The sequence below is a fragment of the Aristolochia californica genome, unplaced genomic scaffold (genome assembly GCF_029961685.1).
Source record: "Aristolochia californica isolate CCGP_79_NKW_82.1479 unplaced genomic scaffold, dmAriCali1.0.hap1 SCAF_6, whole genome shotgun sequence".
NCBI lineage: Eukaryota > Viridiplantae > Streptophyta > Magnoliopsida > Piperales > Aristolochiaceae > Aristolochia > Aristolochia californica.
Genome location: NW_027182257.1, coordinates 5,784,098 through 5,856,186, shown reverse-complemented (window position 1 = coordinate 5,856,186; position 72,089 = coordinate 5,784,098). Strand labels below are relative to the sequence as shown.

The 72,089-nt window shown below is 37.7% G+C and overlaps 2 protein-coding genes and 2 pseudogenes across 3 annotated transcripts; 1 reads left to right on the top strand and 3 right to left on the bottom strand.

Annotated features, from left to right (window-relative positions):
* Positions 1-26,672: 26,672 nt before the first annotated feature.
* Positions 26,673-28,052, bottom strand: LOC137935211 (uncharacterized; annotated as a pseudogene).
* A 41-nt stretch (positions 28,053-28,093) lies between these two features.
* Positions 28,094-29,012, bottom strand: LOC137935210 (uncharacterized; annotated as a pseudogene).
* A 15,791-nt stretch (positions 29,013-44,803) lies between these two features.
* On the top strand, positions 44,804-58,507 carry LOC137934653 (uncharacterized). 2 transcript variants are annotated; one of them, XM_068779104.1, is made up of 6 exons: positions 44,804-44,990; positions 45,488-45,565; positions 45,669-45,744; positions 57,459-57,532; positions 57,668-57,738; positions 58,178-58,507. In XM_068779104.1, the coding sequence occupies exons 1-6, from the start codon at positions 44,964-44,966 to the stop codon at positions 58,218-58,220; spliced, it is 369 nt and encodes a 122-aa protein (XP_068635205.1). In that variant the 5' UTR covers positions 44,804-44,963; the 3' UTR covers positions 58,221-58,507. The 2 variants fall into 2 exon arrangements, with proteins under 2 accessions (XP_068635205.1, XP_068635206.1); XM_068779105.1 differs by lacking the exons at positions 57,668-57,738; positions 58,178-58,507 and adding an exon at positions 57,785-58,012.
* A 1,801-nt stretch (positions 58,508-60,308) lies between these two features.
* LOC137934652 (putative gamma-glutamylcyclotransferase At3g02910) lies at positions 60,309-61,125 on the bottom strand. The gene has a single exon (XM_068779103.1). It carries the CDS (start codon positions 61,069-61,071, stop codon positions 60,553-60,555), a length of 519 nt encoding a protein of 172 aa, XP_068635204.1. The 5' UTR covers positions 61,072-61,125; the 3' UTR covers positions 60,309-60,552.
* Positions 61,126-72,089: the final 10,964 nt, after the last annotated feature.

Genomic DNA, 72,089 nt, shown 5'->3' with positions numbered 1-72,089 from the left:
TTATTTATAGTGTTACAATGTCCTTAGGGCTACAACTCAATAGATTAAATGACATAATCAGACAACGTATTTACATCTTTATGCCATCCTTATGGAACTTATCATAAATTACCACTTTGACACTCCTTTGACGTGTGGGCTTCTAGCCTTGAGCTTGTATGTTTGAGCCCATCTTCCAACATACCCAATAAATAGGCCTCAGGTGGAGGAGTGTTTGTGGTGTCTTGCATATAAGTAGTCATAGTCAGTGGTGCACCTAGAACAATTAGAATTTTTCTACCTTGTTCTTGAATCAGAGGCAATCCCTTATACTGAAAATAACTCTACAAAGTTAGTGAGAACCGGGTCGTATTCTATGGGGAAGAGTGTTCTGTGATATGATTATTAAATTGAACTTCAAGTTATAGAAAGATTGCATGAATGACCAATTCACTTCCAACTTCCTCAACTGTTAATTCGATACCTCTAGGTGACAAATTTTCAATTCGCCATTTAATAATGGTATCATTCTTTTCAAATTAAAAAAAATGAAGTGGTGCCCCTAGAACAATCAGAATTTTTTTTCTTGAATTAGGGGTAATCCCTTAGACTCCGAAAATAACTCTACAAAGTCAGTGAGAACCGAGTCATGTTTTGTGGGGAAGAGTGTTCCATGATATCATTCTGAAATTGAACTTCTAGTTATAGATAGATTGCATGAATGCCCAATTCACTTCCAATTGCCTCAACTGTTAATTCGATACCTCTAGGAGACAAATTTTCAATTCGCCATTTAATACTGTGTTAGGTTCTTCCCTTGCCATGGATCGAGTCACCCTTCTTTCCTCTCTTCCCTCCATGGTTGATCTTGACGTTGGAAGAGAAACCTTGTTTCTTGAACGAGTAATGGTGGAACTCAATTTAGAATGAAGGAGCTTTGGAGGAAGCTCAACCTTGGACCTCAAAGGGAGAATCCGACCTTGACCTCTGAGGGAGAATCAGACCTGTAAAATATAATTTTCTCAATACTTGCCTCTCTTTTCCTTCACGTCCCCCTAAATAGGGTTGAGGACGAAAATACAAAGATGACCCATTAGGTCAAGTGGTTCATGTCACATTACACTGAACCAACCCAAATTAAACCAAACCAAATAAAGTAAACCAAACTGAATTGAAATTACATGAAAAGTAAATTGACATAATTTAATTCCTATGCCTATGGATAACTCGTGATGCTATGGAGTCCATAACATCACCCCCCCCCCCTTGGAGAAAGAGCTTGTCCTCAAGCTCAAAGTATGGGTAGAGGGTGCAAAACGCCGCTAATGGCTCCCATGTCGTGTCACTGGGGTCAGCATCAGCCCATTGCACTAAGATCTCCCAATCACCGTGAATACGACGAGTTTGTAATACCTGTGCCAGGGTAGAAAGTACACGTCCCTCATGGAGTGGTGGCAGCGGGGTGTGCAGCATGGGCGAATCACCGTGGAAGGCCTTTAATTGTGAGACGTGAAAGACGTTGTGAATTTTGGCCTCTGGCGGAAGCTGCAATCTGTAGGCCATTGTCCCAATGCGGTCCATCACCTGAAAGGGACCATAATATTTTGGAGAGAGCTTGTGACGTTTGGAGGCTGTCAATGACAACTGCCTGTAGTGTTGGAGACGCAACTAAACATAATCTCTAGGAGAAAAGAAAACTTCCCGGTGCTTCTTGTCATAATATTGTTTCATAGAATTTTGTGCCTTCTGTAGATGAGTGCGCACCTCTGTGATGAATGTGTCTCTTTCAGCCAATGCTTGGTCGAAAGTTGCGACTTTAGAGGCCCCTGGTTCATAGGCTAAAAGACGGGGAGGTTCTCTACCATATACCACCTTGAATGGGGTTGTGCCGAGAGCACTGTGGTAGGAGGTGTTGTAACAGAACTCAGCCTAGGCGAGCCACTTAACCCACCTCTTAGGTGAGTGCCCCACGAAACAGCGGAGATACATTTCAATGGTTTTGTTGACGACCTCTGTCTGACCATCAATTTGTGGATGGTAGGCTGAAGAAAAGGCTAACGTTGTGCCTTGTAACTTGAAGAGTTCTTTCCAGAAGGTACTTGTAAAGATTGCATCCCTATCACTGGTAATTGAATTAGGCATCCCATGTAATCGTACAATGTTATCCATAAAAATTTGAGCTACCTGCGTTGCAGTGTAAGGATGTGCCAGAGGAATGAAATGCCCATATTTAGAGAAACGATCCACCACTACCAGGATAACAAATTTACCTGACGAAGAGGGAAGTCCATCTATGAAGTCCATAGAAAGATCAGACCAGACCTGTGATGGGAGCTGAAGTGGTTGGAGCAACCCCACTGGACTTAATGTTTCAGCTTTATTCCGTTGACAAGTCTGACAAGCCGCCACATAATCAGCTATATTGAACTTCATGCCCCTTCAATAAAATTCCCTACTAATTCAAAAATATGTTTTCTGTCGGCCCTCATGTGTACTGTCATGGAAGGAGGCCAAAATGCTGTTAATCAGAGGGGATGTGTGGTGTAGAAAAATTCTGTTTTTGTAGAGGACGAGATTGCCTGAACCGTCCAATGTGGTGCCGCTGTGCCTTGCTGGATATCCTTGCATAACGAGATAATATCTGGGTACTGTTGTGCCTCTTCCTGTATAGAATCCAACAAGAGAGCTCTGGGCTGACTGATGGCGTTTAATTGCGGCTCTGGAACATCCTGGCGAGATAAGGCATCAACCCCTACATTCAAACTCCCCGGTTTATACTCGACAGAAAACTCAAACCCCATAAGCTTACTTAACCAATGCTGTTGTGGTGTAGTGAGACGCTGCTCAAGAAGATACTTGAAGCTGCAATGATCAGTGCGAATCAAAAAACAACGTCCCCAAAGATAAGGGCGCCAATGCTGTATAGCTTTCACCAATCCAATTAATTCCCTCTCATAAGCTACCAACTTGTGGTGGTGTTGGCCCAGTTGACGGCTAAAATAAGCAATCGGGTGGCCCTGTTGGTGCAACACTGCGCCAATACCGCCCCCTGAAGCATCACATTCCACTACAAAGGACTCCTCAAAGTCGGGGAGCTGCAAAACTGGGGCTGATGATAAGGCGTCTTTCAATTGCTAAAAGGAATGAGCTGCTGTCTCTGACCAGGTAAAAGCATTTTTCTTGAGGAGATTGTTGAGCGGAGCTACAAGCTGGCCATAGCTACGAATAAATTTTCTATAATATCCAGCTAGGCCCAAAAATCCTCTTAAGGCTGTAATAGATGTAGGAATAGGCCAATCTGTGACCGCGTGTATCTTGCTCTGGTCTACCTTCACCCCTGATGCTGAAATAACGTGACCCAAATATGCCACTTCTGATGTGCCCATAGAATATTTTGACTGATTTAAAACCAAATGATGTGAACGTATAAGAGAAAATACCTAGTGAAGGTGCTGAAGATGTTCTTCCCAGCTGTTGCTATAGACCAAAATATCGTCGAAAAAGACCAATACATATTTTCGCAAGAGAGGGGAAAATACCTCATTCATGAGGGCCTGGAAGGTGGAAGGTGCATTTGATAGACCAAATGGCATTACGAGGAATTCAAAATGGCCGTGATGCGTGCGGAACGCTATTTTCTCCACATCTGATGGATGAACTCGGATTTGATGATAGCCAGATTTCAAATCGAGTTTAGTAAATATAGTAGCTCCATGTAGCTCATCTAACAGTTCGTCCACCACTGGAATAGGAAATTTATCTTTAATTGTATGGGCATTGAGTTGTCGGTAATCCACACAGAACCTCCATGACTTATCATGCTTGCGGACTAGTAATACCGGTGAAGAAAAAGGAGACCTGCTGGGCTGAATAATACCCTATGCTAACATCTGCTGGCACTGCCTTTCAATCTCATCCTTCTGTAAGTGAGGGTAACAATACGAAAGTACCACTACTGGCTCGGTCCCCGATTTCAAACAGATACGGTGATCACAGTGCCTAAGTGGCGGTAAGGCAGTAGGGTCTTGAAAGATATCCTCAAATTCTGTAAGTAAGTGAGATAACTGGCATGTATTTGTGGACTGCACCTGGGCAACCTATAGTGCGCAGGTGAGTGGTGCTTGTGTGCCATGCAATATAATTTGATGTTGGTCCTCTATAAAAGACATGGTCAGTGCTTGGAAATCCCATAGTATTGGTCCCAACAATTGTAGCCATTTAATTCCTAGCACCAAATCGAATCCTGATAGTGGAATCACCAGAAAATCTGCAACAAATTTATATCCCTCAATATCAAAGTGTGTGGCTAGTGATATGCCTACACTAGTAATTTTAGCCCCATTGGCTACTGATACAGAAAGACCATTCTGTTGCTGTACTACTAACCCAAGTTGTTCTGCCGCCTGCTGACTGATAAAATTATGTATACTACCCGAGTCAACTAAAGCCAGTAACTGTAAATGATGTAATTGGGCTTTAACCTGCATTGTGCTTGCACTGCGTAGACCAGTCATAGCATGAAGGGAAATCTCTGGTTCTTCTTGGTCAATTTCCACAATTTCTTTCTCTTGTGGTATTTCGTCTCCATCCTCCCACAGACATATACTGAATAATCGTTTGCAGTGGTGACCAAAAACATACTGTTCATCTCAGTTAAAATAGAGGCCCTTGGCCTTTCTCTGCTCCATTTCCTGTCTAGTAATTTTTTTGAAGTAAGGAGCAGGTGGAGCTGAATTAGAGATGTCTGGGAGTGGGGCTGCACTGTCTCTAAATCTTGGAGGTCCATAGGAATGGTTTGGCGCAGAGGCATTGTGCCTTCCTGGCCAAGCTGGTTTTCTGACTAGTGACTCCTTTAGAACACGCTGCTTGTGCTCAATTGCTCTGGCTAAATTCATAACGTGGTCTAAATCTGTAGGAGCATGTAATTCAACTTCTAAACGCAGAGCTTCAGTCAAACCAGCAGTAAAAATATGAACATACTATGTGTGGCTAACAAACTGGTTTGCTCGGCCTAACCTTTCCTGGAAGGTCTTTTGGTACACATCTAGTGTTCTAGTTTGTTTGTAATTGATTAATTCGCCCAATGGATTGCTACTAGCAGGAGGACCAAATCTCATCATGCAAGACTGTCTAAAAGTTGCCCAATCCTGAAGCACTTGGTCATTTCGGAATTGGTGGTACCATAGAAGCGCTTCATCGAGCATGTGGTAGGCGGCCAAATACACTTTCTCATCCGCAGGTGTTTTTTGATGGTAAAAGAACTGATCACACTTGGCTAACCAAATCAAAGGGTCCTTAGACCCATCATACGTAGGAAAGTTAAGTTTTAAATACCTGGACACAATGTTTGGTCCTTGAACGGCAGGCCCCAGATGGGAATGGTGTTGACGCATTGGTGGTTGTGGGGGAGGTGGTGGGTGGAATGGATGGTGTTCGGCCGGTGGAGAGTAGGCAGTTGGAGGTTGGGCTCATGTATCATGGTCCTCTTGTCGCCGGAGGAGAGCTTGGATGGCAGCATCCATTGATTTTATTGCCTCACGCAAATCAGAGGTTGTTTGACGCACCTCTTCCAGGGCATGAGCCTGGTTATCTGTCCTATGCCTATTATCTTCCACTAACTGTCTCAAATCGTCAGGGGAAGAGGAATCCCCAAGGGTGGATCTGTCTGATACCAAGATGTTAGGTTCTTCCCTTGCCATGGATCGAGTCACCCTTCTTTCCTCTCTTCCCTCCATGGTTGATCTTGACGTTGGAAGAGAAACCTTGTTTCTTGAACGAGTAATGGTGGAACTCAATTTAGAATGAAGGAGCTTTGGAGGAAGCTCAACCTTGGACCTCAAAGGGAGAATCCGACCTTGACCTCTGAGGGAGAATCAGACCTGTAAAATATAATTTTCTCAATACTTGCCTCTCTTTTCCTTCACGTCCCCCTAAATAGGGTTGAGGACGAAAATACAAAGATGACCCATTAGGTCAAGTGGTTCACGCCACATTACATTGAACCAACCCAAATTAAACCAAACCGAATTGAAATTACATGAAAATTAAATTGACATAATTTAATTCCTATGCCTATGGATAACTCGTGATGCTATGGAGTCCATAACATACTGGTATCATTCTTTTCAAATTAAAAAAAAATTGAAGTGGTGCCCCTTGAACAATCAGAATTTTTTACCTTGTTCTTGAATCAGGGGCAATCCCTTAGACTCCAAAAATAACTCTACAAAATGAGTGAGAACCGAGTCATGTTATGTGGGGAAGAATCTTCCATGATATCATTCTAAAATTGAACTTCTAGTTATAGATAGATTGCATGAATGACCAATTCACTTCCAATTACCTCAATTGTTAATTTGATACCTCTAGGTGACAAATTTTCAATTTGCCATTTAATAATGGTATCATTCTTTTCAAATTAAGTGGTACCCCTGGAAAATCAGAATTTTTTACCTTGTTCTTGAATTAGGGGCAATCCCTTAGACTCCAAAAATCACTCTACAAAGTGAGTGAGAACCGAGTCATGTTCTGTGGGCAAGACTGTTGATGTAAAATTTAGTTACATCGGCTTTAATACCTCGCAAGCGTACGAATCGTTCATGTAATTTAGCGGGAAGCGAGGGTCATATCCACAGGGAGGACTGAATTTTGTGTATTCTTCAGTCAACTAGCCTAACCAAATATGATGAATTAATATTAACTAAACACTAATTATATCCTAAATTATCAAGCAATCATCTGGTTAACTACTTGCACAACAGGAAACGTCAACTTTGGATTTTACGGTGATTTGTGCCTCTCTCGAGCGCCACGTAACCACGGATCCAATTTCTCAATCCTTACGTCTAGACCCTCTCGGGCGCATAGAGTGAAAGATAGAAATCGGATTAAAATACCAAAATCCAACCTCAATTATAATCCTACCCTAATTAGCTAATTTAATCAAATATCCAGAAAACAAATCTTAAATAAACATTAATTATCAAATCAGATTCAATTAACATTCAAAACCTAAGTTCAAACCATATAAAAAATTAAATTCAATAATGACGAATTACTCCCTTCTTCTTCCTCTCGCTCGGCAGCAACTCGTTCTCACGGGTGCTGCAATTTCCCGAAATCAATGGCTTCAGGTTGGCAAGAGTGGGTGGCCGGAGGTAGAGACGACGCCGGCGACAAAGGTTGGAAGTCGATGGATGGAGGGAACGTCCGGCGAAGAACGAAACAGAGCTGACGTTCTCTAACCGGCTCTCTTGAGTCTCGGTTGGAGTCGGAATAGCTCTGGGACTGGTCGAAAATATGTAACCGACGCCGGAGGATAGTCGGAAAGCGGAAGTGGCACCGGAGAAGCCCTCTCGGATCTCTTCTCGGCCTGGCGAGCGACGACTGTCAAACTCACCTCGACGGAGACTCTCTCGAGCTCTCCTTGGGTTTGTTCTTGGTTGCTGGACGGCAGTGGACGGCGGTAGACGACGGTGGCGCAGCGAAAGGCAGTGGCCCGGCGAACGACGGTGGGGAACTCCTCTCGGGTCCTCCCCTGTTTTCGGTCCAAGCTCCTCTATTTTGGTCTCCGTTTTTCTTTTCTTTTCACGCTCCTCTCCCCCTCGACGCTCCCCTTTGCTTTAAATATGATTTTTCTTATTTTAAAACGATTTGCCCTAGAAATTACCTCCATTTCACTAAGGGCATTTTGGTAAATATCTTCTTCTCCACCCAAATTCTCCTAAAATTCCATAATTGAATCTATAAAACGCATTTCAGGAAGAAATAAAACTAAAACATAATGAAATATAATTCAGGAGAGAGAAATATGCAATATCGATAGTGATTAATGCCAAATTCAATAAATGCTCATTTCATTTGAAAACTGATAAATAACCACCTATAACACAATTATAAAGGTTATTCTATTATAATTAACCTAGTTCTCATGTCAGAATATGACATCTATCAACTGTTCCATGATATCATTCAGAAATTGAACTTCTAGTTATAGATAGATTGCACGAATGACCAATTCACTTCCAATTACCTCAAATGTTAATTCGATACTTCTAGGTGACAAATTTCAATTCGCCATTTAATAATGGTATCATTCTTTTCAAATTAAGAAAAAAAGAATTAGTAAAGTTCCATTGGGTTGTACCCAAAGTTTGCATTCATTGTAGGTCAAGGAGTGCATCAATTCTTTGAATCCCTTATAACTTTCTTGCATATTAAGAAATAATATAAAAACCGACCACTGACCACAATGACTCCAAACATAGAGACCTTGATTTTCTCTAGATTCAATCTCTTAGGCACTTTGCCATAAATGAAGTTATATGTACTTCTATTGTTAAGTAAAACAGTACTATCACTCTATTTAAATTTACCTTTTAACTTCGTTATCTTTGTGCAATGGGGCATAGATAGAGCTAAAATGTCAGTCTCAACTTCCAACACTTATACATAATCCTAAATTTCCACATCATCCTCCACTTCCTAAATTAGATGTATCGGTTATTTCTTACACCTTTGACTAGGATGGAACTTTTCATCATAACTGTTGATTTTCAGGATTCCATAGGTTACAATCTTTGGTAAAATAGAGAAGGAAGATTAAGAAGAAGAAGAGAGAAGATGCCCAAGAGATGAAGGGAGCAAGGAGAGCACGTTGAGGAGAATTAGGGTTGTGGACTTATGTCCTAACCCTCCCTCCCCCTTAAGCTTTATATATAGATGCCAAACATACAAAATTACAACTGTACCCTTCACCAGAGAAGAGTGAATAAGTGCAAAGATCAAAAGATAATTACATCAATGACACCCAAGCTTTCCTATATCTACTAACAGCCCCCACTCCCCTCCCTTCAAGTTGGTGGGGAGATGACATCATATATCCTCAACTTGACGCATGCAGTGGAAAGAACCTTGGAGTTAACTAACTTTGTGAATATATCAATGTTGAAGATCAAATATGGAAGAATCTTACATGACTTTCACAATAAGAAGTCTTACAGTGCCAAAATTATTATGGAAGGAGGTCTCACAGAAGAGTCTTAGTTTAAAGTGTTTTAGTTATGTTAGTCTTCTATTTATGTTGAGTTATTTAATTATGTTAGGACTTACCTTTAAGTGTTAGAGTTTGTGTTAAGTTGTAGAGCCTAATTAATGCCCTACGCTAAGTTGGTCGCGGATCGACCTGCGTGGTCAAGTCGCTGTGGGGTTTGGTGCCCCGCCCCCGCCCTGTCCATGATATATTAAATGTCATTTCATTAAGGGTAATTTGTAAATTTTACTATTGTATCGCTGTTGCATTAGTTTTCTCTTTATAATAGACAGGCGCCACTATTAGGGTTTTAATCATCTTAATTTGAGGAGCATCTCGAGTTGCAGCCCGAGAGGTTAGAAAGAAACACTTGTAAGTGTGCGCTTTCTCTTGTAAAGTATTTCATCTTCATAGTGGGTTATGTTGGAAGATGGGCTCAAGCCCACACGACCAAGGAACGGCCACATATCCAAGTGTATTGGAAGGTGGGCTCAAGCATAAGACCAAGGAAGGCCCACACATCCAAGTGTGTTAGGAGATGAGCTCAAGGCCCATATATTATGGAGAAGGCCCACATGCCCATACAAAGATGGCAAGATGGTAAATAAAGAGTCATCTCATAGAGATGGTATTGATGTAGTTAAGTTAAAGTTCCTGGGTTATAATTGTAATACTATAGTTTGATTAATCTATAAATTGAAAGGGTTAGGAAATCAAGTCCATAACCTCTTCTTCCTTTGGTTTTCTCCCAATGGGTGTCTTTCTCTTTTTCTCCATTAGCTAAATCCATGGAGTCCTAAAAATCAACATAGTATCAAAGCATTGTTGTTCTTCGCTGACGGAAGTTTATCATCAATCCAAAAGTTTCCTTCATTGTTATTCCGTTGCCTGCTTCTCCGGGGTATTACGGGTGATAATCCGGCAAACTAGAAGTTATTCTGAAGATTTTGTCATCACTTCGTCTCTACTGCAAAACCGAGATACAAATTCGACCATTACATTTTTTGGAAAATCTCGTAGTTGTCTCACCTTCTGATAGTATCTCTATTGTCTTTGGTAATCAAAGAAAGGCTCGAAAGACAGCTAGCAAGTTTTGGTTTCCCATCTGAAGCATGAAACCAATTCAGAATACCATTTATGCTACTTCATTAATAGAGGAGTTTTTGAAATATGAAACAGAACCAGAATGTAATCTTTTCTACCCAGATTGACAGCAAGGTGTCAATATTCCGGTTGAGTTTCCATGCTTGGGAAACATTTCGGACAGTTTCCTTTGCTGATTTTTCATTGTTTCTTCTTCGAGATATTATTGCTCTTAATCTATGACAACAGATTTTTTTGGGAAGTTATTGATCAAAGATAATCTTGAACTGCTGATTTCTCGACTGCATCGCAGTCCCACTCTATTCGAAAGCACGTTGTTGTTTCTGGAGTTTCAAAAATCACCAGCGTCGCATGGAAGAAGTACTAGTCTTCTGGCATCTTCTCGAAACTACTGCTGGTTTGCTAATCTTCCAAAATTATTCGTTGGCGAATCTATCAGAATAAAATGAGGAGTTTTCAAAAATATTACATCTTTGGACACAAATAAATGTTGAAGAGTGGGACTATAAAAAAACATAACCCTTTTGTGTGTGAGAGTATCCCAAGAAGATACATTTGATAAATTTAGGATCAAGTTTTTTGTGTCTAGGAAATGAATTATGAACAAAACATTGACATCCGAAGACTTTCAAAGGTAGTGAAAATGGATCATCATTTGGTAATAATCTAGAGTAAGGAGATTTATTACCAAGAACGGAAGATGGTAGACAATTTATAGGAAAGCAAGCTATAAGGACTACATGAGGCCAATAAAAGTGTGGAAATTTCATGGCATATAATAAACCTCGAGCTACCTCAAGATAATGACAATTTTTCCGTTCGGCTACACCATTTTTTTGAGAAGTTTAGACGCCTGATGTTTGATGGATAATGCCATTTTCTTGACAAAAAGAGTCAAGGTCTTTGGAAACATATTCTTTGGCATTATCAAACCAGAGAGTTTTTATTTTCTGACCAAATTGTGTGAGTACCATAGCATGAAATGGTTTAAAAATAAATGGTATCTCAAAACGCTCCTTAAATAAAAACAACCAAGTTGTGCGAGTGAAATCATCAATAAATGTAATAAAATATTTTGCTTGAGAAATGTTGGAGACACTCAAGGGCCCCAAACATTAGTTTGAATTAAAGAAAATGGAGTAACACTTTTGACTTCTGGACGAGGAGAGTATGTACTCCTTTGATGTTTACTCAATTGACAAACCTTACAATGAAATTCTGACCTTACTTTAAGAGAATGAAACATATAATGAAGAGATTGTGCAGATGGATGTCCCAACCGATTGTGCCATAACCGTGTCTCATTTTCAGTAGTGGAAACCATATTTATTTTTGGCATGTCCAAGTATTAAAGGTCCCCTTGTTCATGGCATCCACCTATCACCTGTTTCGTTATAAGATCCTGAAACACAAATGAAGTAGGTGAGAAGGTAATAGAGCAATTAAAATATTTTTTCAGCTGACTAATAGATAATAGATTCAAAGGGAAAGTAGGAACGAAAAGAATATCAGTGAGGAGAAGTGATGGTGTGACAGAAGTGAAACCTTTCCCTTGGACTTTGGTTTGAGAACTGTCAGCTATGGTAACAAACTTGTGTGAAAGACTCGGAGATAGAGAATGTAATAAAATTTTGTTACCTATAAGATGCTCGGAGGCACCTGAGTCAATATCCAAGATGAAGATGAGGCAGATAGTATACCTGAAATGGTAGTAGCAGCAGTAGTTGCGGAGGAACTGGGAGAAGAACCCATCATTGTCTTCATTTTATAAAATAGCTCATACTCTTTATTAGTAAAAAAATTTTGTGCTGCTGATTTTGTGGGCTGTTCTTTTTTTGTATCACTTACAAATGCTTGATTAGCCCTTGTCAACTCTAATTGTCCATTGGCTTTATACCTTATCCCTTTATAATGGTCATATTGTCCACAGTAACTGCATGCCTTGGAATCCTTTTAATAGCATTGATCTATAGTGTAGCCAATTGTTTTTACAATGAGTACACTCCTTCCCATCTGCTCTGCCAGTACCAGTCCTTCCACCTCTTCCTCTGCCTCCTCTATAACCTCTACCTCAGCCTCAGCCGTAGTTAGATGATGATCCTCTATGATTGGAATACATATCAGATGATACTTCAGTAGTGGAGGAAGATGTATCTAGAATACAAAGTAGTGTTGCACATACATCATCAAACTTGGGGACATAAGAAGCACTTAGTAGTTGACTCTTGGCAATCTCAAGATGGGGTTTAACATTTGCAAGGAAAATAGCAGTAATTAAGGCTTCCTTCTGCTTGTCTTGGATAGAAATATATGTGGTTGAAGGCTGACCTAACTTCCACTCTTGAAGAAAGCCTCTAAAGCGGGCCAAGTACTTATGGATATTTTCTCCTTGTTTAGTATTCAACATTCTTTGGAGAATGTCATATGGTCTATGTATCTAGGCAAGAGTATAGTTTAGCACATGTCTCCCAAATTTGTTTAGCAGTGTCAAGATGAATGAAATTATTGGTGACATGTTATTCGATACTATTGATTATCCAACTAATCACCAAAGTATCATTTTTTAACCATTTTTTATAAAAAAATATCATATTCATCAATAGGTGGTCCATGGGTGGTGAGGTGACCAAGTAGGTCTTTTTTTATAAGGAACCTCCGAACCAATGTGGACCAACTCATAAAATTTGATACCCCATATAAAGGTATGGTGGTAATTCTTAGTATATCACTTTTGATACTCATATTCTATTCAGCCATGATAGGCCTTTCTTCAAAAAATTCTAATAATAACACCAAGTAGTATTCTTCAAACAACTCGATGTATGGGGAATTTTAACATTGATGCTAAATTATCATTCTGATTTTATTTTTTTCTCTAAGACCACTCATAAGAAACTCAATAACAATCTTCTATATCAGGGGACTCTCGTTCCCACGAAAAAAAAATTCCAACAATCTGATCATGGACTGGTCTCGGTTAACAGAATTTCCAAACCAACAAAACTATTTTGAGAGGTTCTTCTAGATAGAGAGGCATACATATCCATACTATAATAAGATGAAAGCATTCACATGCTCATCTTTAAATCATCTTCTAAATTCGGAAACCAGTAACATGAAGAAAAAAAAATTTAGCACATATCTCATTGCTTGTGATCTTCATCACAAAAGAGTCTTCTTTGAGTGGAGTTGATCATGACTTCTTCAGAGCATTCCTTTGATGAGAGATCCTAAATTTGATGCTCTGATACCATGTTGAATTTAGGATCCCTTTTCCATAATTTTGAGCAAGAGAAAAAAGAAAGAAAAAGAAGAAAAGGGAAGAAAAGCTCTCGGACAGAGAGAAGAAAAAAGAAAAGAGAAAAGAGAGGTGGCGCCAAGCAAAGAGAGAGAGAGAGAGAGATTAACTCAATAAGGAGATGTGTAACTTTATTAATTCTGAATTACTACACCTCTATTGATTGTAGAGGAAGAGATAGATTCCTTATACAATTAGCTTTTCAATCTCCTAATTACATTCCAACTCTAACTCTCTAAGATAAAGTCTATTCAAAACAATCTACTAGAAAACTAATATGAGTTGAACTAGAACTCTTTCTTCCATCACGTGAATATAAGGGAGCCAACTCGTGGCCTTATCCTTGTGGGTCCCTCATGATCTTCCAGCTTATCTTGATAAGGTTACCAGCTTGTGAGATATTTGTGAGTCCCACTTGATCTTCAAGTCTTTTAACTTAATTCAGCTTGTGCTTCTTAACTCCTTAACTCTTGCTAGCTTGGGTGAGGACTCTTCTTGGTGTCCCACATCCTCATGGTGGGTCCTACCAGCTCGAGCACCATGGTGGGTCCCACATTGTAACAAAGACCGAAACAACCTCATAGGATTTCAAACAAAAGTAGTGATAATAATAACTAAAAAGGATAACGCATATTGCTCAAAGGATGACGATAAAAACCTACTTAAGGGTACTCATAAAAAAAGTTTCAATGGACTTAAAACACCCATATGTATATAAAAACGAGAAACCAATTGAAGCAATGCACAAGAGGTTGGCCCAAAGGGGTATGCGAGAGTAAAAAAGGGATGGTAGGAAAAACGTAACTGATAAAAAATGTATATAGGGAATGTAATGAAGAAAAAATAAACACCTCGATAATAAAAAGGAGACTATACTGATAGAAAAACAACTTAACAATTTGACCAAGTATAACATCAAGATAATTTCATGAGGGTGAGCACAAATTTTCAGAGTTGACGCTGAAGAAGATATACAACTAAATAAAAAAAACATAAAATTTAAAAACAACATTGACTATAGAAACTTCGATAATTGCATAACTTAAATTACAAGTTTTAGTTTCCAAATTGATCAGTCCATATGAGGAAAGTTTCTAATCAAATACTCAATGAATTCCTATTTGGAATATTTTCTAGATCCTGCATAATCAAACATAAACTTTCTAATGATAGATTTCTTGAATTAGCAGCAGTTTCCTAAATTAGACTTTTGAAAGATAAAATATTTCTAGGATCAAAGAGGCTTCATAAAGGAAGATTGGAAAATTTTGCCTAAAAAGGTCAAATTTTAGAAGAAAAAGAAACTCAATTCAGGTCAATGCTAGGAGAGATAATAAGAGAGAAAATAGGAAAAAAAAGAGAGATTTTTGGCATAACTAACTTTAGGTACCTCTATATCAATATCTCCATAAATATAGTTCAAAATCACAAACTATTTCTTGATCAAGAAACTACACTCTAGATCTTGCGATTGACAATGTGAGATATCCTCAATTCCTTATTTTACTCTCAGAGAATTTTATAGAGGCTCATGCTGCTCTGAGTCGAACTACAAGGGCAAACTTGACATCAAACCCGAGTCCAGTTAAGATGGATCAGACTGGTGCTGCTCCTATATATGGGCCACCTCCTACTTCAATATATTCAATGAATGAACCTTGCACTACTCAAGGACACTAGTGGCAGCCGTTTTTGCTACTATAGAATAGAGAGGAGTCTTCCCCCAATGTTGTCGTCCACTGAATTTGCCATACCATGATAACTCCGGTCTTGTTCCTTTTTGGAATTTGAAGATCAATCACTAATCATTTGCTGGCTTCAGCTTGTTATTTCTATTGCTGCCTATCTTAGCCAGTTGTATTAAGTTGAATTCCGATGAATCCTCCAATAGTTGCTAGCTTGCCGATTGCTCTCACCTTGACCGTCAATCATGGTATGATTTACAACAAAAGTTCATTGCTCTCAATATGATTGAATAGTATTATGAGTTATTATTATTTCCAAAATAGGTCAGGATCAGAGCTGGTCTGTGATCTCTACCTTGAATAACTGCTCCGTTGTTGTTTCTGGAGACTCGATGATCATTGGCTCATCTCTTGCCGATTGATCCGCTCTCATCCAGCCCATTACATTCTGACAGTAGTCTCATTGATTGATTATCTCCTCTAGTAACTTTATTCATTGACAAAAAATTTCTTTCAAAAACTCATTCCAGATTGTCTTGCCACTAGTGATAGCCAAATTTGTTGATGAAAGCTGTTTTTTTAAGAAACTCCTCTGGCTCATCTTCATCTACAACTTTGTTTATGTTTTTGGAGGATGAAGACGACAGCCATTGATCCCGCTAAGTTACCTACTATTGATTAATTTCTCTTCGCTTCCTCCACAAATTTTGAATTTAGGCCCTTCCCCCACCGAGTTATCTGCTATTATTGGTTGTCCAAATATTCTTGGTTCATCGTTGTTCTTCGCCGGCCTTCTCTTCTATTTTTAGATTATTTTTTAGAGCTATTGCAGGGGACGACGACTCTAGACTCCCATTACGCTTTCGATGAGGAGGAGAAAAAAGAAGTTGTTGGGAGAGAAGCTCAAGCCCACACGACCAAGGAAGGCCCACATATCTAAGATTATTATAAGATGGGCCACATGACCAAGGAAGGCCCACAAGATGGGCTCAAGCTCATAAGTACGACCCACAATGATTACCATGAGCTGACATCCTTATCACATCTGTTGGAAGATCAACAAGGACTCACAAAAGTATATTATTTTATGGTCACATCAAAGAAGAGTTTTAGTTTGAGTTATATTTGTCTTTTATCCATATTGAGTTATTTAATTATGCTAGGACTTATCTTTTAGTGTTAGAATTTGGGTATAATTGGGACAATGGTAGTTTTATTGTAATTGGACTCTACTACCTTCCTCTATTATAAATAGAGGTTTATGTACTCTGATTACAACAAGTTACTGATATCAATGAAATATTTCACTTTTTTATAAATTCAACATGGTATCAGAGCAGGTTCTGTGAGTTGACTTGGTCAACTCATGGAGGTAATGTGATCCTTTTCTCTAAACCCTAAACCCTAAGTCTAGGTTCGTAGTTATTTTTTTCAGTCCCTATATTCATAGTTCTCTTTGAATTTTTTACCTTTATAAGGAGTTTTTCAAATTTCAAATTATATATTGAAGGAAATATATTTGAGTCTACTTTCCAAATAAAAGAGATTTTTTCCAATCGGAGTTCTCTATAGAGATATGTCGATATTTGAATGAGCTAAGGTCAGATTACAAAACGGTTCGAGCAACAGCAGCAATCTTCAAATTCCGAGGTATTTTGTGCTAACAAGAACTAGAATTTATATGGATAAATATATATATCAAAAGAAATATCTGTTAGTCTATTCTTTTACCTATTCAACCAAATTTTTATCTAAGTTATCTACAAAGAGAAATTGATATTTGAAGCAACAAAGGTTAGATTGAAAAAGAGGTTGAGCAGCAGCAGAAAGCGTCAAATTCTGAGGTATTTTATGCTATCAAGAAAGAGACTTTATATGGAGAATTATATATCAAAAGAAAGATACATAAGTCTATTTTCTTACCTATTCAACCAATTCTCAGTATGATTTTTTTTATAACGAGATATTGTTCTTGGAAGAGTCGATGGTCATTCTAGAAAAAAAAGGAGAAACAGTACTTAGTTCAGCCAGATGACAGAGACCAAAATCTATTAGATTATTTATCTTCTGATATTTATATTTTATGAAGATAAGTTATACTTGGATGAAAGGTATTTAAGTCTACTTTCATAATGATAAAATTTCATGTTAATCCGATCTATATTTAAAGAAATATTTGCATTGGAAGAATCAAAGTCATGATGGTATTCTGTTATATTAAAAATCCGAATTTAAGCCGATTGTTTTGTGTCACTTTTTGAGTTGATATATCAGGAAAATATCTCACTTCTCCCTGGTTTGAGGGATTATTTATACATCTCTATTATTTGGGCCTATTGCTACATCTATGATATTTGGTTCAAGCTAGGATCATTGCCATTACCTCCCAACTTGAGGGGGAGAAGTAGAAGAAGTACAAGAAAGTGGTATTTTATTTCATATGTTGTGAATAAGTTTATGTGACCAAAATATTCAAGAAAGGGGGAGAACAAAAGATGAAGCTTGTGCATCTAAGAAGAAATTTTTATATCGGATTATTTCATGGGTTCTTTTACAAAGTTTATTATTTTGTTTGTGTTATATGTGTTGGAAGATGGTCGTGTTATATACAACTGTTGCTATTATGTCTCTTTGGGGACAGTATTATTGAAGAAGAGGTGGCCTCATATCATCAATTATTTTACCCCGTCAAAAAATATTATGGTTGGGAAACCATGACAGAGGATACCCTACCAAAAAATATCACGGTTGGGAAACCATGATGGGCCATGTCAATATATATATATATATATATATATATATATATATATATATATATATATCACGGTTTGGAAACCATGACAGATGAACTTATTATTACATCTATGTTATCCCCCCTGTAATGGCTTTTATGACTCCTACCACTTGAGAATCGTTGTGTTGTAGAGGGACACGGTGGTGGACACTTCAGAGCAATGCCGATAGACACACTACCAATAGAAGACGGATGGTACCCTACATCCAGCATTAGGACTGGAGTATGAAGCAATGGCTTAGCTGCTAGGAGTGATTTTTACTCTCACTTATATTATGCCAGCAGGGCCTCATGAAAGGATGCAACAGCGTGAGGGGGAATGTTGGAAGATGTGCCATTTTATACAAAAATATTCTATATATTATTTGCAGCAAGCTGGGAGTTCATGTGTTTCTCTCACCCCCAGCTAGAGGGGGACAATTGGAAGAGAAGTTCAAGCCACACGACCAAGGAAGACCCACATATCTAAGATTATTATAAGATAGGCCACACGACTAAGGAAGGCCCACAAGATGGGCCCAAGCCCATAAGTAGGACCCACAATGATTACCATGAGCTGGCATCCTTATCACATCAGTTGGAAGATCAAGAAGGACTCACAAAAGTATCTTATCTTATGGTCACGTCAAAGAAGAGTTTTAGTTTGAGTTATGTTTGTCTTTTATCTATATTGAGTTATTTAATTATGCTAGGACTTATCTTTAAGTGTTAGAGTTTGGGTATAATTGGGACAAGGGTAGTTTTATTGTAATTGGACTATACTATCTTCCTCTATTATAAATAGAGGTTCATGTACTCTGATTACAACAAGTTATTGATGTTAATGAAGTATTTCACTTTTCCATAAATTCAACAGAAGCTAATCTGCCTAGCAACTTGGGGTGCCATTGAATCGAGCTGGTTTATGAGTGGCTAGAGTTCAGCTCGATTCCAACTCGATTTGATTTGATTTATCTGGATCTCGAACCTAGTTTGAGATCCAGATATGGTTCATTTGAGTTAATGAGCCGAGCTCGACCGAACCATGGTTCAGTCCAAAAGCTCGCGAGCGGGCTCGTTAACTTAACGAGGGTTAGGGAGTCGGGATAGGGAGTTGGATCGGGAGTCAGGACTGGGAGCTTGACCGATAGCGAGAGCAGGAGATGAGGGGCGGGGGGGGGGGGGGGGGGGATTCTTCCTCCCCTCATCACCGCCGAGCCCCTCCCATCAGCTTCTGTGGCTGCCTCCATCACCGTCGACAACTACTCACCGGCCGCCTTTGCCGCTACTCAGTTCGATTTCTTTCTCTCCTCATCTACCTTCGCCGCTGCTTCCATTTCTGCCACCTCCATCACAGTTGTCAACCCCGACGATAGCTCCTCGCCAGCACTGCTATACCCCCTACCCCTCGAGTCATCTCGGCGGAAAACCGAATAGCAAAGGTAGGGGAGAAATAAATTTTCCCCCCTACACGCGAAGACATCGTGTAATTTTGCACGTGCGACCTTCACTCGTGCAATTCAAAACGTGCGTAATCATACGCATGTGAAAAAAAATCTTTCTTGAACTCAAGTTGTCTCTTCCTCATGGCTCTTGAAGAGACTCTAATTGTTTGAGGTAATCTCTTAATGCTAACTCCACTCAAGTTTTTCAGAAGAACAGATCGGTAGTATTTCAAAACTATTGCTGTATGAATTATGCTCGGAAGACAAAACGAAAAATGGGCATACGATTAACTCTTCCAAAACCATTTTTCTTAAACTTTTTCTCTATCTCCATGATCTGTTTTTCTAGTACTTGAATCAGAATGATCTAATTGAGTACAAATGGACAAAACTAGACATGCCTTTCAAAAGAATATTTTTGTGTTTGATTATTGAATAAAGTTTATGCATAGTTATGCAGTTTTTATGAATAATTTTATGCACAGTGTATAGAGAATTTTATGCATGGTTAATATATAGAGGTTATGTTCAATTTTAAATAGAGATTATGCCCAATTTTATGTAAAATGTATGCATAATTTTATATACAATTTATTTGACTTGTATTTTATGCAAAGTTTTAAATGTAGGTTAGAGCTCAAACTCGGGTCTAGCTCGAGCTCGAGCTCAAACTTGGTTAAAATTATTGGTCTTGAGCTCGATTACAATTTTAGCCTCGAAGCTAGGCTCGGCTTGAGTTCGAGTTCAAAATATTTAAATCAAGCTCAACTTGAACATAGGCAGGTCCAGGCTCAGCTCAGCTCGATGCCACCCCTACTAGCTAGCATATGGTGAAAATCTATTTAATTTGCCGAATCAACCCAAGGAACCAGGTTGATCCCTCTTGAGCTACACCAGACTTTGTCGAGTCAACTTGGTCCGGGTCAACTGACTTGGCCCACTTGCTCTTTGACTCTATATAGGGGTACAAGTCTTGAATTCTCTATTGATTGCTCCACCGACTTGGTTCGACTCGGTCCCTTGTCTCCGACTGGATTTTTATCTTGAATTAATTGACAGATTATTACTCCGTTAGTGTATTTTTTGGTGCACAACTTTCGGATGGATTCACAGTGAATTATTTTATGTGTTATTTTTAAGGATTTTCATTATTTTGGTACGTGTTATTTGGGTCCAGGCCCATTTCAGTTGCTGCTATTGTGTTTCTCTGATTGAGACATTATTATTGAAGAAATACTTCTTAGTTGTTGATTATTGTCAGCATTGGTTATTCTGATAAAGAAGAAAGCATATGGTGGCCCCAAAATATTATCTTCCTATGATTACCCTTTTCTCACTTATTTGGCAGTTTTACTCCTACCATTTGAGAGTTGGTGCCCTGTGTTGGGACACCGTGATGAAGGAGTTTATTACTACACTTCTGAGCAAAGCATATAGACCCATTACCAACAAAGGATAGGAGTGAGCCCAACATCCAATGTGAGTCAAGTCTTTATTCACCTAAAATATATTTTTTTAAGTTACCCTGAGAAAGTGGGTAAACTCTATGCCCCAAAGTAAAACTAATTTTTCGCCTATGAAATTGAGCGGAAAGTATTTTTTACTATAACTATTTGCTTGGAGTATAGAGCGATATCTTACAGCTATGAGTGATTTTACTCTCTCTTATATTATGCCAATTGGGTTTCTTGGTAAAGAACGAAGAGACCACCTGCTTGAGGGGGTGTTGGAAGATATGATGGACTGCCATTTTATATGGGAAGATCCTATACATCATTTGTAGTAAGTTAGGCGTTCATGATGTTCTCTTGCCCCCACCTTAAGAGGGAGTGTTGGAAGGTGGGCCCAAGCCCACACATCCAAGTGTGTTGGGCTCAAACCCATAAAACCAAGGAAGACTCACACATCCAAGAGAGGTGAAAGATGGGCTCAAGCCCACAAACCAAGGAGAAGACCCACACATGGTGGCATGATGGTACATAAAAAGTCATCTCATAAAAATGGCATTGATATAGTTAGTTTAAGTTCTAGGAGCATATTTATATTATTAATTTTATTAATCTATAGATAGAGCTTCAATGGGAGGGTTAAGACACAAGTCTTGATGAGGACATTGAGGCTGCACGGAATACTCACAAACCAATTCAAGTTCCAATTGGTTTAGTGACGAGGGCGCAAGCTAAAAGATTCAAGGAAATGCTGAATAATTTAGTCCAGAGAGTTCTACAACAAGAAGAGAGTGTGGTCACTATGGAGGGTGAACAAAGGCTGGTTTTACTCATCAAAGTTGATCCGAAAGAGAGCCCAACAGCCATACACGTGCATTGAGTAATTGCATGGGCAACGTGCACGTGGTTAGAAGATCTCATGGGACCCACAAAGATAGCCACGAGTTGGTTATAAGATCTCGTGGAACCCACAAGGATAGCCACAAACTGGCATCTTATCCTAAAGGTCATGTCATCATAAGAAGAGTTAGAGTTTGAATTATATTAGACTTCTAGTTTACGTGAGTTATTTTATCATGATACGCTTATCTTTAAGAGTTAGAGGTTGTATGTAATTAGGAGAAGGAAGTTAATTGTACATGGACTCTACCATGTCCTCTACTATAAATAGAGGACATGGTACATGAATTAGAGAGTTTTTGAGATTTATTCATATTGTGAGGTATTCTTCTTGAGTCCTTGAAGAAACTTTTTGAACTTATTAAGGTTTCCTTGTGGGTTTCAAATGACTTATCAAACGCATTTTCCATCCCCGTTTGTGGCGTCTTCACCATACCAAAGTTCTTGCTTTGCTAAGCAACGGGGAGAGTATTGGGGTCGATTTCCAAATTTGGTATTGAGTTTCATCACGTGTTGACATGGTTCGTATCATTTGGCATCAAAGCTTTGGTTCATCAGGTTTGCCTATCCTTTTGTTGTTTATTTTTCTTCCTTGTCAAAGTCGTGCATGTTAGGTTTAGGTTTTCAATTCGGCCAACAAAAAAAAAATGGCCAGATTTTTGCTTTTTGTCGTTCTTGGTTGAATCATGATTTTGATTCTTCTTTCTTGATTGAGTTGATTTTTATCCTTTTCTCGATATTCATGTTTGAGTCCACTATGTTTACGAAGCCTAGAAACATGAATCTAGGGTTCTAGTGTTTCCAAAAAAAAATTGAATTCTCTTGTTTCTTGTTCCTTGATATTTGTTACTGTGACATCAACAAAAAGAAAAGAAAAGTAGCCAAAAGAAAAAAGAAGAGGATCTGAAAAAAAAAGTACAAAAACCACTCTTAATTTTTTTTTCTAATCTTGTTTCTCATGTTCTAGACCTCCTTTTGCCAAAACCCCACACTTCAATGACAAAAATCATCACAATTCATGGACAAAATTTAATTCTTTTGGTTTTCTCTTGTCTTGATTTGATGCTGGAATCCTTCTTATTATTGTTTGAGTAGTTTTGAAAGAACTACAAGAAGAATATGAATGGAAAACGGTAGAGTGTGTGAGCATATTAGAGGGTAAAAGCCAAATTGAGTGAAAAACGAGTGGATTTAAATGAATTATTTTTTGAGTGAAACACATGAGGAGTGTGGTGAGGTTCCTTTTGCATATTGTTCTAACCTTTTTTACAGTTTCAAATCATGTCATATATTCAAGATAAAAAAAAAATGAAGAGAGCCCATCACCTGTTGTTCCTAATCTACAAATGCAAGCATTAATGGGAGAGAAGAGACGGATGATGAGGGCAGAGTTAGAAGAGGGAACACAACGGGGGCAGCCATCATTTGTTCCTAACATCCCAAGGAGGAACAGGTTGCATCGAAGGGAGGTTGAGGATATGGGTGAATTTGAAGGTGATGATTTAGAGAATTATGATAGGATGTAAGTGGGCAGCCATAGGGGATATGGCTAGGATAGAGAAGCTAGGAATCAGGTAGATAATAACTTGGGAAGTATCAAGCTGAAAAATTCCAGTGTTTCAAGGAAAAAGTGATCTTGAAGCATACCTCGAGTGGGAAAAGAAGATGGAGTTGGTTTTCGATTGTCACAACTACTCCAAATTAAAGAAGGTAAAACTTGTTGCAATTGAATTTATTGGAAGATGGACTCCAACCCACACGACCAAGGAGACTCGCATATCTAAGAATATTTCCTGGTGTGCTGTCGCAAGCAACCAAAAATAAAACCTATACTCCTAAAAATATATGTAGTAGTGCGAGTAAGGATCGATCCCACGAAGAGTGATTAGTCTACTTTAAAGCTCCGTGAATAAGGATGAGACGGGGAGAGGGGGGAGGGGGGGGGGGGGGGGGGGGGGGGGGGTGTTGAGTATGACGAAAGCACTTTTAAAAAAAAACTTAGAAACAATTTAAATTAAAAGAATCGAAATCAATCAAAAGAACAAACCTTGGTCTAAGTCAACATCCACCATCGAAATTTCACAACTGATCATCGATGCAAGCATATATCAATTTGCACTTGAATATTGACCATGGGAACTATCTTCCTATCTCTCCTTTTGTAGTTAATTAGAAAAAAAGTGATCCAATTAACCCTAACTACTAAACAACCCAAGACAAGTGTTAAAGGTTTAATCTAGCAGTAGCCTTAAGAATTAGGGAGATCGATGAAGCTAAACAACACAAGCACAAGCGGCTGGATTTAATTTAGTCCATCGTTCTTCTCAAGATCTAATAATTCCTGACAGAGCAAATCATCAAATCTCGATTGGTTCACAAGTTAGAGAGATCAAACAATTACGGATTTGACATCTAACCTAGCAGTAGATTGCAAGTAATAAACTAGTAGGCATCCTAGGGATTAAATGAGACAATCATGAAAGAAAATTTCAGAAGAACATCGGATACTCAAAACATAAATTGAAAAATGAAAATAAATTAGATCTCACAGTTGTATTGATACCGAGGCTTTAGTTTCCTTTGACTAAGTCTGAAAGTTTAGCCACACAGTGCCATGAAGAAATCTGAAGAAAAAACAAGAGAAAAGAGAGAGGAAAAGTTGGAGAAGAGAAAATGAAGTCTGGGGCGCTGAACTCCTTTTCTCCTTTTATTCCCCTTCTTTTGCCCAGTTTAAGGTTTTTCTTTTCATGCATCTGGTATGGGTCACAGTGCACGTGCCGCCACTTCAAGCCCAGTTTCGACTTGGATGAAGTCAGTATTACTCAAAATTCAAAACATTAAAGTTATAGAAAGTTTTCTTGGAATTCCATAACATCTTTAGTCATCTCCATCAGAGGTTGGATGAGAGAGTTATTCCTAGATTATGATGCAATGTTGAAACTGTGCAAAATTTCTCAATTAACTTCGTTTTGCACTTAACGCTTCCATTTGCATCCTAAATCAAAATATAAGAATAATGAATATATTTAGGCACCAAATAATTATAAAAGTTTAAGCATTAAGGGATAAAAATATGATATTTTTCATTCTCATCAAATTTGCCCACACTTAGCTTTTGCTCGTCCTCGGGCAAAACTCAAATTCACTTTCTCAAAAATACCAAGGTTGTAATGCCATCAAGAAAAAATAACCAAGCTCTTCAAAAATCATAACATATCATGAAAAAATATTCTTAAACAACTTACAATTACTTAGTAAGTATTTTCATTCAAAGATGGAGTAAGCTAAATAAGTAGACCCTCACAGAAATAAACGCTCGACTCTCATGTTTTTGAATGGTATGTGTTTCTCTCAAATTCATTCCAATGAAAATGATCTACCAAAGGCTTGCATATCTTCTCATTCTCCACCACTCATATCACATGCATAACACAAATCATAAGGACTTTTCAAGGGTTGTAACAGGGTTTAGGTTCTTGGTGGTAAATATTTGGGAATGTAGCTCAAAAGCCATAGAAACTAGTGGAGCAAAAATGAATCAACTCAAGCTCGAATATATTAGACATGTAAAACCAATCACTCCACTCAACATCTTCTTCAATTTGTATCTATCTCATATAAATAGATCCCTTTCTTGTAATTTTAGGAAGAATTATGAACACACACAGTTTGTAACTTTAAAAGCCATTCCTTCCATCACATCCTTTCTTCTTTTCTTTTTCTCTTCACTTTTTTTTTTAAATAACAATGGAACTCATGAATTTAGGATGAAAATATGTTCCATTTCACCAGTCATAGCCATACCACAAATCCAGACACTCCTACACTCACACCCATACGAACGATTATGATGAACAATGCTCCACTAGCTCTACGGCTTGGGTAAATGTTATTTTTTTCTTTTTTTTTCAGGTTTAAAGCTTGTAACGTGGGTTCACACACACAAAAAAAACCAATAAATCTCAAAGGGGTCCAACAAAAGGAGAAAAAATTTAATTACAAGGTAGGCTATTTAGTTTATAACAAAGAGGGCCTTAATCAAGTTCATGCATGCATGTGTCAATGTGACTTCAAAGAGAATCAAGGCAAGTTCTAGAGAAACAAATCCATGGAAGATTATCTCTCATGAAAGAAAATAGTGAGACTGATATGGATGTGTCAATCTAAAGGCTCAAAATCTCACCGGCTTTTGTCTACTAAATTTAGCCACTACCATCCTCAAAGAAAATAACTAGACTAATTCATTCTCGATTGGAAGATTACTTATTCAATCATGTTATGAATCTTTCAAGAGCCTAATTTAATCTTGCTCATGATATACACAACCAAAAATCATTAAAAACCACAAAAAACAAAGAATGTTTTCTTAAAACAGAATTGAAGCACAACCTAAATCCCCTCCCCCACACTTAGAACTTGCATTGTCCCCAGTGTAAGGTGAAATATAAAGTCAAGGAACAAATAACCAAAATATAAATGTGAAAAATAAAGAGAAAAGGGAATGAACTCCCCTTGGGTTGCCTCACAAGCAGCGCCTTTGTTTATTGTCATTGGCTCGACTCAATGCTTCCATAATTATGGGTCATCCTACACATAGTATTTGGCATCACTCTTAACCTTATCTCTTTGAGACCTAGACAAACCAGGAGGTAACATATTAATAACCAAATAATTTACAAAATTTGCATACCAAGTAATGTCACACTCGCGGCATGCAATTGCTCATAAGGGGACGTTTCTTGCAAATGAAGTTCATCCTGCACGCTTTTCTTCTTGCAGTGCACTAAGTTTACTGAAGATGATCACTGGTAAAGTTCCTCCATCTCCAAGGAACACATACTTGAGGTGACTATGGAGAGGCTTCAAATCTGGAGTGGGAGCCTGCAAAACATAGGTTAGAGGTCTCTCATTAGAAACAAGTAACACGATATAAAGAACGTTACCTGACTGTTCTAACTAAGGAATATCATTCAACACTGCAATAGTATCCTGCAAATCAGAACTCAAGGCTATCTCCTCATTTTCTTTCTCAAGATACTTATTAATGGCAACTTCCAATTCTTTCCATCAAGTTCAAAAAATTCCTGTGTTAAACAATCAATCACATCAATAAAATAAACAAGATTATCATCACCAGGATATTTCATGGCATCATAAATGTTAAACTTAACAATTTCACCATCAAATTCCATGGTAAGTGTGCCACTATGAACATCTATCTTAGTCTTGGATGTCTTTAAGAATGGTCTTCCTAACAAAAATAGGAGCAATTTGGTCACCATTTTCCATATCAAGCACATAGAAATCAGTAGGGAAAATCAAATTATTAACTTGCACAAGAACATCCTCAAGTACACCCTTAGGATAGGCATTAGATCTATCAGGCAATTGAATCACAATACCAGTTTTATTCAAAGGTCCAAGTTTCAAAGAAGCATATATAGAATATGGCATGACATTAATCGAAGCTCCTAAATCTATCATGGCCTTCTCAAATCTGATGTTACCTAACATACAAGGGATAGTAAACATACCTAGATCTTTGCACTTAGTAGGGAGTTTTCTTTGCATAATTGCATAAACATTCTCCCCTATTCTCACCTTCTCACATCCTTTAAGTTTATATTTCCTTTTAATTGTGCATAGTTCTTTGAGGAATTTAGCATAACGAGGCATTTGTTTAATAGCATATAAAAATGGAATATTTACCTCACATTTACGAAAAGTCTCATATAAATCTTTATTTTGCTCATATTTTCTAGAATCTGCCAAAGCCGCAGGAAAAGGAGGAACTGGTTTATAATTAGAAAGAGGTGGAAACTTATGCTTAGGTACGTCATCATCATCGGGAACATTCCTGTCTGCAACGACGTTTTTCTCCTTTTCTTGCTCTGACGATGCAGGGGTTGCCTTTACCGGAATCTCAACCTCTTTACCACTTCTCAAAAAGATTGCACTTACATTTTCTCTTGGATTTACTATCGTTTGAGAGGGTAATTTCCCTGAACTTTGTGCCTCTAGCCGACTAATTTAGGTTGCCATTTGACCCATCTGATTATCCAAACTTTGAATATTGGCCCTTGTCTCCTGTTGAAATTGCAAATTATTAGTGGCAAGAGATTAACAATATCTTCTAATGACATACCAGAATTGGAAGTTTGGCCCGGTTGTTTTCTAGGGGGATATGGCTGCCTATATTACCGGTAACTTGGGTGATTTTGAGTCACGGGCTGATTAACTTGTGGATTCCCATAGCTAATGTTGGGATGATCCCTCCATCCCATGTTATACGTGTTCGAATAAGGATCATACTTCATTTGCGGTTGTCCAAGAAAACCACCTACCGCATTCACTTGCTTAGTGGACTCCTCTTGAAGAGTTGAGCACATATCGGTTGGATGCCCTACTACTGAACAAATCCCACAAGCCTTCACTGTTTGTGTATTACCTACAGCCATTTGACAAACAAGAGAAGTTAGACTCACAATTTGTTGTTCAAGGGAGGAAATATTTACCTTATTAACATTCTTAGATGGAAGGTCAAGCCTAGTGCCAAATGGTTGAGAATTGGCCGCCATATTTGCAATTAAGTTTCTCGCGGCCTCGGGAGTTTTATCCACCAAAGATCCTCCACTAGCAGCATTAATCATGCTCCTATCAGTGGGTAGAAGGCCCTCATAGAAATACTGGATAAGAAATTGCTCGCTATTCTGATGATGAGGACAACTTGCACATAATTTCTTGAAACATTCCCAATATTCGTGTAAGGACTCTCCGTTATGCTACCTTACACCACAAATTTCTTTCCGAATGTTGGCTGCCCTTGAAGCTAGGAAATATTTCTCCATAAACAATCTCTTCATCTCATCCCATGTGGTAATACTCTCGGAGGGTAAATAGTAGAGCCAATCCTTAGCTGAATCCTTCAAAGAAAACTGACAGGCTCATAATTTAATTTGCTCTTCAGTCACCCCCGTGGGTTTCATACTCGTGCATATCACATGAAACTCCTTTAGATGCTTGTGAGGATCTTCACCTGCAAGACCATGAAATGTGGGCAAGAGATGTATTAGTCTAGATTTTAATTCAAATGTAGTAGCATCTAAAGTGGGGAGCATTATGCATAAGGATTGTTGATTCAAATCAGGGGCTGCAAGCTCTTTCAAAGTTCGATTTCCAGCCATGACTTCCTCCTCCTCTAAATCAGGTTCGCTATCAAATGGGGAATCAAGAGCTAGATCGCTCTCTTCAGAATTCCTCTGAGTTTCTTTCCTTAACCTACACAAATTTCTCTCTATTTCTGGATCGCACTGCAAATCACCTTGATTAGAAGATCGAGTTAAAGTCATAAAAAATCAAGGGAACTCTATTAAAACATGAAAAATAAGTCAGGAAAAATCTAGAATAATGAAAACAAATAAAAATTCTAAAAATCCAAGAAAATAGTGGAATTTGGCTTAAGAGTCAGAATTCTGCCAAAATCGTAACACGGAAAAACTAATAACTTTGTTTTCAAAAATTTGAAGAATGAAACAATGATCACAATACGCACAAAAATCAACTAGAATCATTCCCCGGCAACGACGCCAAAATTTGGTGTGCTGTCGCAGGCAACCCAAAAAAAAAAACTATACTCCTAAAAATATATGTAGTAGTGCAAGTAAAGATCGATCCCACGAAGAGTGATTAGTCTACTTTTATGCTCCGTGAACAAGGATAGGATAGGGGGGGGAGCGGTTGTGTGTAACGAAAACACTTTTAAAAAAAACAACTTAGAAACAATTCAAATTAAAAGAATCGAAATCAATCAAAAGAACAAACCTTGGTCTAAGTCAACATCCACCATCGAAATTTCACAATTGATCATCGATGCAAGCATATATCAATTTGCACTTGAATATTCACCGTTGGAACTATCTTCCTATCTCTTCTTTCGTAGTTAATTAACCCTAACTACTAAACAGCCCAAGACAAGCGCTAAAGGTTTAATCTAGCAACAACCTTAAGAATTAGACAGATCGATGAAGCTAAACAACACAAGCACAAGCGGCTGTATTTAATTTAGTCCAGAATTCTTCTCACGATCTAATAATTCCTGATACAGCAAATCATCAAATCTCGATTGCTTCACAAGTTAGAGAGATCAATCAATTAAGGATTTGACATCTAACCTAATAGTAGATTGTAATGAGTAATAAACTAGTAGGCCTCCTAGGGATTAAATGAGACAATCATGAAAGAAAACTTCAGAAGAACATCGGATACTCAGAACATAAATTGAACAATGAAAATAAATCAGATCTCACAGTTGTATTGATATCGAGGCTTCAGTTTCCTTTGACCAAGTCTGAAAGTTTAGCCATGCAGGGCCATGACGAAATCTAAAGAAAAAACTAGAGAATAGAGAGAGGAGAAGAGAAAATGAGGTATGGGGCACCGAACTCCTTTTCTCCTTTTATTCCCCTTCTTTCTCTCGGTTTAGGGTTTTTCTTTTCGTGCATCTGGTCTGGGTCACAATGCATGTGTTGTGACTTCGAACCCGGTTTTGACCTCGATGAAGCCAGTATTGCTTACAATTCAAAACATAAAAGTTGTAGAAAATTTTATTGGAATTCCATAACATCTTGAATCAACTTCATCAGAGCTCGGATGAGAGAGGTATGACTAGATTATGAAGCAATGTCGAAACTATCTAGAATCGCCCAATTAACTTCGTTTTGCACTTAACACTTCCATTCGCATCCTAAATCAAAATATAAGAATAATGAGTATGTTTAGGCACCAAATAATTATAAAAACCTAAGCACTAAGGGATTAAAATATGATATTTTGCATTCTCATCACATCCTTATCACATAAGTTGGAAGATCAAGAAGGACTCACAGAGGCATCTTTATCTTTTAGTCACACCCTAGAAGAGTTCTCGTTTGAGTTATGTTTGTCTTTTATCTATATTGAGTTATTTAATTATTCTAGAACTTATCTTTAAGTGTTAGAGTTTGGGTGTAATTGGGACAAAGGTTGTTGTATTGTAATTGGACTCTACTACTGTCCTCTCTAATACATAGAGGTTCATGTACTCTGATTATAATAAGTTAATGAAGTAAATGAAATATTTCACTTTTCCATAAATTCAACATGGTATCAGAGCAGGTTCTATGAGTTGACTTTGTCAACCCACAAAGATAATGAGATCTTTTTCTCTAAACCCTAAACCCTAAGTCTAGGTTCATAGTTATTTGTTTTCAATCTCTACATCTATAGTTTGCTTTATGTTTTTCACTTCTATATTGAGATTTTTATATTTAAAATTATATATTTCTGGAAAATATTTGAGTCTACTTTCCAAGAAATTTTTTTTCCAATCGGAGTTATCTACAAAGAAATATCAATATTTAAATGAGCAAAGGTCAAATTACAAAAGAGGTACGTGCAGTAGAAAACTTCAACTTCTAAAGTATTTTGTGCTATAAAGAACGAGACTTTATATGAAGAAATATATATATCAAAAGAAATATCTGTAAGTATATTATCTTAAATATTCAACCAATTTTCTATCTGAGTTATCTACAAAAAGAAATTGATATTTGAAACAGCGAAGGTCAGGTTGAAAAAAAGGTTTGAGACGCACCAAAAAGCTTCAACTTTCGAGGTATTTTATGTTATCAAGAACTAGACTTCATATGGAGAATTATATATCAATATATATATATATATATATATATATATTCTTACCTATTCTACCAATTCTCGATCTGAGTTTTTTATAAGAAGATATTAATCTTAGAAGCGGCAAGGGTCATGCTGAAAAAAGGGAGAAACAATACTTAGCTCGGCCAGATGATAGAGACCGAAATATATCAGATTATTTATCTTCTGATAGTTATATTTTTTGAAGAAAATTTATACTTTGATGAAAGGTATTTAAGTCTAGTTTCATAAGGAGTAAATTTCATGTAAATCTGATCTATATTTAAAGATATATTCGCATTGGAAGAATCAAAAGTCATGATAGTATTTTGTTGCATTGAAAAAATCCGAATTTGTACCCATTGTTTTGTGGCACTTTTTGTGCTAATATATCATAAAAATATCTCACTTCTCCCTGGTTTGAGGGCTCATTTATACATCTCTGTTATTTTGGCTTTTTGCTACATCTATTATATTTGGTTCAAGCTGGGATCACTGCCATTACCTCCCAGCTTGAGGGGGAAAAGTAGAAGAAGTACAAGAAAGAGGTATTTTATTCCATATATTCAAAATATCCAAGAAAGGGGGAGCACAAAAGATAAAGCTTATTCATCTAAGAAAAAATATTTATAGCGGATTATGATTATTTCATGGGTCCTTCTTCAAGGTTTATTATTTTGGTTCATGTTATATGTGTTGGAAGATGATCGTGTTACATTACAGTAGATGCTATTATATCTCTTTGGATGAGACATTATTATTGAAGAAGATGAGGCCTCAGTACCTTTTCTCATACCATAATTTATTTGGTTCTCAAAAATATCATGGTTGGGACACCATGAGAGTGAGTCGGTGCCCAAATTGGGACACCATGATAAATTTAACTCTTAAAAATATCATGGTTGGGATACCATGAGAGCCGGTGTTTGGATTGGAACACCATTATAAATAAACACCCCCCCCCCCCCCCCTCCTGTAATGGATTTTATTACTCCTACCACTTGAGAGTCGTTGTCCTATGGAGGGACACAGTGGTGGACACTTCAAAGCAATGCCGATAGACACACTACCTACAGAAGACTGAGTGTGTCATGCATCCAACATTAGGACTGGACTATGGAGCAATGTCTTACCGACTAAGAGTGATTTTTACTCTCACTTATATTATGCCAGCAGGGCCTCATGGAAGGACGCAACAGTGTGAGGGGGAGTGTTGGAAGATGTGTCATTTTATAAAAAAAGATTATTTACATCATTTGCAACAAGCTAGGAGTTCATGATGTTTTCTCACCCCCAGCTTGAAAGGGTGTTGGAAGATGGGCTTCAAGCCCACACAACCAAGGAAGGCCCACAAGATGAGCCAAAGCCCATAAGAAGTAGGACCCACCATGATTACCATGAGCTGGCATCCTTATCACATAAGTTAGAAGATCAAGATGGACTCACAAAGGCATCTTTATCTTTTGGTCACGTCCTAGATGAGTTCTAGTTTGAGTTATGTTTGTCTTTTATCTATATTGAGTTATTTAATTATTCTAGGACTTATCTTTAAGTGTTAGAGTTTGGGTGTAATTGGGACCAAGGTAGTTTTATTGTAATTGGACCCTACTACCGTTTTCTATTATAAATAGAGGTTCATGTACTCTGATTATAATAAGTTAATGAAGTTAATGAAGTCAATGAAGTATTTCTCTTTTCCATAAATTCAACATAATTTACTGATTATGTTATTGTGTAGTGGGATCAGTTGTGCATCAATATGAGGTGGAATGGAGAACATCCTATTGCAAATTGGGAAGAGATGAAGAGAGTGATGAGACGACGATTTGTACCAAGTCACTACTATTGGGATATATACCTTAAGTTGCAAGGTCTCCATCAACGTAACCAGAGCGTTGATGAGTATTATAAAGAGATGGAGATGGCTATGATTAGAGCCAATGTGGAGGAGGATCAAGAGGCGACAATGGCTAGATTTTTGAATGGTTCAAACCGATAGATTGCTAACACAATTGAGATACACCATTATGTGGAATTAGTGGATTTGGTTCATATAGCTATCAAAGTTGAGAGGCAACTCAAGAGGGGTGGTATATGGCCAAGACCAGCTCCACATAATTCAAGTAAAACACCTTGGAGGTCAAACTACCCAAAGAAAGAAGAAAACCCATCCACCTTCAAGGCTAACCCCAGCCCCAAAATAGTCACCACTACCATGGCTTCTGAAAGTAAATCAGCCCCTATTTTGACTCATTCTAGCCAATTTAAATATTTCAAATTTCAGGGGAGTGGACACATAGCTAGCCAATGTCCAAACAAGCGAGTTATGGTGATCCAAGAAAACGGTGAAATTGATTCCAAAGACGAAACTGATCTAGATGACATGCCGCCATTGGAGGATGCCCCCATAGGAGATGAGGAGTTTGGGGTAGATCATGGTGAGATGCTTGGACTAGTCGCACGACGATCCTTAAGCTTGCAAGCTCAAGAAGAGAAAGAAGAAGTACAATAAGAGAATATCTTTCACACTCATTGCCATGTGAAAGATCTTCTTGAGCTCATCGATGGTGGTAGTTGCACTAATATTGCTAGTACTTCCATGGTTGAAATGCTAGGGCTCACAACACTTAAGCACCCTTGTCCATACAAGTTGCTATGGTTGAATGATAGTGGTGAAGTAAGGTTATGAAGCAGGTTGTGGTACCATTTCGAATCGGTAAATATGAGGATGAGGTATTGTGTGATGTGGTACTAATGCAAGTTGGACATCTCCTCTTAGGAAGACCGTGACAATTTGACTGGCGTGTGCAGCATGATGACTTCGCCAACAAGTACTCATTCACAAAAAATCAATGAACAATCACTCTAGTTCCGATGACACCAAAACAAGTCTATGAGGATCAAGTAAGGTTGCAACAATTGAGTGAACAAAATAAATAGAGAGATCAAAAGAACTTGAGAGAGAAAAAGAATGAGAGTGAAAAAAATGAGGTTGTACATAGTGAGAGTGAGGGAAAAGAGAGACACACGGCCAAAGGGAGAAAAAAAAAAGAGTAATGTTGAATTTGGTGAGGTAAAAACAGAGAGAAAATAAAGAAATTTTTATGCAACAAGTGAGGTTAAGCGAGTGATGATTTCAAAACAGCCGATGATTGTACTCATGTACAAGGAGGCTCTTTTAAACATTAACCAACTTGACGTTTTGTTGCATAGTGTTGTTGTTTCTCTCTTGTAGGAGTTTGAGGATTTGTTTCTCTAGGAGGCACCACATGGGTTACCACCTATCCAAGGGATTGAACATCAAATCGATTTCGTTCCCGATGCATCAATTCCAAACCAACCAGCATATATGAGCAACCCGGAGGAAACGAAGGAGTTTCAAAGGCAAATCGAAGAATTGATGGAGAAAGGGCATGTTAGAGAAAGCATGAGTCCTTGTGCAGTACTGGTGATCTAGTGCCTAAGAAGGATGGGACATGGAGGATGTGTGTTGATTGCAGAGCCATCAACAACATAACGGTAAAGTATCGACACCCTATCCCTCATTTAGATGATATGTTAGATGAGCTGCATGGTTCTTGTGTGTTTTCTAAAATTGATTTTAAGAGTGGGTTTCATCAAATACGAATGAAAGAAGGATATGAATGGAAGACAACTTTTAAAACTAAATATGGATTGTATGAGTGGTTAGTCATGTCGTTTGGATTAACTAATGCACCTAGTACTTTCATGTGCTTAATGAATCATGTTTTGCGTGCTTTCATTGGTACATTCGTTGTTGTTTATTTTGATGATATTCTAATTTATAGCAAGAATTTGCATGATTATGTCTCACATTTGCATTCGGTTTTGGAGGTGCTTAGAAAGGAGAAGTTATATGCTGACCTCAAAAAGTGTACTTTCTGCACCGATAAGCTTGTTTTTCTAGGTTTTGTTGTGAGTACTAAAGGTATTGAGGTTGATGAAGAGAAGATCAAAGCCATCCAAGAGTGGCTGACCCCCTCCAGTGTAGGTAATGTTCAAAATTCTAATGGACTTGCTAGTTTTTATAGGAGGTTTGTGAAAGATTTTAGCACCATCGTTGCACCGCTTACCGAAGTTATCAAGAAGAACGTTGCATTCAAATGGGGTAAAGAATATGAGAAGGCATTTCAACTTATTAAACATAAGCTTACTTACTCTCCTTTACTTGTTTTACCTATTTTTTCTAAAACGTTTGAAATTGAATGTGATGCTTCTGGTGTAGGTATAGGTGGTGTTCTAATGCAGGAAGGGAGACCACTTGCGTACTTTAGCGAGAAGCTAAGAGGGGCTACACTTACTACCCCACTTATGACAAAGAGTTGTATGCCTTGATTCAAGCTTTAGAAACATGGCAGCACTACTTGTGGCCACAGGATTTTGTGATTTGTATGAATCATGAATCCTTGAAACATTTGAAAGGTCAAAACAAGCTGAGCAAGAGACATGCTCAATGGGTTGAGTTCATTGAAACTTTTCCTTATGTCATTCGGTATAAACAAGGTAAGAAAAATGTGGTTGCGAATGCACTTTCACGCAGGTATACCTTAATCTCTACTCTTGATGGTAAATTCCTTGGTTTTGAGCACATTAAGGATCTTTATCATGATGACCACATTTTATTCCTTGTCATAAGATTGACGATGCTTCTCATGTTGCCGATTTGTTCTTTAGGGAGATTGTAAGGTTACATGGTATGCCTAGGACGATCGTGTCAGATTGGGAGGCTAAGTTCTTGAGTAACTTTTGGAAGACATTACGGGGAAAACTCGGAATGAAACTTTTGTTTTCTACTACTTGTCATCCTCAAACCGATGGTCAAACAGAAGTAGTTCATAGAACTTTATCCACTTTGTTGAGGGTTGTCATTAGTAAGAACATTAAGACTTGGGAGGATTGATTACCACATGTTGAGTTTTCTTATAAGCGTACCATTCATTCTACTACTAAGTGCTCACCGTTTGAAATTATTTATTGTTTTAATCCTTTAACTCCTTTATATATATCACGTTTACCTATTTTCGAGCATGTAAATTTAAATGGTAAGAAGAAGACAAAATTTGTGTAGCAACTCCATGAGAGGGCACGACTCAACATAGAGAGGAGAACCGAACAATACATCAAACAAACTAACAAGGGACGTCACAAGCTAGTTTTTGAAGCCGGTGATTGGGCGTGGTTACATATGAGGAAAGAAAGATTTTTGGCACAAAGACGTTCTAAGTTGCTGCCTCGAGGAGATGGACCTTTTCAAGTACTCGAACGGATCAATGACAATGCCTAGAGACTTGACTTACCTAGTGAGTACAATGTTAGTGCTACTTTCAATGTTACTGATTTGAGTCCTTTTGATGTAGGTGATGATTTGAGGACAAATCCTTCTCAAGAGGGGGGGAGGGGAATGATGAGGACATTGAGGCTGCACGAAATACTCACAAACCAATTCAAGTTCCAGTTGGTCTAGTGAAGAGGGCGCGAGCTAAAAAATTCAAAGAAATGCTAAATAATTTAGTCCGGAGAGTTCTACAACAAGAAGAGAGTATGGTCACTACGGAGGGTGAACAAAGGCTGGTTTTACTCATCAAATTTGATCGGAAAGAGAGCCCAACAACCATACATGTGCATTGAGTAATTGCATGGCCAACGTGCATGTGGTTAGAAGATCTTGTGTGACCCACAAGGATAGCCACAAGCTGGCATCTTATCCTAAAGAGAACCATGAGTTGGTTAGAAAATCTCATGGAACCCACAAGGATAGCCAAGAGCTGACATCTTATCCTAGAGGTCACATCATCATTAGGAGTTAGAGTTTGAATTATATTAGACTTCTAGTTTACTTGAGTTATCTTATCATGATACGCTTATCTTTAAGAGTTAGAGGTTGAATGTAATTAGGAGAAGGAAGTTAATTATACATGGACGCTACCACATCCTCTACTATAAATTGAGGACCTGGTACATGGATTAGAGAGTTTTCTAGATTTATTCATATTGTGAGGTATTCTTCTTGAATTCTTGAAGAAACATTTCAAAATTATCAAGGTTTCCTTGCGGCATTCAAACAGACTTATAAAATGAATTTTCCATCCCAATTTGTGGCGTCTTCACCATACCAAGGTTCTTGTTTCAATAAGACACAGGTTGCGGTTTCCATCAAACTTGAAAGGTCTTGGTGTTGTGGACTCAATAGCTAACTGAGTCATACAACGGAGGCGCACTGAGTTACAGAGTTAATTGTTTTCTTTCCACATTGTTTTAAATTCGTTTTTCATTCATTATTTAAGTTAAATTGCCATAGGGTCAGAATTATAATAGTTAACCATAAAACTAGGGGGGACTTCAAGCCTACTTAGGGGGGCAAAGGAATAAGAAAAGGGAAGCATTGAATTAGGTAAACAGGGTTTGGAGTTCTCCTGGACGAGCTCTAGGGTTTGGAGTTCTCCTTGACGAGCTCTAGGGTTTGGAGTTCTCCTTGACAAGCTCTAGGGTTTGGAGGTCTCCTTGATGAGCTCTAGGTCTAGGTTCCCTTAGAATCTGAATACCTTTCTCTCATCTTTGATTACTATTTTCTATTGATCTATACCGAGCCAGAGAGGGGAATTTTTGTCCCTTTTCCGAGTTCAAAGAGAGGCTTCAACCTCCTTCATCATCAACAGCAAGAGAGGGATTCTACCCTCCTTTCCGAGCAAGAAGTGAGGATTCTACATCCTTTTAACACGAGCAGCATTGATTCAAGGAATTGAAGCATCAAGACTAGCAAGAAGAAGGTAAGGATCCTCTAATACGTGATCCAAAAGTTATACAAGATAGGAGTTTTCCAGCCCTATCACGAGCAGCAACCAAGAGGGTTCCAAACCCTCTTTTCCTTGATCAAAGGAGGAGTCTTTCTTGTCCTGTCTGAGCAGCAGCAGTAAGGGCTCTCTGCCCTTACCCTAAAGCAGTGGATTAGCCTCATAAAGAGAGCTCATTTCCTTCAAGCCGAGATCAGCACAAAGAAAGGATTTTTCTTCTTCCATAACGAGGCCAACAACTCACTTACAGTGCTGGATTCTCAAATCTCACGCCGAGTTACTTGATCCATGACTAGGGACCATAACTACTTGGTATCAGAGTAGGGTAACATGGGGGACACATCCAACAATTAAGAACTTCAATTCAGGATAAAAAAGATAGAAGAGAACCAGGCTACAGCACAAGGAGAGTTGGCAAAAAAATTTGGTATTGAAGTGGAAGTCAATAAGATAACTAGCATGTTGTATGTGCTAATGGCAGAGAGACAATCTATTCCAGACCCAAGGGGGTGGCTCATTTGTACAACCGAAGAGGGGAACAGTTGGTTGGGCACTCTGCTGTCCAAGCACTACAGAATGGAGGTACAATACCCAGGTACACAAAATTAGTTTTTCCTACCTTTAATGGGTCAGCCGACCCCTTAATTTGGTTGCATAGATGCGATAATTTTTTTTTAAATCAAGGAACTGTTGAGTTTGATAAGGTGGGACTTGCCACCTTCCATATGTTAGACGAGGCACAACTATAGGTTCACCAGGTGGAACTAGAAAGATTGGTGCTGGATTGGGAGGAATTTAAAGAATTATGCACAATTAGATTTGGCCCTCCCGCCCACAGTAACCCTTTGGGAGATTTGGTCCTGTTGAGACAAACCGGATTTGTTGAACTATATCAAAAACAATTCCAAGAAAAATTGGCTCGTTCTGGCCTGTTGGTACGAGTCGACTAGCAAGTCCACTTATTTACAACAGGTCTCAATGAATCTCTGAGGTTATAGGTGGAACTTCATTCCCCTTCGGATTTGGCTTGGGCAATGAATTTAGCTTGGGCAATGGAACAACGACGACGACTTCAGCATCGTAGGCCTATTTGGCAAGGGGAATGAAATACTTCCTCCACTCGGCAAGGGTGACGAAATACTTTTCCTCAGGTCCCGCATCCAGCATTACCTCCTTCTAGAAACAATCCGATTACTACTCTGGCAGCCGACACGCGCTCTAGTGATCCTCCACCTCAGTATATAAAAAAAATTAACAAGTTCGGAGATGGCGGAACGAAGGTCCAAGAATATGTGCTACAACTGTGATGAACGATACCGGGCAGGTCACCAATGTAAAAAATTGTTTTGGCTCGAATTGGATGAAACAAAGGATACAGAAGATAATGATGATATCATTGAGGAGGAACCACCAGAGATTTCGTTGCATGCTATTACTGGGCAGAAATCTACCAAAACTATGCAAGTCATAGCTCAAGTCCTCAACCAGGAATTTGTGGGACTAGTGGATTCGGGAAGTACACACAATTTTCTTAGCTTAACAGCTGCTCAGCATCTTTGGTTACAGATCCTTCCACATCCTACAGCCACGGTTTCAGTGGCCAATCGGGAGAAAGTCCCTAGCTACGGGATCAGCAAAGAGGTAAAATTTTCCATTGGTACTACTTTATTTCATGCTGAATTTTTTGTCATACCTCTGACCGGCTTTGATATGGTGTTAGGCATTAAATGGTTGCAAACATTGGGACTTCTCTGTTTTAACTATGAGCTTTATATTGCGCGGTAGCCAAGTGCTATTACAGAGCAGTCAGGTGGACACACCCCACCATCTTCATAACATGCACACACAGGACCACCCGGACAGCACTATTGAAAATCTTATCGACGAGTTCTCTGACCTCTTCCATGAGCCTTCCGGATTGCCTCCCTTAAGGCACTGTGATCATAGGATTTATTTAAAACCAAGTTCTGATGTGGTGGTAGTTCAACCGTACCGGTATCCACACCTACAGAAAGATGAAATCGAGTGACAGTGCCAAGCTATGTTACAATAGGGCCTTATTCGACACAGTCGGTCCCCGTTCTCTTCACCCGTATTGCTCGTGAAGAAACATGATGGCACATGGTGATTTTGTATTGATTATCGGGAGTTAAATGCTCAGACAGTGAAGGATAAGTTTCATATCCCGGTAGTGGAGGATCTCCTGGATGAATTACATGGGTCGTGCGTCTTTACTAAACTAGACTTACGCTTTGGATATCATCAGCTTCGTATGCACCCCTCCAACATAGAGAAGACAGCCTTTGCACACATCACGACCATTTTGAATTTGTGGTCATGCCATTCGGCTTATCAAATGCACCATCTACTTTTCAAGCACTGATGAATGAGGTATTTAACAACTATCTTCAGAAATTTGTACTTGTTTTTTTTTATGATATACTCATATATAGCAAGTCCGGAGAAGAGCATTTAGCACATTTACGGATTGTTTTAAATTATTACGAGCACATCAGCTCTATTTGAAGAAATCCAAATGCTCTTTTACGGCTTCACATGTCGCTTATCTCAACCATATTATATCACATGAGGGGGTCACTGTTGATCTTGAAAAGAATCAGGTAATTCATGATTGGCCACAACCTCAGTCTTGCTCAGCTTTGCGAAGATTTTTGAGTCTAGTTGGATACTACCGCAAATTCATTCAGAATTACAGTCCGTTGGTAGCACCTTTGACCAGTCTCCTTAAGAAGAATTCCTTTCATTGGAATGAGGAGGCCACACAGTCCTTTGAGGCCCTCAGAACAGCTCTCGCCTCCACCCCTGTCTTACAGCTTCCCAACAGTCACATCCTATTGCATATTTCAACCGACAGTTGGTAGTTCGTCATCACAAATTGGCAGCGTATGAATAGGAATTATTAGGATTGGCCAAGGTGGTCCTACACTGGCGCCCTTACTTATGGGGCCATGCATTTGTCATCCGTACTAATCACTATAGCCTTAAATTCTTACTTGAACAATGTCTCACGACTTTGCCACAGTAGCATTGGATCAATAAGTTGATGGGATTTGACTTTTCGGTGGAGTACCGTTCCAAGAGATTAAACAAGGCAGTGAATGCCTTGTCACGGCGTTTTGAACATCAGTAGCTTATATATATGCAATCAGCTAGCCTCGTTTCCTCATCCTAGATTGGGTGAGAGAAGCCAATCCACTCTTCTAGTACTACAAGAGCTATATAGAAAAATTACAGAGGGGACAATGGAGTCTAAGTGGTCCATCCATGATTCACTTATTTGCTACAAACAACAAATTTATCTTCCCCATACTTCTGAGTTGATTCCAGCCATCCTCTCTGCATACAAAGACAACACACATGAATGTATTCAGAAAACTTTTCAAAGTATTTGAGCATATTTTTATTGGCAAGCCATGAAGACCTTCATTGCGAAATATGTCTCAGCATGTTAGGTATGTCAATACAACAAAGTCGACCACTTAAGTCCAGTAGGTCTTCTACAAGCTCTTGCCCTCCCTACACAGGTATGGGCCGATATTTCGATGGACTTTGTTGAGGTCTTCCACAGTCAGCTGGAAAATCAGTACTATTTTTGGTGGTCGATTGATTCTCCAAGTATGCACATTTTATTCCTATGGCTCATCCATATACAGCATCACGGGTTGCACAGACTTTCCTAGAGCATATTGTCCAATTACATGGCATTCCAGAATCTAATGTCAGTGATCGGGACGCGGTATTCACCAGCACTTTCTGGTGGGAACTTTTTCGTCTAAGCGGCTCGAAATTGAAATTCTCCTCCGCATATCATCCTCAGACAGATGGTCAAACCAAGGGTGTTAACCGCACCACCAAAATATATTTACGGTGCCTTGTGGGCAATCGTATGAAGCAATGGGTTCATTGGTTACCGTGGGCTGAATACTATTACAACACTTCGTTCCACTCCTTTTAGGGCTCTTTATGGCCGGGATCCCCCTCGCCTTCTTTATTATACTCCAAGGTCCACACACGTGGATGCCATTGATTAGGCACTCATGGATCGCAACCAGGTGTTATAGAATATTGTAGAACGCCTACGGCGAGCTCAGGTTCTCATGAAAGATGGCTACGACAAGGGACACTGAGACGTCTTGTACGAGGTAGGGGACTATATTTGGTTACACCTACAACCATACCGCCAGTAGTCCCTTGCGGGACCACCACGCCATAAGCTCTCCCCCAAGTATTTGGGACCTTTCTCCATTATTCGACGCGTGGGGCCAGTAGCCTATCAACTACAACTGCCAGCCACAGCCAAGCTACATGATGTGTTTCATGTCTCCCTCCTAAAACCATATACGGGGTCATCGCCTACATCCGCTCCGTTCCTTCCTCAAGTGGACGACGGACAAGTCATTCTTACACCAGCTGCGATGTTACTTGCCCGTTTGATCAATAACCAGTGGGAGATTCTAATCCACTTGACAACTATAGAACCTGAAATAGCTACATGGGAGCGATTGGACATCTTCAAATAGGTCTACCCATCTTACGAGCTTGAGGACAAACTTTTTCTCCAAGGGGAGGTAGATTTTGTGGACTCAATAGCTAACCGAGTCATACAACAGAAGTGCACTGAGTTACAGAGTTAATAGTTTTCTTTCCACATTATTTTAAATTCGTTTTTTATTCATTATTTAAGTTAAATTGCCATAGAGGCAGAATTTTAATATTTAACCCTAAAACTAGGGGGGACGTCAAGCCTACTTAGGGGGCAAAGGAATGAGAAAAGGGAAACATTGAATTAGGTAAACAGGGTTTGGAGTTCTCCTTGATGAGCTCTAGGGTTTGGAGGTCTCCTTGATGAGCTCTAGGTCCAGGTTCCCTTAGAATCTGAATAACCGAGTCATACAACGGAAGTGCACTAAGTTACAGAGTTAATAGTTTTCTTTCCACATTGTTTTAAATTCGTTTTTTATTCATTATTTAAGTTAAATTGCCATAGAGGCAGAATTTTAATATTTAACCCTAAAACTAGGGGGGACGTCAAGCCTACTTAGGGGGCAAAGGAATGAGAAAAGGGAAACATTGAATTAGGTAAACAAGGTTTGGAGTTCTCCTTGATAAGCTCTAGGTCCAGGTTCCCTTAGAATCTGAATATCTTTCTCTCATCTTTGATTATTGTTTTCCATTGATCTATACCGAGGCAAAGAGGGGAATTGTTGGCCCTTTTTTGAGTTCAAAGAGAGGCTTCAGCCTCCTTTTCATCATCAGCAACAAGAGAGGGATTCTACCCTCCTTTCCGAGCAAGAAGTGAGGATTCTACATCCTCTTATCACGAGCAGCACTGGTGCACGGAATTGAAGCATCAAAACCAGCAAGAAGAAGGTAAGGATCCTCTAATACGTGATCCAAAAGTTATACAAGATAGGAGCTTTCCAGCCTTATCACGAGCAGCAACCAAGAGGGTTCCAAACCAACTTTTTCGTGATCAAAGGAGGAGTCTTTCTTCTCCTATCCGAGCAGCAGTAGTAAGGGCTCTTTGTCGTTACCCTAAAGTAGCATAATAGCCTCATAAAGAGAGTTCATTTCCTTCAATCTGAGATCAACACAAAGAAAGAATTTTTCTTCTTCCTTAACGAGGTCAGCAACTCACTTACAGTGCTGGATTCTGAAATCCCACGCCGAGTTACTCGATCCATGACTAGGGACTATAACACTTGGGGTCAATTTTCAGATTTGGTATCGGGTTTGTCACGTGTTGACGTGGTTCATATCAAGTCCATAACCACTTTCTTCCTCCTGTCTTCTCCCCAACATGCCCATCTTCCTTTTTCTCCTTGAGTTAATCCATGGAGTCCTAAAAATCAACAGCCACTTAAAATATAGATTAAGTACTTAGTTTTAAATTTGAAATCCATATTTACTAGTTATTTATATTATTATTGTTAGAGAGGTATTTTAATTGTTACTAAATTAGAGATTAAACTAACATATACCTAGAGGTAATTGTGTAATAAAATCATATTTACTATACCTACTTATAATATATGATTGATTGCTTGTATTATTATCTTTTTTTGTTTTTAACTTGTCTTAGTAGCACACCTTCACACTACAAATTTCAACTTGGTCTAGTTGTTATTTTTAGGATTTTTAATAAACAAAAAAGTTTTTTTAATGATTTCTAATTTTGAAATTGCTTCTATTTAAAATACTAAATAATAAATAATAATATGTAATTTTCAGAAATTTTTAATAAAAGTTAATGTGCAAGTTATTTTCAATTAAATAAAATTATTTTAAAAAATTAAATATATAAATCAAAATTTCTTAAGTATTTCCCTTAGATTTCTTGTATTTTCAAGTTTTTATGACGTTTCCGTTTTTTATGTTATTTTTATAGATATTATTACATTATATTGTCCTTCGTTGGAAACCTTGGATATAAGACCACACTACAATTGATGCAATAAGCCACGTGTCAGCCGTTATAGCATTAGAGTAGATAAGGCCCGCAAACGTTATTCCCTAGCTTTTACGCATCACGTGCAATACACGTGCCATGTGGAGTCTGAAAATTATCTCAAAATCATTGTGGCAGGGAGCCGGCGTTGTGCTGTTTAGCGAATTGGGTAGTCCAAAAGCATCACTCGTTAGACAGCCGACTTCTAGGAGGGGCGAAGTCGTTCCATTCTTCGAATCGCTCTGTTTCGCGTCCTCCCTGTTCTTGTCCTCCGCTCTCCGGCTCTTTCTCAATGAAGCAGACTCCACGCCTGCGGCGGTTGTTGATAGATGGACGGAGGGGAGGAGACTAAGAAGGTTTGTTTCTTTAATCACAAAGCACAATCTTGCCTCTTTCATTTGCTGAGTGCTTCTCGCATGTTGTGACGATTAATTCAGTCTCAATTTTTTAGGGTTCCGTTGCTCTCTAAATAATTCACATTCTCTATCATCCGCGTTTCCATGGGAATTATTTTGACTTTTTCTGTCTCGCTACTTCATCTAAGAATTTTGTTCTCTTTCCTTTTGGGTCTGGAATAAAATTCGCCCTTTTTCAAAAATAAAAATAAAATAAAATAAAATAAAAGAATGTTAAATGAATGCTACTCGTATGAGGATTTTGCTTTTCTCACATAGTTTAGAGTATAATCTCCTCTGTGTTGATTGGAAAGAGATCACACTATATCTTCTCATCATTAGTAGATATCGTACGTAATGAATATATACTTACATTTTTAGACTATTTTGCTGCTTCATATGTGATTAAGACAGAAACTTAAATCTAACTTGGCCGTTGGAATTTTTATTTTTAAAAGGATTACTACAAAGTGCTGGAGGTAGATTATGATGCAACAGAGGAGACTATCAGATCAAGCTATCGAAGACTTGCATTGGTTAGTGTATAACTTTTTGGGTTCTCTGTTCACTTTAAGCAGCTATCCATCCATAAAAAGAAGTTGAAGAAACATATTAACAACCATTATGTTTTATTTGTAGAAGTGGCATCCTGATAAACATAAGGGCGACAACAATGTTACTACAAAATTCCAAGAAATCAATGAAGCATATAAAGGTAATTCATTGAAATTATGGATAAAAAACTTGTTTACATGAGTTTTGAAGATTTCTATGTTCACTTTATCAGTCTTTTTCTTTTAGTAACATGCCTATCATAGATGTTGGCCTAGGCGGCTTCTCTCTCTCTCTCTCTCTCTCAATCGGGGGGGGGGGGTTGGAGGAGGAGGATTGAGGATAAGAAGTAAAAATTTGAGTGCTAAATATGCAAAGTGATTTAAAATACTTGAGTCAAATGCACACACCACAAAAGAGATCAAGTTTTTTTTTTTTTTTTAATGTTCCTCTAGTGGTAATCACTGCCTGAGAACCCTTACTTGGAACAGTTTTACTAATATGCTCCATTAGCTTAAATTATATGTAAAAAGATTCTAGCTCTCTTTAAGCCAAGTGTAATACCCCATTACACAATTCAAATATCTCCCAAGAGATCTTCTTACAACTAGATTCAGGCTCTAGAGGGCACTCTCCTTGTAGATTTAAGGTTCTAGAAATCCTTGTAGATTTAAGGTTCTATAAGCCCTTCTAGATTTAAGGTTCTAGAAAACCTTTTTAAAAAATGTGAGAATATAAAAGGAAAATGAAAAGCTTATACTTTATTTTAACAGAAAAAACCTTCTCCTAGAGGATCCAAGCTTCCAATCCTTAAATCATGTGAATGAAGTATGTGGAGTTTTGATTCAACCAAGAGATTTGAGAGAAATTGATGTATTTGGACAAATTGGGCCTTTTTTTTTATAAAGAAAGGGTAAGATTAGAATTTCAAGTGGTATGCTTATAAATGCTTAATTATTACTATCCGACGAGCTTGGAAGCCTATTCATTAGATTTCTAGCCAAAATAACCATTTTTTTACTGTTTTCAAAAAATTGCAAAAAGTGTTGATCAATCAATGAAAATGTATGATCGATCAACTATGTATAGCGGTTATATTTTTTGAGTTTCCTATGCCCAATGATCGATCAATGCATCAATCAATAAGTTTTCAATCTTTTACAAATCAATCATTGCCTCATAGATTGATGGATCATGCTTTGTAGAACTGGCCAGGTAGTGTTCTGTATGATTGATCATACCAGTCGAAGATGTTTGATCATACATTATAAGTCCTACTCTATATGTTGGATTATGTCATGCTTTATAAAGCCCGCTAGGTTGCATTTTGGATGATCGATCAAGCCTTTGTAGGATGATCAATCATGCCTTCTGTATATGTACAAAATTATTTCTAAGCGTAATTTAGGTCTTTCTGAGGGAATTAAAGTTTTAAAAACATTTGTATGCATCGTTAATACATTGTTTTAGAAGAATTCCATGGTCTAAAGTTCCTATGCTCACATAGTCCTTAGGATTGAAATATTGGTTGACTATCCTCTTACAAAGCTAGATTTTTTAGGGTTTTTTGTGTCTCAACTCTAGTTCTTCAAATCTTCAAGTTTCTTCTTGGGTGCTTTTTTAAGATAACTTTACATTTTGTTTTACCACCAATTCTTCCTCATAAACCTTGATTTTGTGTCTCTCAAGGAAATGCATATGAAATTCTTGAATTACAAACATCAGCTCAAATAGGTTAAGAAATAATGATAAAACCTAACTTGTAGAGATTGAAATTAGTCCTATAAATTTTTCCATGCATAGTTTAAATTACTCCCCTTGAATATGTGCATTCAATTTTATGCATAGTTTTTAGTGCTTCTCTTTAAGCAATTTTCTAATTTCAAGATTTTCTCCCCCTTTTATTGATGAATAAATAAGTTAAACACAAAGATCAGCAAATAAAATGGATTGCATTTTGATTAATTCAAAATGAGTATAATGAGTACAATGAGCAAAATAGACACCAACTGTAATTACAAAAAAAATACAATGAGTTCGGCCATCCTTGGTCAAAATAGGACTAGGTGGAGTCCAAGACACTACACCATGGGTGGAGGTGGAGGTGGAGGTGGAGGTGATGGAGAGGGGTAATCAACAATGGAGTAAAGGAGGTCTTTAATCTCCTTGAGTTCGATTTGGGCTGCTTTGATATTGACTAAGGCTTTCTTGACGTTAGCCACATCATCCTCAAGTGGCATCAATCAGTCTGAACTAGAGGACTCTTCACTTCTCTTCCTCTTTACAAATGCATATTGTTCAGCTTGGTAGATCAGTTGAGTACTCTTCGTCTTGGGAGTCTTTGCCCTTAGTGTGCTTGGAAATCCATCTCCCTCTAACCTTTTCAAAGTCGAAATTGCTCACCTTGAATTCTCTAACGGTCAATTTCTTGGCAAATATAATGGCTTCCTCTCGCTTTAGGGCTACACCATGATGCTCTAAATTGAGAGTGATGGTCTATCTAAAAGGAAGACCATCAGTTCTTACATTGTTTGCCACGGTGACCATCCAGTGTAGTATGAAGTAGGTGAAGACAATTTCCACTTTTTAGGTCAATCCCCTTGGCAAAAAGATGTCTGAGGTGGTCAACCTTGAGAGTGTTCCTTCCCAGGTATTAAGGATATGGGTAACTATTTTCATGAAGAGTCTCAACTCCATACTCAAGTTCTTAATCCTAATTTCATAAGGACTCCCTATAGTCTGCCCAAAAACTAGGTTGATGGCATCAGTGAGTGACTGAGGGCAATCATCTCCTAGGTCTGTAAGCCAACTTTCCTTTACATAAAGTTTTAGGCCATCTTTTAGAGTACCCAAAAGCTCATTGAGTTCATTAACTATTTTCATGAAGAGTCTTAACTCCATACTCAAGTTCTTAATCCTAATTTCATAAGGATTCCCCATAGTCTGCCCAAAAACTAGGTCGATGGCATCGGTGAGTAACTGAGGGCAATCATCTCATAGGTCTGTAGGCCAACTTTCATTTACATAAAGTTTTAGGCTATCTTTCTGAGTACCCAAAAGCTCATTGAGTTCATTGACCGTGAGAGAGATGAACACTATTTGCATATACAAGGTGAACTTGAGCTCTCTATTACTGAACTCTTCCAGTTCAAGGTTTGTGCAAAATACCTCGAAAAGATTTGGGTAAATACTTTCCCCTCCAAGATGATTGCCTATGGAGCAAATTCCTCATCAAAGGTAGGAATCTCCCTTCTACATAGCTCCAAATCAGGTTTGGTGGATTCAACCGTACTTCTATCCAAGAACATTTTTACATGCCTACTCATTTGGGTCATTGTGAAAAAATGACACTCATTGTAGCTAAATATTCCACTTTAATTACATTGGTCTGAACCAGCTTTCGTATGAGATGATGTCTTATTTCAATATACTTTGATTGAGAGTGGTGAACCGGATTCTTACTTCGACTAATAACACTTTATGTTGTCACAATAGATAGGCATTCCAACTTGCTCAAGATCATAATCTTATAGTTATTGTTTTGTGCACAACAACATTTAGACGCTATGTATTTAGCTTCAGTGGTAGCAATGGAATGTTGTTTGCTAGGGAACCAAGTCACAAGTATATTTTCAAGTAATTAGTAGCTACCACTAGGTATATTTTCTAGATTGTATCTTTTAAGCAACCCTTTTGTGTATTTGGATTGATTTATAAAAGTTCAATTTTTAGTTTACATTACTTGAAATCCAAGAAAAAATATGGGTTCGCCCATAAAACTCATTTCAAATTCATTTTTATTACTTCAGTAAATTCTTCGCATATTGAGGTGTTGGTTGAGCCAAAATGATATCATCAACATAAATTTGGATTATGATCAAGTTTTCATCATGTCTCTAGTAAATAATGTTTTATTTACACTACCTATCTTATGACCCTTTATCCTTAGAATTCACTAAGTCTCTCATACCAAGCTCTAGGAGCTTGCTTCAAACCATATAATGTTTTATGCAATTTGTATATGTGGTTTTGTTTTCTAGTATCCTCAAATCCTTCGGGCATACTACATAAACTTCCTCTTGTAGGTACCCACTAAAAAATGCAATTTTAACATCCATTTGGTATAATTTGAAGTTTTTGTGATAAACATAGGCTAATAATATTCTAATTACTTTTGGCGTTGCTACAGGTGCATAAGTTTCTTCAAAATCAATTCCTTCTTCTTGGTTGTATCCGTTGGCAACTAGCCTAGTATTGTTTCTTATAATTCTATTTGCTTCATCGGCTTTGTTCCTAAAGACCCATTTTTTCGCCAATTATTTTTTGATTTTGGGGTCTAGGTAAAGTCCAAACTTGATTTCTTTTGAATTTGTTTAGCTCTTCTTGCATTGTCGTTATCCAAAAATCGTCTTTTTTAGTTTTAGCACAAAATTTGGTCTCTAATTGAGAGACAAAGACACTATTTGCCATATATTCATGAGTTGATCTTCTTGTTTCAATTTTAGCCATTTGGTTACCAATTATTTATTCTAAAGGATGATTACCCATGAACTTAAAGTTCTTCAACTTTTTAGGAGGTTCCTCTTGGTTATCTTTGTCTTGTGGGTTGTTATCGAGATTTTGGTATTGAGATTGGGAACTCTGATGATTCAAGAAGAGTTTCCTCTTCATTATGAAAAATTGGAGTTGGTGTTGCATTTGGTAAATCTGACTCATTAAATTCAACATGTATGGACTCCTCAATCCTCATAGATGTTTTGTTATAAATTCTATCACCTTTGTTATGAGATGAATAATGATGAAGAGCAGATATAAAAGAATCTTACATGACTCTCACAGTAAGAAGTCTCACAAAGTTAGAATTAATATGGAGGAGTCTCACACGAGGTCTCATAGAAGAGTTTCAGTTAAACGTGTTTTAGTTATGTTAGTCTTCTATTTATGTTCAGTTGTTCAATTGTTCTAGGACTTATCTTTTAGTGTTTAACTTTGGGTATAACTGGGACAATAGTAGTTTAATTTTTATTGGATTCGACTTGTTTCCTCTATTATAAATAGAGACTTATGCACTCAAATTACAACAAGTTAGTAAAGTATTTCTCTTTTCCATAAATTCAACATGGTATCAGAGCGGGTTATGATAGTTGACTCGGTCAACCCACAAAGATAATGTGATCCTTTTCTAATCTATCATCTCTAGAGGTTTAGATCTTCGAGTCTAATTTCCAACGCAAAAATAATTTTGGCAATCGAAGTTTTCTATAAAGAGAAATCAATATTTGAACCAGCAAAGGTTAGACTGTAAGAGAGGTTCGAGTAGCAACAAAAAACTTTAACTTTCGAGCCGTTTTATGCCATCAAGAATGAGACTTTATATGAAGAATTATATATCGAAGGAAAAACCTGTAAATCTATTTTTTTATCTATTCAACCAATTCTCAATCTGAGTTTTCTAGAGGAAGATATCGATCTCAGAAGAGTCAATGGTCATGTTGGCCAAAGAAGAAAGAGTACTTAGTTCGGCCAGATGACAGAGTCTGAAATCTATCAGATTTTTTTTCTCAAAAGAAGTATATTTTATAAAGAAATGTTATACTTGGATGAAAGGTATCGAAGTCTAGTTCAAAAGGAGAAAATTTCATGCCAATCTAATCTATATATATATGAAGATATTCGCATTAGAGTCGGCAAGGGTAAACTACAGAATGAAGAAAATCAAGATGTCATAAAAGATTCAAGAACGAATCTTTTTATGTCAAATTAGGTATCAAAGTAAAGCTCTTTGAGTCTTATTTTTTGAGCAACAAACCTTTTGTGATTCTGAGCTATATTTTTTAAGATATTGATATCAGAAGTACCAAAGGACAATTTTGCCAAAAATCTTTTTTTTTTCCAATGTTCTCTCTTAATATCCCTGCATGTATAACGTGAATTGAGTTTCATTTTCTCCTAAAAATCCGAATTTTTTTGAAAAATTTCTCTTCTAATTAGAGATTTTTTTGTTAGAATTAATCACTTCATGATATGCTCGTTCAAGGTATGCAAAAATTTCATGCTTCGATGTTGTTTTCAAGTTTTGCATTTTTGTTACTTGGCTGTGTATCTTCCGCATAGTTAACTCCAAAACATTGTGGTCACCCAAAAAAAGTTATTCTTGGTCAAATTTATTAAGTTATACCATTGTAGTCTTCCCCTAGTTTTAAAAAAAAAGGTCACTTGGGAAGTTTGAGTGTTGCATAGTTGCCTCCTTTCGGTTAAAGTTGTTTTCCTTTAGTATTTCTTCAGTTTATCTTCTTGTGTTTTCATCACTTCAGAGCAATGCCTAGACCCACTACCTAAAAAGTAAAGGAGTGTGCTCAACATCCCACTTGAGTCGTCTTTTATTCTTCACCCAAGAGGTGATTTGTGTTTGAGCTACCCTTAAAAAGTGAGTAGTCTCTTTATTAAGCCCCAAAGTTGGGCCAATTTTTCGCCTTTAAAATTGAGCGGAGTGTGTTTTAGACTATGACATTTTGATTGGTGTATGGAGCTTTGTCGTATGGCTAGAATTGATTTTCTTTTCCATCATTGTATTTTGTCCAAGTTGGGTTTATACGTTCTTTTTATCCCCAGCTTGAGGGGAGAGAAGTAGAAGAAGTATAAGAAAGAGGTGTTTTTTTCACATGTTGTGGTAATTTTATGTGACCAAAATATTCAAGAAAGGGGGAGTGCAAAAGATCATATTCATTGTAATTTGAAGTTATAAACTCCAGTTTGAGGGAGAAGTGTTGAAGAGTAGATATGAAAGAGTCTTACATGACTCTCACAAAGCCAAAATTAATATGGTGGAATCTCACAGAATAATCTCAGTTAAAGGTATTTTAGTTATGTTAGTCTTCTATTTATGTTTACTTGTTCAATTGTTCTAGGACTTATTTTTTAGTGTTTAACTTTACGTGTAACTGGGACAAAGGTAGTTTAATTGTAATTGGATGCTACTTGTTTCCTCTATTATCAATAGAGGCTATTGATAGGGCTGATATAAGAATTTTCCTGGAAAAGAGAAATACTTCATTAACTTGTTTAATTGTAATTGGATGCTACTTGTTTCCTCTATTATCAATAGAGGCGATTGATAATAGAGGAAACAAGTAGCATCCAATTACAATTAAACAAGTTAATGAAGTATTTCTCTTTTCCAGGAAAATTCTTATATCAGCCCTTGAGTCAAACTTCCCTAATCTTTTCTGTGGTTCTTTGACTATGAATACCTTGCATCCAAAGGTTCTAAATTACGATATGTTGGGAAGGATACCTATATATAACTCATAAGGAGTTTTGTTGAGAAGGGGTCTAATGCTTATTCAGTTTATAATGTAGCAAGTTGTATTTACCGCCTCTACCCAAAATTTCTGAGGCAAATCGTATAGATGGAGCATAGTCCTCGACATTTCAATTAAAGTTCTATTTTTCCTCTCAACAACACCATTTTGTTGAGGATTTTTAGGAGTTAAGAAGGTATGGTCTTAATTGTGTTGAGTGTAATATTCCTCAAAATGTGAGTTTTCAAATTTTCCTCTACGGTCACTCCTAATTTTGATAATGCTACAACTTTGTTCTTTTTGCATTTTCTCATATAGTCAAAGAAAGAAATGCATCATCCTTGTTAATTAGAAAGTCTAATCCATGTGAACCTAGAGTATTCATCTACAACCATTGAGGTGTGGCGTTTACCGTTTAGGCATAAGGTACAAGTAGGTCCAACTAAATCCATATGGTTTAGCTGAAGTAGTCTTGTAGTCGAGACTACATTTGTGGATTTAAATGAGGTTTTTATGTTGCTTTCCATGTTGACAAGTATCACAAGGCTTTTTTCTCATGAATTGCTGGTTTGGTAGTCCCCTTACTAAATTTTTCTTTGTTAGTTTGTTTAATGAGTTCATTCCTACATGTCCTAGTCGCTTGTACCATAAACAAGATTCATCTATGCTAGCACCCAAACATATAGCACTAGTAGAGGTTAATCAACAATATTGATAATATATAAAATTTTGTTCCTATGATCCTCTTGCAAAATTTTATCATTCTCATTTTTTAGAATGCATTTGTCGTTTTTAAATGCAACTATGTTCCCTTTGTCCCAAAATTGACTTATACTTAACAATCATGCATTGGCCCTTCAATATAATATACAACGGATATAAATAAGTTACTTTGCCGATTCTTTTTATGGTACCTTTGATATTATCTCAAAAAGTGACTTGACCACCGTCCCTTTGGTGTAAGTTCCACAAATTTCTTTTTATCAATGGTCCATGTGCCTTCGCCCCCGTTATCAAATCCTGGCACGAAGACATACCTACAAGTAAGAAAAGAGATCATCTGTTCGAGGTCCCAATTAATTTTGGGTCCCTTTGGGACACCATTAGCTCCTATAATTTCTTTGCGCTTCCAAATTTGTTTGTCCTTGGATTTTTGGGTTACCTAAATGTTTTCATTCGATTTAGGTACCCACTTTTGTCTAATGCCATAATCATTTTTTATTTTGCGAATATGAGCATAGTGGCCTAATTAGTTGCAATAATAATACCTAGTATGAGGTAGAGGAGAAATTTTTGCTCATGTTTGTTTTTACTTCTCCTATTAGGTACATTTTTGTGAATGAATGAGGCTTTGAGGTTTTGCTCTACTTCAATGTCTTTCTTTTCATTCTAATCTATCACAAGACAATTTATCAATCACATCTTGTTGTCTTAAAATTTGTCGTATGGCTTTCATTTACTTCTTTTAAAGCAGCCAATTCACTCTTGAGTTTGGCTATTTCATGCTTGTGGGCATGAAAATTTTCTAATCTTTCACAAGACAATTTATCAATCATATCTTGTTGTCTTAAAGTATTTTCCATATGGCTTTTATTTGCTTCTTTTAAAATATTCACTGTTGAGTTTGGGTAGCTCAAGCTTTTTGGCATTATGTTTTTTATTTTTATTTGTTTAAGCTACGTAGATTTCTCAAGTAATTGTTCGAGCTTATTTTCATAAATTCGAATCACTTACCTCTTCCGAAGTGGTGTCATCCTCTTCAATGGCCATGAGTCCCACATCACTTTTTTCTTATTCAGAGTGGTTGGATTCTTCTACTGCATCCCTGAGATTAGTACTTTCTTCTTATTGCTTTTTGGGTCCTTGCTTATGTATGGGGAATGTTTTTTAAGATTTGGGCACTTGTTCCTTCTATGCCCCGTCTTACTACACTCACAGCAAACATCAGTGGTTTTAAAAGATTTATCTTTATTGTCTTTGTATTGGCCTTTTCTAAATTTTTTCTTCCTATACATTCTTTGTAGATGTTTAGTAATGAAGTTCATTTAACCAAAGCTGTCCTCACCATGATTTTGCCTTGAGAGCAAAATTTTTATCATAATTTGTTTTTCTTCCTTTTCTTCCGGTTCCATCTCATATGCTAAGAGAATACCTAACAACTCCTTCGAGCTCATGAACCTAAAGTTAGCCTTATCAAGAATTGCGGTTTGCCTCATGTCCTATGATTTTGAAAGTACCGTGAGAAGCTTGTCATTGTGTCTATAAAAAGAAATTTCTTCCTCAAGGATGTTTGACTCGTTGATGATATGAGTAAACCTAAAGTTTATGTCAGTTAAGATTTACCTATTTTCATTTGAATTCATTGTATTGGGCTACCAAGAGGTGGATTCTAAAGTCCTTGACCCTTGTAGTCCTTTTATGGGTCAGTTCCAGCTTGTCCCAAATTTCATTTGGTGTCTTGTTAGTTGAAAGTATTTGGTGTTGAGGCCAATAGGAAAAGTTTGATGGCCTTGGAGTTTGTTCTGAGTTTCTCCTTATCCCTAATGAGTTTTCCATCTTCTTTGGAGACTAAATTCCCATAAACCATCTTTAGTGGTTCAAATGGTCCATTCTTTGTAAAATGCCAAATGTCCTAATCTATGGATTGAAGGAAGAATTTCATTCTTACCTTCCAATGCGCATAATTTAATCTATTAAATATTGAAGGACAATTGGCAGATTGTCCTTTGGGAAGGAACATTTTGTCTTGAGATGCCATGAAATTGCTAGAATGAAATTAGGTAGAGTTTGGATTTCGAAGGTTAGGCCTGCTTTGGGACCAATTATTGGCCCAAGTGGTTTCTCAAGAGGGGGGGTGAGTTGATGATAACAAATAACAATCCGAGTACTAAATGGGCAAACTAATTTAAAATACTTGAGTTAAATGCACACACCACAATGGAGATAATTTTTTATTGTTTTTGATGTTTCCATAGTGTTGATCACGGCCAAGAACCTTTACTTGGCAAAATTTCGCTAATATGTTCTATTAGATGAAATTACATGTAAAGAGATTCTGACTCTCTTTAAGTCAAATGTAATACCCTATTACACAATTCAAATATTTACTAAGAGATCTTTTAACAAGAATCCGACTCTAACGAACACTCCTCTTCTAGATTTATGGTTCAAGAAAACCTCTTTCAAAAGAAAGATTACAAAAAGAAAATAAAGAACTTGCACCTTCTATCTCTTCCTTCTCCTAGAGAGATCCAAACTTTTAATCCTTAGAGCACTTAAATGAAGTATGAGTAGCTTTGATTCAACTAGGAATGCCAAAGATATTTGAGAGAAATTGAAGTATTTGGGCAGATTCATTTCTTTTAAAAAGGAGGGTAAAAGTAAAATTTCACATGTGAATATCTTTTGTGAAAGCTTTGGTATACCAATAAATGTTTAGTTGCTCTCCAATGAGTTTGGAAGCCTATTTATAAGATTCTTAGCCAAAATAGTTGTTTTTTGACCGTTTTAAAAAAGTTGCGAAAGTATCGACCTCTATCCACGAAAAGGTATGATCAATCAACCATATATAATGGCTATATTTTTTGAGTTTTCTAAACCCAAATGATTAACGAAGGATGGCATCAATCAACAAGTTTTAGACCTTAAAACTCGTTGATCGATCATACCTCATCAATTGATGGATCGTGCTTTATTGAACTGGCCAGACAATATTCTGTATGATCGATCATGCTAGTTCAGGTTGATTGATCAATACTAGTTCAGGCTGATCGTTCATGCTTTATAATTCCTACCTTGTAGTATTTTGTACGATCGATTATGCTTATGTAGGATGGTCAATCATACTTTATAAAGTTTGCCAGGTTACATTCCAGATGATGGATCAAACCTTTGCAGAATGATCGATCATGCCGACTGCCAACATGCAAAATTGATTTCTAAGCATAATTTAGGCCTTTCTAAGGGAACTAAAGTTTCAAAACATTTGTATGCATTGTTAAAACATGGTTTTAAAAGAATTGCATGTCTTAAAGCTCCAATGCTCACATATACCTTAAGAATGATATATTAGTTGGCTATCCTCTTACAAAGATAGAGTTTTTGAGATTTTTCTTTGTTGTTCTTCAAAATTTCGAGCTTCTTTGTAGGCTTCTTCAAGATGACTTGACATGTTGTTTTAGCACGAGGTCTTGTGATGATTTTGTCGATTCTTCTTCAAGATCTTGATTTTATCTCTCGAAGGAAATGCGTCTGAAATGTTTGAATTACAAACATCAACTCAAATAGGTTGAGTTTTTTTATCATCAAAATACGGGATGTGGGTCAACTTAGGTCAACATTTGATGCTCTTTGGAATTATTTAGTCACTTCTTGAGAGGGCTTACTTGAGGAGATATCAAGTAATCATCAATTTGGTAGTTGACTTTAACCCAAAACTAGATGAGGAAAGATTGCAGAAATAAAAAATGGGATTAGAAAACAAAATGAAAATGTCAAGAAAGTTAGCATTAAACCATTTTCAAACTGCCAGCCATAATGTGCCATTGATGTATTTACCTGTCTTTGGTTTTTTCAGTTTTGAGTGATCCAGCTAAACGTCTTGATTATGATGTAATGGGCAATTATGAGATAGACAAATACACATTGAGGGTAAGGAGCTCTGTGCTGCGAATCAAGTATTGTTTTAAATGTCTGATTGCCCTCTTGTCTTTGCATTATACAACTTCAATGTTCAAAATTTTATAGTTTGTATTTTACTTGATGTTCTTTACATGTTGAATACAGGAGTACCTTTCTCGTTTCAAAGGAATGATACTAACTTGCAATGGTCTTGGAATGAATCATGTTTCAGTTTGGTAATTTGCCTTAATCTTATTATTTTTATCATATCTATTTCTGTAGGTCGTAGTACCTCATGTTGGTTGAGCACTAAAATATTTGATCTGGAAATTCAATGGAACTCGTGTGATTTATGGGTTGTGTGTGGTGTTCCATGTATTAGTTGGGCTAAAAGGGATCTACACCAACTGGTTATTGAGAAAACAGTAAGCGTTCTTTTTGTTCATGGAGCCCTGAAGCATGCTCATTTAGGGCTCGAGGACCGATATCTCTAAGCATCAGTGTTTATTGGGCACCGTATCTGCATGCAGTGTCCACAAAGTTAATAATGAACCTTTTTTTTTTTTTTTTTTTTTGTGCAATATCTATGGTGCTCCCAGGATGTTTTGGTATACCATTCTATTGCACACCGCAACAGGAAACTTTACCACTGAAATTTATGTTTTATTTGTGCAGGGCACAACATCTGATGGGAAAAAATGATTTCATGGATCAGTAGGTGAAAATATGCCACTTATACCTTGCTTCCAGTTCAGGTTTTCTCAAAACCATCACGTTTAAGACTTATTTCTCACCTTTGAAGGAATGAATCATAGTGTATTATTGGTACGAGGGTGTTTGTAATCTATCGGCATTGATGTTGACATTGTTTTATTAGAGCAGGAAGCTTTCAATTCAATGGCCTTGTTTTGTGAATGACTGATTGTAACAATTTTGTCAAATAACGACGGCTGCACACAGCAATAGATAATTCTGTGGATATGGATTTATTTCACCTTCTCAACAATCAAGCCTTAACATTGGATTGTTTTGGAATTTGATTTACTACTTGAAATGAAACTTTTTGGTACGTTATTTGCAATTATTATTGCCAGGTATCTGTAAAGATATTGCATCAGAAGCTATAGGAAAAGACAGACCAAAAAGTAAATTTAAGTGTCTGCGTTCTAAGTCTTATCAGGGAAAATACTATAAATTCATGTGTACTTAACATTGGAAAAATAAACTATTTTTCTTACCATTGAAACAGGTTAACAATTTTTTAATACACTGACTAGGCAGCAAATTTTTTGAAAATAAACTAAACTACCGTCCTGGAAGAAATGTCATGACTGAATCCATCAATCAAATATTTCCTGGAGCTTTTCTCAATTGCTTAAATCCCTCAGCTATTTTTAATCACTTGTCTTTTGCCCTTCTGATATCTCGACGGAGAGTTAAAACTGACCTTACAGAAAGAGAAAGGACAGGAATAAGCCTGAAATTATACCAACCTATGTGTTCCAGTGCAGCTCAATGGATTTACTCGAATCAGAAGAATCGCGGGCTCAATTATTTGTCGGGTGTCGACGGGGCCAATGACCTGCAATAAAACGGTAGGTTGATGTGATTGACTTCCGTCAAATAATATCAATATTCTGAAATCGTTCTATTTCTAATCAGGAAGCTGACAGGATGTCTAATCAGCGGTATTTGGATACCAACTACGAACTCCTTTGCAGATGTCCATTCTGTACCTTCTTAGGTTGTATTTAAAAAAACGAAGGAAGCACACCAGGGATTCAGGGGTGAATATTATGTCAACTATCAACAGGTCCTTGTGACCCTCGAAATTTAATTGTCAAGAATTGCTTGCTAAGTAATGTGTCTTCTTTGTCAACACTAGCTTGTGCAGACGATTCTAATAAGAAAACAACGATGACAGCAGGAGCATTGTATACTTGAGGAAACAAAGACAGAGAAACCCCTTGTCCCTCTTGAATCACCGAACTTGTGTTTCTGCAGATTTTACGACGCTGAAATTTGCATTTTGCCCCTATAGCGCAATTTACAATTCTCATAGTAGTTACCAGTAAGCAATGTTACTGCTAAGGCTCGATCATCAGGGTCATTTATAACTAATAATCCGTTTTCTGCTGTCAAGTAGATGCAGATGATATGCTGGGGAAGATGTCAATCGGCATTCCCTTGATCTAGGGGAGTATTCTTCCTTAATCCGCGCTGTCAACGTTCTCGCCCAACTATCGACGATTTCCGATTAGCTATTAAAACTCGGTGCTTTCTGGGAAGTGGGAACAAGGCTATCTGAGTGGATCTCTAGGTCAGGAGCTTAGGGTGTCGGATTCATGAATTAATGATTCCTGCGACTGTAGTGAAGGGTATATTGGTGTGTTTTTTTGTTTTAGATTCTTGGGTTTATAATAATCTCCAAATTCCAAGGCTTGAACTATGCGTTATTGGGATTCAGGCCGATTCAGCCCACTTTCACGGTCAATAGGATCCAGAGGTGATACCTTGGGTGGCTCAAAGTTTTATCTGATCATCGAATCTGGCATAAGCTGAGATGCTCTCAAAATATTCAGTGGGTACAGTCTTCACGAGTTAAAGTGCGTTTCTTTGAAAGATCATTTCATTGCTTAAAGAAATGAAATTCTTTTCTTCGGCCAATTACCTTCTGCGGAGCACTACATGACATTCGAAAATTCTGAAGGGATCCATGACTCGAGGTATCGTCAACCAAACCGGGCTTTAACCCCGGCATCCTTGCAGAGTTGCAGGATTTCCTGAAAACTGGGAACGCTCTATTTCGTAATTTGGTGGCCAGAGAATCGATATCAACCATCAAAGGTTCAAAATCATTGAGGCGAAAAGCAGAAACAGACGACGAAATACGAACGGGAAGAAGCTACGGGAGAGAAGTAAAGCATAATCTTTTTATGGAATTTAACTCCATTAATATTACAGACTCGCGACTCTGATTTTTTTTTTCTTTTCCCTGAACTCTCCACCTACTCTTAACAAGAAAGAGAGACAAGTGCAATTCACTCATCTCAATCTGAAATCTCCGAGGACACAAAAATCCGAATCTGTTCAAGAAAAGTTAAATGCTGCGGTCTATCTTTCCTTTTCACATACCCTTTAGCCTCTTTCTCCGAGTAGCTACAAAATCCCTTTTCGCCATTCCTTTTCCAGAGCTCCGGTGCGTAACTCCGATGCGCGTAATAGGCCTGCGCCTGAATAATTTGTCCGTTCTCCATCCGAACCTCGAGCAGAAGGCGCTCGTAGTGGCCGCAGCCGGTGCCTTCGAGCTCGTCCATGCGATGGAGAGCATCGGTGGAGACGGCGTAGAGCTCGCCGGAGACGCGGTTGCCAGAGCCAGGGAGGTTAAGGAGGAATGGAACGCGGTAGGGGCCGCATACGAGGGGGTAGCAGTCGACGGTGCGCACGATGCCGATGAAGACGGCGTCGTTGGTGCGGATCATATCTTGGATGAGGGGATGATTGGAGAATCCATGCTTGAGGGTGCCGTAGGTGAAGATGAGAATTTGATTCCTCCCAGCGGCGCCCATTGTACAAGAACTGATCGAAATCGGATCTTCGGATTGGCGTGGAGAGAGAATCAAGGTGCGACAAAAGAGGCATTTGCGTAAGCCTGGAAGAGGCAGGATAAAAACAAGCGTGAGAGAGTTTTTCGTGGGCAACGGGCACGGGCAGCGGGTAGGATGCCAGCGTTCTTCCCTGCCCCACGCTTTCTTCACTATCCCTGAAGACGCAATTCTTTTCCTTGGACAAATGGTTTTTTTTTTTTTTTAACCTTTTCCTTAATTTGACTCCAGGCATTTTGCATATGGGCTTTTTACTAAAATATCCAATTTCGAAAATAATTTCGAAAAACGATGACACCATGAATTTATTTTAAAAAATACTTAATTTTGACAGGTCTATTGTATACGTGTACAATTAAAGGTGAACACGTAAGTTTTGACTGATTAGGTGTCGCCGTGTTATTAAATAATAAAAATTTAAATAAAAAACTTTTAAATTTAAAACTCAAATTTATGAATATACTTTTTATTCGTGAAACCTCCCCTGCAAATATCCATTATACAGAAGCCTAACCCGATGAGCCACCTGTTCTCCGCCGTCGACGTCTTCGTCTGCCTGAAGAGCCTCAAATACGCTACTCAGACTGCCGGATTTCTCCTTTGGTACAACGGAATAGTCTACGTAATTCTTCGCCAAAGCTATAGCCGGTGATCTGCCAGACGAAAGCGCCCACGCTGACGAAGAAGTCGTAGCAGATCTCATCTTCATCTGCTGCTTCCACGAAATCCACTGCCGGTAGTGTGACACTCCGATGAGACTTTCCCGAATCTCGCCCTCTAGTGTTCTGAACGAACAAAAAACATCAGATGTTTTTCGAGGTAATAAAAAGTGTATTCATAAATTTAATTTTTAAATTAAAAAAAATTATTCAAATTTTTATCATTTAATGATGTTGCATCTTACCTGACAGATGATGTGTCAAAATAGTGACGTGGCAGTCGATGTGTCCATCTACTCACGCAATGACGTAGTAATCATTCAAAGTTTACATGTCACCTTTGATTATACATATGTACAATGAATCAGTCAAATTTGGGTATTTTTTAAAATAAGTTCACGGCGTTTGTTGTTTCTCGAAATATGTTTTAAAAATTGGGTATTTTGGTAAAAAGCTCTTTACATATTTCTACATTATACTCCTAAAGATACCTCATTAAAGTGATATTTGTTGGCGTATAAATTTGTCATTTACGCGGGCCTACACAAACTATGTTAGACCTACCTTTTTTACACCATTTGAGTTAAATCATATTACTTCATAGGGGTTAATTAAATAAATGTCCCTAAAGGACTGCATAATTTCTATAGAACCTCATGTTTCAAATGAATAGTGTTAACTCTTTAATAACATTGCAATTATACATATATATATATATATATATCTAGCAGTTAGTCAATGGGAAATTCTAATTTGAACTTGTAAAAAGGTAACAATACCCCATAAAATAAACCCATAACTAGTACTGTAAATGATATAATAAATAAAATAGAATTAAGTTATTTTATATTTTATTCTATTTATATAGTATATCAATATAAAATATTATTTATATATAGAATAAATAATTTCATATATCCTTTTCTATTTATTATCTGCATAATCAGGTAAATAAATGAAATTATTATAAAATGACTTAAAATTTATTAAATCATAAAATATAAAAAAATATATTATCATACTGTAGACATGGATATTTGATAAACGCAATTTCTGACCTTGATCAACAATTAGGATCATTGATCTTGAGTAAAGATTCTATTCAAATGAACTTGTCTACCAATTGATCAATGGTCAGAATTGGAGTTCCAAACACTCAAAGCACAATTAAATTGTTAAGATCTGAATTTCTGTCAAAATCTAGTTGGTTATTGAAATCAAGTCCCGATTAATGATTAAGATGAGGCCAATTATACCAAGTCACCACCAATATCAAGTTACATGAACTTGCTACTTATGTGCCGCACAAGCAAAGGAGTTAACACATAAGTGATATGTGACACCACCAAGGGGCTTCACATAGCATAAAATGATCTACATCATCAACTACATCAAAATTTCAAGAGGAGTTGAACCTGTTGCGTGTCAAAATCTCATTAGATGAGGTTTTGGTCATGCCACATATCAAAATCTTATGGGATGATGACTTGGTCCTACTACATATCAATTTTTTAAGGGTTAAGGAGTTGTATAGGAAGATATGAATAAGTTAGAGTGCCATAAATATAATTAGTTTATGTTTTTTTGTTTCTTATTCACTCTTAATAGGCTAAAGAGCATACTTATAATATTAGTATTTTTGGACTCTATAAATAAAGATTAAGGGAGAGGGTGTGAAAATCAACTACCCTAATTATTCCTCCTTTTTTCTCAACGGTTGCATAACAATATGATCTATGAAATCCTAAAAATTAACATGGTATCAGAGTAGTGTCTTTCAAGATTTTAATTATTTTTCCATGCTCGAATTATGCATCATGAAGGCTTTGTTATTTTGAAGAAAGCTGACGGAGTCTTATTCTGAGAATCGTCTTCTTCTCTGTTTTGTTTACTGCTTGGTGGACGATCAACATGATGATCAATCTATCATTTTTTTCCTTTCGCTTTGGTTTATGGATCTTGTTTTCCATTAATCTTATCGCCTTATCGCCCGGATAAAAAAATATTTTCTGTTGCATCATGGCAGTTTTTTTGTTGCATGTTTTCTTCTCTTGTTTGTGGTTGTACGTGATTCAAATTATATTGTATCTTATCTCTTAATTATTTCTGAGTGTCTATGGATGATCAACGTTCTTGTTTTTTAGGGAGTTACAACAATTAGATAGAATCATTATCAATTCATTCTCGGTTAAGTATAGTAATTTTTCTGATCATAAACTTATAAAATCAGAAATTTGAACCCTTCTTGTCTATTGTCTTCATATTTGAGCTAGTAAAGTTGTTGATAGTAGCCTTCTTTTACTTGATCATATAAGAGGTTGATTAGCACTTGAGCTTGCAAAATATTTGTTGACTTCAAGACGGGATCATTGACATTATCTCCCAGCTTGAGTGGGAGAATAGAATAAGAAGTATGAAGGATGAGCACATTGGAGATTGTTTGATTTATTGATTATCAAACAACACTTGGTTCAATTATTATTGGCAGTCTATTACTCGGCTTGACTCACTCAATATCAAAGCTACTATCTGCTACCGGCTTGATTCCGGCTTGATTATTACCCTGGATTATTACCTCGGATTATCCTCAACTTATTACTTGGTGCATAGCTTTCTTATTCAAGGATGAACATGTTGTAGATTATCTTATATGTCTTTATTTCTCTTAAGGACTTTTACTACTTAATTGGTTATCGGCTGCTACATAACTACCCATTGTTATGCACGTAATAACATTATTAAGTTATTTAGAGTCTAATTAATTATTTTTCTTTAATTTATTTTATTTTATTTCAGTTAAAAATTTAATAACCCACAGGGGCATTTTTGTAATATTTTATCTTGAACCTTGTAAGGGTGAACCCTATTTAAGGGGTAAGAGTAATGAGAAAAAACAAGTATTGATTTAGCGTAAACAAGGGTTTTGAGTTCTCCTCAACGAGCTCAGGGGTGTGCGTTCTCCTCAAGGAACCTAGGGTTTTCAAGCTTCCCTTCAGCTTGATTTTTGTCTTTATCTTCTTCTTCCCTACGAATCGCCATGTCAGATCCGGGATCGTAACAACTGGTATCAGAGCTGCATAACATGGGGCAATGGGGAGTTAAGACAGTTGTTGATCAGAGGGCTGAATGCACACACAGAGGCACAGGTAGAAAACGAGAGAAGGTTCGCTCAAATTATGCAAAAGTTAGATCTAATCCCAATTATGGACCAAAAACTCCACATACTCAAAAGGGGAATGGCAACAAGGCGTGAAGGGGCCATAGAGAGAAAGGACACAGAGCAAAAGTCCCCCGCAGGGACCCTTCTCATGGCAAATGTTACAATGTGGAACCCACCATGGCCCCACAAGCTGGTGGGGCCCACCATGATCTTGAGAGGTGTCAACAAGAGTCCTCATACAAAGTGGCTCTAGCTAAGAGATAAGGAACATGCGTTGGAATTAAATAGAAGATTTGAAGATCAAGTGGGACCCACAAAGATACCACGAGCTAGTATCTCTATCTACATGAGTTGGAAGATCATGTGGAACCCACAAGATAAGACCAAGAGTTGGCTCTCTAGCTTGATTCACGTCCTTAAAGAAGGTGTTTGTTGTTGATTTAAATTAGTTTCTTAAATAGATAATGTAATCTTATCATGATAGGTTTATCTCGGAGAGTACTAGTTGGAATGTAATTAGGAGTCCTAAAATTACATGTACATGGACTCTATCACCTCCTCAACTATAAATAGAGGTGATTGTAACTCGGAATTCATCAAGCAAGTTTCTTATTTTTTTTCTTTTCTCTCGTGTGAAGTGTTCTCTCTTTATTCTCTTTTATTTTTCTTCTCTTCTCTCTCTACCTGAGAGCTCTTCTTTTTTCTTTTTTTTCTTTCTCTCACCTTTTGCTCGAGGTATTATTCATGGGATCCTAAATTCAACATGGTTTCAAAGCTACCAATTTAGGATCCCCATTATGATCTATGAAGATATGATTAAAAGTTGCTCATTGAAGGCTCCTTATGAAGCAAGATTGAAGATCAAGAGATAAATATTTATTTATAATATTATTAATTTTATGCTACTGGTTTTTGGTATTAAGAGGTGGTTTCGAGATATCCTTATGCATGTTTTCATCTTATAAAATTATGAGAATATATGTATCTTTGATTATCTTTGATTAGAAGAAATTATCAAGGCACTTTTTGTCGATTTGCACAATACTTTGACTGAGACAGTGCATATTGGATTTTTTTTGTTGAGCCTTTTATGAGTCATTATCCATTAAAATTAATTACTTAGCATTACGCATTTCCATTAACCGAGTTGGTTAAAGCCTTCCACTTGGTCATATTTTGATTACTTGATTGGAGAACTATTTTACTTGATTTGCCTACAATGGCTGAAGATAATATGAGTCACAAGAGTGACATACTCAGAATCACCACTGTACCCTTATGTGGGGTATCAAATTTTATGAACTGGTCCACATCGGTTTATCAGTTTCTTATCACAAAGGACCTAGTTTGTTATCTCACCAACCGTGGACCACATATTGATGAAGATGATATATTCTATACCAAATGGTTAAAGGAGGATACATTGGTTATTAGTTGGCTTATCAACAATATGGAAGAACATATTTCCAATAATGTCATTCATTTAGAGACGACTAAAAAAATTTGGGAGACATGCGCCAAGTTGTATTCAAGCTCCGACAACTTACAAACGCCATATGATATTTTACAACAGATACTTAACACCAAACAAGGAGACAATATACATGAATATTTGGCCTGCTTTCGAAGTTTTCTTCAAGAATGGAAACTTGCCCAACCAACATCTACAAATATCTCTATCCAAGATAAACAGAAAGAGGCCTTGATAACTGCCATATGCCCTGCTAACATTAAACCGCTTCTTGAAGTTGCTAAAACTCATCTTCTTAGCTCTTCCACGGTTCCCACTTTTGATGATGTATGTGATACACTTCTTCGTATTCTAGACGTTTCTCCATCTACTACTAAAATGTTATCCGCTATGTACTTTGGACATAGGGGAACACCATATGACCATGGCCAAGGCCAAGGTAGATTTTATAGAGGAGGAAGAGGAAGAGGTGGAAGGATTGGTTTTGACTGAACAGATAGGAAGGAATGCACCTATTGTAAGGGATATGGCCACACTAGAGACACATGCTTTCACCTGGAAGAATTCTCTATATGTGGTAGATTGGGCCACTCTCGCGAAAGATGTTGTAAAGCTAATGAGAATAAGGCTAACCAAGCCTTAGTGAGTGATACAAAGGTAGAACAATCTACCTCAACAATTCCAAAGCATACTTTTACTGATGAAGACTATGAACTATTCAAAAAAATGAAGACTATGATGGGGTCCTCCCCAAGTACTTCTTCACCAACTGTTACCACCACCACTTAAGGTATGTTTTCTACCTCCTCTTTATCCTGGATAATTGATTCAGGAGCCTCCGAGCATGGTACATGATCTGAGCTCTTTCCTAACAACAATAGGATGAGTATCATATTCTGGGCAAAAAATAATCGGAGAAGATGGACTTACCTCTGTAGGATCCAAAAACTCAACAAGTGTGGTGTCAGCCAGTGTTTCTGGGGCAGAGTAGTTTCTACAGCACGGGGTACAACCGATCGAGGAGAACCTGGTACAGAAGAGGGCTCCTTTATATAAATCATTGACACTTCAACATCGACAGATGCAAACTAGGCTAGATCTCCGGATGACAGAAAATCTATTTGGGGATATTGTACGATGGTTGGAGGAAACTTGGTTACATGGAGGAACAAGAAACAAAATGAAGTTGCAAGGTCTAGTGCAGAAGCAAAGTACAGAGCCATGACACACACAGTCAGTGAACTCCTATGGATCATATCACTCCTAACTGAACTGTGTTTTTACAAAGAAGCTCCTATTAATTTATATTGCAATAATTAGGCTACAATTTATATCACATCAAATCTAGTCTTCCATGAGAGAACAAAGCATAAAGAAATAGACTATCACTTCATACGAGAAAAATTCACTGTCGGCATCTTATCTCTTCAGTATGTATCTTCACAGAACTAGGTTGTAGACATTCTCACCGAACCAATCACTCACAAAATTTTATCCAACATTTGCAGTAAGTTGGGCATCTACGATATTTTCTCACCCCCAGCTTGAGGGGGAATGTTACAATGTGGGACCCACCATGAGTTTGAGAGGTGCAACAAGAGTCCACATACAAGTGGCTCTAGCTAAGAGACAAGGAACATGTGTTGGAATTAAATAGAATATTTGAAGATCAAGTGGGGCCCACAAGATACCACGAGCTGGTATCTTTATCTACATGAGTTGGAAGATCATGTGGGACCCACAAGATAAGACCAAGAGCTAGCTCTCTAGCTTGATTCACGTCAAGAAGTGTTTGTAGTTGAGTTAAATTAGTCTCTTAAATAGATAATGTAATCTTATCATGATAAGCTTATCTTGGAGAGTTCTAGTTAGAATGTAATTAGAAGTCCTAAAATTACTTATACATGGACTCTATCACCTCCTCAACTATAAATAGAGGTGATTGTCATCAAGCAAGTTTCTTATTTTTTTTTTCTCTCTCATATGAAGTATTCTTTCTCTATTCTCTTTTATTTTCCTTCTCTTCTCTCTCTAGCCCAGAATTCTTCTTTTTTTTCATTTTTTTCTTTCTCTCTCCCCTTGATGTATTATTCATGGGATCCTAAATTGAAGAACAAGCAACGACCCACTCACGGGACGAAAAAACGTTTTCCCGAACGGGAGGCGAAAAAATTTCCTCAGTCATCTTCGAACAGGGAACATTTCCGAGATACCTCTATCTCGAAAACATTCCAACCTAAAATCCTTCCCCAAGTGGAGAAGCCCCAACGTGATGCTGTTCGCCAACGGAAAAGGGTGAGGCTCCGTCGAAAAAAGGTTCGGGGGCATTTGGCTTCAGAACTCTCCTTTTCACTCTAGTTCTTGGTAGCCCAGAGGGAAACCAACCACAACGAATTTCTGCCGGGGTCCGTCATTCTGGCAGCCGGCAAAGCGAGGAGAAAATTGGAGAAAGGGCGATGAGAGAAAGGGGAACCACAATGGAAGACGAAATTTGGGGATGAGCTTCTGAAACGCCATCGAATTTTATGTCAAAATGCATCTTCCATGGGGTTGATGGGGCTCAAATGGCCTGAGCAGCAGCAACGCTGCTCGAATTTATGGGTTGGGGTTTTCTGTTCCGTGAAGCAGGGAAACAATGCCCATTTGACGGAATTCCGATTCTTGCGTCTGAATTGAGATATGGGAATTTTTTGGGGATTCCGTGAAGGGAAGAAAAAATTATATGGTTGATGTTTTATTTTTCCAATGATGAGAACATCAACAGTGAGTTTGTTTAGTATAAATTTGGTAACGTTGGGCTTTTTTTTGGGTCCCATGTATGCTGATCGGCCCCTGTTCGTGGAAAAATTTCAATCAGGTGGGAGTTCTAAAAATGAGAAGGTAGCCAACGTGGGAAAAACAGGAGGTGAAATTTTTTTGGGTATTCCAAGAATAGTCGAGATAATTCTATGGGGGATGAATGATTTTTCTGTGGCTGGGTTGAATAATAGGATGAATTGTCCCCTGGCTGTTGTTATTACAAGGTAGAAAGGGGCTCCAGTAGATAGACGGGTTGGAGCTCATCCAGAGGAGATAAGGAAAATGGAAGACGACGGGCAGCTGCTTGATGAAATGGCCGAAATAAAGGTGGAGTACTGGAATCATATGTTAAGGAGTCTGATGTTTTTAGGAAGAGTAGATTTAGCACGTCAGGTTTTTGACAACATGCTTTTCAGAGAATTAGTGTCGTGGAATTCCATGATTATGGGTTTTGCAAGGGGCGTGAATTGGACTGAAACATTTGATGTTGTTTTGGGTACAACCATGGTTGATGCCTATGACAAGAGTTCAGATTTTGAAGCCTCAAATTTTATATTCAGCTCCATGAAGAAAACAAATACAGCTACCTGGAATGCACTGATTTCTGGATATTATCTAAATGACTTAGCATGTAAGTGCATGAATCTTTTCCTTGAAATGTTTTACAAAAATGTGGTGCCAGATTATGTGACCTCAGTGAGTGTGGATGTTGGAGCTTCTGACTTAGATGGAAGGATTCGGGAGAGGAGACAGGAGGAAGTTGCTGGTTTTGCAGCACTTAGGTTATTCCACAAATTTTTTTGTGCTACTGTTGTGGCACTGCAGAATCCAGTGCTGCCAACAGTGGCACTGTTGAAAACAGTGCTGACAGTTCTGCCAGTAGTAGCAGCAGTGACTTATGGAGTACAATTATCTGTTGTTGTGGGCACAACAGATACTTTTTTACAGGATGTAGCTAATTCTGGCCGAAAAGGGACAACAACAAAAATAATTCTTGTTCTTACTGGCATGTGTCATTCGTAGAGCTCTTGAGCCCAAGATGATACTGAAATTTAAAATTGTTGCTGCTATTGCAGTGAAGAAAACGGCACCACAACAGAAAATACAAATTAAAAAAAATAATGCAGATGAGCACTACCTGGAATATTTTGACTTTGAACAAATGAGACAAGACTTGAATGTGTTTGTGCAAGGTGGGAACATTGATGATGCTCGTGGTGTATTTAATGAATTACCTGCCATTGATCTAGTCTCAAATAAAATCTTATGTGGCAGAGGGGTTGTCTTTGGTAAAGAATGCCTTAATACAATTGATTTTGAGAAATTGTTGGCAGATAGGGAAAATCTCAATGATGAAGGTTTTCTTGGCCATAATTTGAATGTAATGTTGTGGGGAATGATTTTTATGGCTGTTGAAGGGAAAAAAAATTAAATTCCAGGCGGCGTTTGGACAAAGTATAAGTGCTGCAGTTTTGCGTGGGAATATCAACCATTTGAAGGATGGTGCTGAGGAATGTTTGCACTTTTCAAGATGGACAACTTGTGCTTATGCTCATGGATTTTTCCACCAAATGAAGTCTGTTGTGCCAGTGCATAACACAGTGCTGCCAGACAGCCAAGGCCACAGTGTTGTTGTGTCAGTGCAACAAATATTGCTACTAGACAGCCAGAAACCAGTGCTGAAAACAATGGCAGTGCAGAATGAAAACACTGGCAGTGCTGATCAATTTCTGTTTTGAGTTCTTCCTAAGCATATAAATGCCATAGAGAGAGGGGATGGGGTCAGCACTAGATTGAATTTTGTTACCCATGTTGGCATGCGGGTTTGCAGGATGCAAGCATTCTATGCTGTGATTTCTGTGGCGGATGTCTGTCGACATAATGTTGTGATTTCTATGGAGAAAAATGTTGCAGAGCAAACAGCATTACCAATTCTTGGTGTATCCAGGAATTTAGCTGCTATTGGTGTGGACCCTTCTGTAATGGGCATAGGTCCACCTGTTACAATTCCTGCTGTAGTGAAGGCGTTGTATGAGGAAGTTGTTCCTGCTTTCTATTTGGGGTGGAACTCTTTCTATTAGGGGGAGGTTGGTAAGGGACCTAATAGGAAGCTTGTGGTCAACATGATAATGAACAGTATGATGAATGCTTTGTCTACAAATGGAGCATACATTTATCTACGTCCATGGGTAATCTTTTCACCAACTTCTCAACCCAATTCTAACAACATTGTTGCTACCAAGTCAGACCTCCAACATACTTTGGTTGGGGACATGCTGCACTCTGCCCATGAGGCAACCATTGGGGCTGATCACAGAAGGGCTATTAATGTCGAAGTAGAAGTTGCCAATTTAGAGTAGGTGATAGTTCAACTTGTTGTTTGGTTGCTTATCCATATTAGGGTGTGCTACAACAAGTGATGCTAGCAGTGTCGGCAAAAAAAAAAATTGCTTCTCGGTTGGAATGCTCTAGTTTTGTTGTCCTGAGGGCTGACCCAGATACCGCGGATGCTACTTAGGACCAGGTGGAGACGTCTGCAAGGGCAAGCAGACCTTACTTTTAAGTTTGAGGACAAGCTTTTTCTACCAAGGGGGTGTAATGTTATGCACACAATAACATTATTAATTTATTTAGAGTCTAATTAATTGTTTTTCTTTAATTTATTTTATTTTATTTCAGTTAAAGAATTAATAGGCCACAAGTGTTTTTTTATAATATTTTATCTATAGGGGTATTTTTGTAATATTTTATCTTGAACCTTATAAGGGTGAACCCTATTTAAGGAGTAAGAATAATGAGAAAAAACAAGTATTGATTTAGCGTAAACAAGGGTTTCGATTTCTCCTCAACAAGCTCAGGGATGTGCGTTCTCCTCAAGGAACCTAGGGTTTTC

Bases quoted from the DNA above. Each gene is read 5' to 3' on its own strand.
- LOC137934652 (XM_068779103.1), bottom strand. From the start codon at position 61,071: ATGGGCGCCGCTGGGAGGAATCAAATTCTCATCTTCACCTACGGCACC.
- LOC137934653 (XM_068779104.1), top strand. From the start codon at position 44,964: ATGGACGGAGGGGAGGAGACTAAGAAG. The intron at 45,745-57,458 runs GTAATTCATTGA...TGGTTTTTTCAG, and splicing joins AATCAATGAAGCATATAAAG to TTTTGAGTGATCCAGCTAAA. The intron at 57,739-58,177 runs GTAATTTGCCTT...TTATTTGTGCAG, and splicing joins ATGAATCATGTTTCAGTTTG to GGCACAACATCTGATGGGAA.